The sequence below is a fragment of the Mustela nivalis genome (genome assembly GCF_964662115.1).
Source record: "Mustela nivalis genome assembly, chromosome: 7".
Classification (NCBI taxonomy): Eukaryota; Metazoa; Chordata; class Mammalia; order Carnivora; family Mustelidae; genus Mustela; species Mustela nivalis.
In genome coordinates, this window is record NC_139026.1 from 136,441,039 (window position 1) to 136,513,127 (window position 72,089).

A 72,089-nucleotide genomic window follows, 5' to 3' on the forward strand; every position below is an offset into this window, starting at 1 on the left:
ATTCAAATTTGATTGTGTTGTTTGTAAGAGTTGAGGTCTTGCTTGTCTCTGTGTTCTCTCTATGCACCCTGAAGTACCCAGCACATTTGCTAGAATTTGCATTTAGGTCTTTAATCCACTTGAGTTTATTTTTGTGTGTGGTGTAAGAAAGTGGTCCAGTTTCATTCCATGTAGGTGTCCAGTTTTCCCAAACGCCATTTAAAAAAAAATATTTTATTTATTTATTTGACAGACAGAGAGCACAAGTAGGCAGAGAGGCAGGCAGAGAGAGAGAGAAGGAAACAGGCTCCCTGCTGAGCAGAGAGCCCGATGTGGGGCTCCATCCCAGGACCCTGGGATCATGACCTGAGCCGAAGGCAGAGGCTTTAGCCCACTGAGCCACCCAAGTGCCCCCCAAACACCACTTTTTTGAAGAGACTCTTTTTTCCATTGCATTTTCTTGCCTCCTTCGTTATAGATTAATTTACCATATAAGCGTGTATTTATTTCTGGATTCTGTTCTTTTCCACTGATCCTTGTGTCTCTTTTTGTGCCAGTACCATATTGTTTGGATTACCACAGCTTTGTAGTATCTCTTGAAATCTGGGACTGTGCTACCTCTAGCTTTGTTCTTTTTCTAGATTTCTTTGGCTGTTTGGGGTCGTTTGTGGTTCCACAAAAATTTTAGAAGTATTTGTTCTAGTTCTGTGAAAAATGCTGTTTGATATTTTGACAGGGACTGCATTTAATCTGTAGCTTGCTTTGGGTGGTATGGACATTTCAACAATGTTTGTTCTGCCAATCCATGAACATGAAATATCTTTCCATTTGATTGCGTCATCTTCAATTTTTTCATCAATGTTTTATAAGTTTTCGGAGTACAGGTCTTTCACCTTCTTGGTTGTCTTTCCTAGATATTTTATTCTTTTTGGCGCAATTGTAAATGAAATTGTTTTCTTAATTTCTCTTTCTGCTACTTCATTATTAATGTATAGAAATGCCATAGATTTCTGTTTATTGATTTTGTATATGGTGACTTTACTGAAATCATTTATCAGTTCTGATAGTAATTTTGGTGGAGGTTTTAGGGTATAGTATCACGGCATCTGCAAACAGAGAAAGTTTTGCTGCTTCCTTGTCATTGGATGACTTTAATTTCTTTTTCTTGTCTTATTGCTATGGCTAGCACTATGTTGAAGAAAAAGGTGAGAGTGGACATCCTTGTCTTGTTCCTGATCTTAGGGGGAAAGCCCTCAGTTTTTCACCATTGAGTATGATGGTAGTTGTGAGTTTTTCATGTATGGTCTTCATCATGTTAGTTATGTTCCCTCTCAATGCACTTCTTTGGGGTTTTTATCATGAGTGGATGTTGTACTTTGTCACATGCTTTTTCTACATCTCTTGAAATGATCATGTGGTTTTTATCCTTTCTCTTGTTGATGTGATGTATCACAATGATTGATTTGTGAAGACTGATTGATTGATTGATTTGAGAATATTGAAGCACCCTTGCTTCCCAGGAATAAAACCAACTTGATCATGATAAATGGTTTCTTCATGTGTTGTTGGGTTCAGTTTACTAATGTTTTGTTGAGAATTTTTGCATTTCTGTTCATCAGAGATATGGCCTAGAGTTCTCTTTTTTGGGTAGTGCCTTTATCTGGTTTTGGTATCAGGGTAAAGCTGGTCTTATAGAATGAATTTGGAAGCTTTCCTTCCTCTTCTATTTTTTTTTTTTTTTGAAAGAATAGGTATTAACTCTTTTTTAAATGTTTGGCAGAATTTACCTATGGAGCCATCTGGTCCTGGGTTTCTGTTTGTGGGAGTTTTTTGGTTACTGATTCAATTTCATTGCTGGTAATTGGTCTGTTCAAATTTTCTCTTTTTTCCTGATTCAGTTTTGGGAGGTAATACGTTTCTAGGAATTTATCCATTTCTTCTAAGTTATGCAACTTTTTGGCATATAAGTTTTCATAATATTCTTTTATAATCCTTTGTATTTCTGTGATGTTGGTTGCTATTTCTCCTTCATTTCTGATTTTGTTTGAGTTTTTTTTTTTTTTTTTTTTTATGAGTTTGGCTAAAGGCATATCAATTTTGTTGATCTTTTCAAAGAACCAGCTTCTGGGTTCATTAATCTGTTCTATTCTTTTTTCTTTTAAGTTTCTATATCATGTATTTTTGCTCTAATCTTTATTATTTCCTTCCTTCTACAGATTTTGGGTTTGTTTGTTCTCCTTTTTGTAGCTCCTTTAGGTGAAGGTTAAGTTGTTTATTTGAGATTTTTCTTGCTTCTTGATGTAGCCCTGTATTGCTATAAACTTCTCTCCCAGAGCAGCTTTTGCTGGATCCCAGATTTTGGACCATTATGTTTTCATTTTCATTTGTCTCCATATATTTTTTTTTTCTTTTTGCTGAAAAATCAGCTGATAGTCTTTTCTTTCTTTTTCTTTTCTTTTCTTTTTTTTTTTTTTAGATTTGATTTATTTATTTGAGAGAGAGACAGTGAGAGAGAGCATGAAAGGGGAGAAGGTCAGAGGGAGAAGCAGACTCCCTGTGGAGCAGGGAGCCCGGCATGGGACTTGATCCCAGCCAGGACTTAGTTCCTGAGTTTTCGGTGGGTCAGTCTGGGGTTGCCTTGGTCTTGAGTTGGATCAGACCAGACATTTACCGGAATTGCAGCTGCATCAGACTGTGGTGCACTCTCCCTGTGTTGCCCCCAAGAGGCTTTCATTGGTGAATAGAGCCTGTGATCAGACCAGATGTCTGCCCCCAGCCCAATGCTGGGGCCAGAGTGGAGCTGATGTGTGTGGTTATCTTCTTTTTCCAAGGCAGGAGTCTCTTCCGAATGATGCCAGTTCCTGGCACAGCGGCTTGCACAATACCAGGCTTGTGGTGACCCTTTGAATGGACTCTTGCCAAGGGCAGGTTAAAGGAAATGGATCTGCAGGAGAGTGCAAGGTTGGGAGGCACTGTTAGCGAATGTTTTCCGTGTGCCCTCTTCTTTCCAAGTAGCTGTGGACAGTTTGTTCTGCCAGGCTTAGGTTATTTTCTGGATCATTTACACCAATATGGGTGTAATTAACATGTAGCCATGAGGTGATGCAAGCTTAGGATCCTTCTACTCTGCCATCTTTCCCGGAAGTCCAAACTTAAAGAATTTTGATGATGATCAGGAGGGACCATCAATGCCACAGAGAGGTTTTTCTTACATAACAGAAATTTTTTTAAATTAAATTTTTTATTTTGAGGTAATTTTAGACTCACATGTGGTTATAAGCAATAATACAGAGGGATCCCATAGGCACCTGATACTCACTTTCATCAATGGTAATATCTTATAAAACCATAGTACAATATCATAATCAGGATATTGGTATTGACGTGGTCAAGATACAGAACATTTCCATCACCATAAGGATCTCTAATGTTTCCTTTTAAAGCCACCCCCACTACTTCCTGCCCCATTCCCACCATCATCCCTAGCAACCACTATTTTATCATTTAAAGAATGCTATTTGGAAGGAATCTTTCTGTATTTAACCTTTTAAAATTGATTCTTTTTTACTAAGCATAATCCACCATAATTGTCACATACATTCGACATAATCACAATAGTGAAACACAATTTCACTCACCACAATCCTAGATTTTTCTAGGATTGTGAATCAATAGTTCATTCCTTTTTATTATAAGTAATATTCCACAGTATGGATGTACCATGTTCGTTTAACCATTCACCCATTGAAGATTGCTTGTTTCTTTATAGGTTGGGGCTATCATGAACTAAGCTGCTAAAAACATCTGTGCACAGGTTTTTGTGTGCACAAAAGTCTTCCTTTCTCTGGGATAAACATCTAGGTATACAGTTCCTGGGTTATATGATAATTATAAGTTTAGATTCTTAAGAAACTACCAAGGTATTTTTCAGAGTGGCTGTACCAGTTTATACTCGGACTAGCAAGGTATAAGTGATCCAATCTCCCTGCATTCTTGCCAGCACTGGTTCTTGTCACTATTTTTAATTTTAGCCATTCTGATGGAGGGATAGTGATAGCTCATTGTGGTTTTAATTTGCGTTTCCCTAATGGCTGATGATGTTGAACATCTTTTCTTACACCTACTTGCCTTTCATGTATCTTCTTTAGTGGAATGTCTATTCATGGGTTTTGCCATGTTCTATTTGAATTGTTTGCTTTTTTACTGTCAAGACTTCAGTTCTTTGTATATTCTAGATACTAATTCTTTTTCTGACGTAGTTTGCAATCCCCCCCCCCCCCACTCTGTAGCTTCTCTTTTCATCTTCTGAACATTTTCCCCCCCACAGGGCAAGTTTTTAGTTTTGATGACATGCATTTATCAACTTTTTACATTATGAACAATGCATTTGCTGTCAAGTCCCAGGACTCTGTCTTGTCCTAGACCCTGAAGATCTTTTCCCCCAGTGTTTCATGGTTTTACATTTGAGTCCATGATACATTCTGAATTAGTTTTTATACAAAATGTGAGACCCAGGCTTGAGGTTTGTGGTTTTTTCTTTTCTGTAAATGCCCAATTGCTCCAGCATTATTTCTTGAAACATTGATTCTTCCTCCATTGATTTGCTTTTGCATCTTTGTCAAAAGCAATTCGTTTTTTTTGTGTAGGTCTATTTCTAAATTCTGTATTCTATTTCCTTGATTTATGTGCTATTCCTCTGCCAATACAACACAGGTTTGATTACTGTAGTTATATAGTAAGTCTTGAAATTGGGTAAACTTATCCCTCCACCTTTTTTCTTCTTTTAGAAAACTGTCTTGGCTATTCTAGTTCCTTTGAATTCCCATATAAATTTTAGCAAAATTTTGTCTATATATACAAAAAATCTTGCTGAGATCCTGATAGAAATAATATTAAGTGTCTATATCAATTTGGGGAGAGTTGACACCTTTACTATGTTAAAATTTCTATGCCATGGACCCAGAAGAAGTGTCCATTTATTTAGATCTTGTCTGATTTCTTTCATCAGCATTGTATGGCATTCGGCATACTAAGTTACATACAAATTTTGTTAGATTTACACCAAAGTATTAATTTTTGTGAATTGTAAATGGTATTATATTTTTAAATTTCCATGTCCATGTGTTCCTTGCTAGTGTATATAAATACAATTTTTAAAAAGGTTTATTTATTTTAGAGAGAGAGTGAGCACAGCAGGGAGGGGCAGAGGGAGAGAGAGAGAGAGAGAGAGAGAGTCTGAAGCAGACTCCATGCTGAGCGTGGAGCCTGATGCCAGACTTGATCTCACAACCTTGATACCATCATTCTGAGATCATTACCAGAGTTGAAACCAAGAATTGGACTCTTGACCATCTGCGCCACCCTAGTGCCCCTAGAAATACAATTTTTAAAATGTTTATCTTGTATCCTGTAACAGCTGATCCCATATATTAGTTCTAGGGAGCATTTTGTTTTCTTTTTATTTTTTGTATATTCTTTGGGATTGTCTGAGCAGTTACATCATCTGCAAACAGAGGTAGTTTCATTTTTCCCTTTCCAATCTGTATGCCTTTTATTTCTTTTTCTTGCCTTCTTGCGTGGCCAGAGCCTCTAAGTAAGTACTATGTGGAGGAAGAGGGTGAGAACAGACTTTCTTGCCTTGCTCTGGAGTTCAGAAGGAAGAAGTCAGTGTTTTTGCTGAGTAGAGGAAGTTCTTCTCTAAGATATTTATTTTTATTAACAAGTTTAGCAAGTCAACATTTACAGACACTACAGGAGTTTGTTTCCCCTTTAAAATTGTTTTTCTTTCTTATATGATGGAAATCACATTTTTCAAGGCTTCTTTTTCAAGTTTACCAAAGGACTTTTGTTCTCTTTTCCCATGGAAAGGACGTCGTGTTATTTTATCTCTCCTGGATTTGTTATGGAATGCACTCCTTACATGGAGAAAATGTTTGCTGCCAGTCTGAAGCTGACTTACTAAGAATGAAAATAAGTCCTGGGCCATAATTCGGCTAGTGAAGGAAACACGTGTTTACAGTGTTGGGTATAACACATGGAAACTGTTGGGAAACAGCTGAGAATGGGACTTCGGTTTGGACTGGGCTCTAGCCCTCTGCTGGCTCCATCTTTCCCATCTCATGCCTCCATGACTCACAGCAAGCTGGTGGTGTTCAGGTCAGAGATCTTTCCACTTCTAACTCTAGTTGCCTGGCTCCTCAGCCCTGCAGATCTCAGGAGAAGCCTTGGTTCTCCTCTGATCCTGCCTGATCTATTTGCTTCTAGGTCACGGTTTTTCACCCAGCCTGCTCAGTGGAGACTGCGGGACAAGAAGATAAGCAGTGTTCTTTTCCTTTGTAGATTGTCCAGGCCCTCGGGGTCCTGACACACCTCTACTGTGTACCCAGTCAGCCTTGCCCATTACAGACCTCTCCTGGGGTTACCTATTTGCTCTAAAAAAAAATGAGCCTAAGAATGAACCACAGAATGAAATGAAAATCTGGACAATATATAATTTGGCCCTATAGATGTCAGGTAGGGTGGGCTCTGGCTTCAGTTTGTTTGCTTTGCTTGTACAGGTGACTTATCCATACCGATCAACCCTCTTTGTTAACTTCCGGTCCCTTCTTGTGCTCTGGCCAGCGTTAATGTAACTTACCATATGTCTCCAAGTCTTATTTTGTTCTCCATTTCTGCATTTTCTCTTTGAGAGTTGAAATTTCCAGTAGCATGGCTATCCAGGATCAACGTAGGAGGAGAGTAGTTCATAGCTGCACGGCATTTGGGAAACACCTTTGTGCCCCCTTTAACTGCACAGTACTCCTGGTTGATCTCTGGCGTTTTTAGTGACTTTCATCAAGAGAAGCTCAAAGCACTCAGTCCTGATCCTCGGATTTTGCAAGATGCAACGTGTACTAGCTCTGACAGTCATTCCCATGGATAGTTCTGCATTTGATTCATAAGGGTGTTTTACATAATTTGGAATGAAAACAATTTTATGCGCTTTTAGCCCACAGACCCTTGGAGTATCCCAGGTTCTGGGAGGACCACTCAACATTTGTTGCTTTGGTTACTAACATTTCCCCAATTGCACAAAGTGATTTATGTCTTTAAAGTACAGTAACAAAGACCCTAGCCCTTGGGAACTGAGTAGAACCATAGGGGGAATGGCCAGTCCTTCTCAAGGAACAAGGCTGGAAAAGAGGTGGGTACCCTGTCACTGGGAAACAGCCTAAGTCCAACTGTGCCATCTTTTACCAAATTCGGCTCAATCAAGAGGTATCCATCAGGACGGGTAACTTCAGATATTACTGTGCATAGACTGTCTCCTCTAAGAAGCTCATGGAGACATAGTTTGAGTTTTGGAGGATTCGAGGGAAAACATTTAAATTGCTGTCCTTAGAGGAGAATTGAGATGAAAAGGAGTCCAGCTTTAAAAGAACGGGCATTCTTATGGCTCAAGGCAACGTAATGGCAGCATGGTATTTCCTGGTCACTGCGCCCACGATGACTGTAGGCAGTGACATTAATTGCCAGCCAGATAGGCTGGCCTGGCCTTTGTATGGTCAGCGACTAATGATTTAAGCAATCAATATTAGTTTTTGACTGAATTTGCACTTCTGGGACAGGAAAGGGAGGGGCGAGTCCCCAGAAAATCAACCATCTACGAGGCGTGTCCATTTATCCGTGTTCTTTTTACCAACAGCGAAAAACGTGTATTCATAAGAGGTGCACACAAAAAAGATTTTTTTTTTGTACGGACACCTTTCTGTATTTCTGTCTGATGATTTGTATCTGGAAAAACAGCCACTAATTGGTATTTCTGGTATTGAAAAAGCGCATGTGGAGAAGCCACAGCTCAAGTGGGTCCCCACGTCCAGAGACAGGGCTGAGAAGTTTGTGAAGATAAAATTCAAGAGAGACACTGGGGAAAGGTAGGGGATAGAAGGAAGAGTGAAAAGAAAAGAAAGGGTAGCTCTAGCCATCAACACACAGACCAGAGATGTACATCTGCTTTCTGTGTAGGTTAGAAATGACCACAGCATATCCCATTACCTTTCTTAGAATATACAGGCACCGCTCCATGTCTACCCTCTTCTCAACACAAACGGCCATCACACACTCACCTGATCACTCCAGCCCAGAGGAGGCAGATTCTGGACCAGGAATCTTACTCTAAAATAAACTGCTTTGGGCACATACATGAGATTTATATTTCTGTGTTCACACCTTCTTTATCTATGTTGTATACTTCCTAAGGTCAGGGCCAGTGTCTGCCACTTCTTCCCAGCATGGCACCTTGCATCAGTAAGTGCTACTAAATGTTTCGACTAATGACGATTAGAATAAAAATGAACCGGGGAGAAAGCTGAAGACTTAAGGAAAAAAAAAAAAAAATGCTCAACCCCTTCGTTTATAAAATGTAACAATAAAGAAATGGAACGTGTTGCAGTGAGAGTGGTGCTCGTCCTCTGCCCACATGCACTGTGTTGTATCTAGAATGTCCTGGTAAAGCAGTACAAAAATACCACCACGGCTCTGTTTCATTAGGGTGAACATTTTTGACGTTTGCCAGCTGGTCTATGTGCCAAGTTATAGGATTGATTTAAGTGTAGTGATCGTATCTTGAGTCGTCAAAAGAGTAATTGGGGAAGGCAAGATTGGTTTTATGGCCAACGATTACAGGAAATCTTACCTGAATCTCTTCAGTTTATCATTTTCCTATGCAATGTTTCATTTAGCTAATTGTTATTGAGACAATGAAGGAGTCCTTTCCAAAACAGTCAATTACTTAGTCCAATTTGGGTAATAAAAACAGTCTATGAATTGAAATATAGTTTACTTTGAAAGGAAATCCTGTCTCCCTGGACGCTGTTAAATGGTTTGGGGAAAATGGTTCTACTACTCGCCTCTTTGTTGCAACATTATATGTTGGAAAAATATGCTTAATTACATTTGCTTGGCTCTAAAGACTTTCTGGTGCAAACGGCTCTGATATTAACAAGGAAAGCTTACATGTGAGAGTTTGCAGGGGCACCTGGGGCCCGGGGAGGGGGTGGGACACATTCAGTGTGCACACAGCATGTCGCAGAGTGTGACTCTGAATCCAGGCACCCCCCCATTATTGTTTCAGACATTAAAAACTGCAAACAACCAAACATTTAAAAGCATCCCCCGAGGTGTTTAGGTGATGCTTCTTATGTGAGGGCACCAGAGTACTGAGGCCTTTGGGAATTTCTACATCGTACGCTGTTTTGTTTTGTTTTAATATAAATTTGACTTTTTCATAGTAAAAATGCATACTGTATTCAACATTTGAATGTCAACTACCATAACATTTATGCTTCTCTTTAAAAAGCTCTTTGATTGCTAAGGAAGACTTAGCAAATGAATCATTACCATAAAACAGTGTGTTTGGGAGGCATTCATGTTCTTGAAAGGTTTCTTTGGCCAGTTTTGTCTTTTCTGCCATGTATTTAGGAAAAATCTCTCTCCACACACTGTTGCTCACCACACAGCTTGAAAAGAGGGTTTTCTTGGGCATCAGGATGGCAGATGTGGTGGCCCAATTCCTTTTGCTTTTTAGAATCATTTAAATATTTCTCTCTTTAAAAAAAAAATCGGTGTTTCCTCTAATCTCTAGGGCAGGAGGGTGAATGCATGTTCTCACCAGTACATGGGCACGCAACACGTGCACGTGCGTGCGCACTCACACACACACACACATGGGCTCCTGACCCCCATTTGATGCTACAGTTGAGCTTTCTTTAGGACCTAACTGGTTGCACAGGAAAGATCTGGAGCTTTCCATGCCTTTATCAGCATGCCTCAACGGAAGGGGCCCAGGGCCGTGTTTGCTCACGAGGAGCCATGTCTACAAGTGACCTGTTTGTTTGAGGAGTCAGAGAGCTTGTCTGAGCGTGGAGGACACTATCCAAGCCTTTGCTCTTGCCTCCATCACGGGGCCCAGTAGCAATCCTCCCCATCTGGAATTCTCTGCTCAGTGAGAGCCCCTGAGACACATGTTGTTTTGATACTGTAATCAGTGCCAAACTGTCAAGCCTGCCTTTGTGAGCTGTCATCTCTGTGTCTGACTTTGGAGCCTGTCTCTGAATGAATAGAAACAGTTTCAAATAACCTTTATTTTTGTTACTATGTTGTTACCGTGATGAAGCTGGAAGCAGCACAATATTCTAGGGGCTTAAACTATTATTTCTCTGCATGATACCTTTTCCATCGTACCTATAGTCCCTTTAATACTGTTGAGCACGTAACAGATACTAAAGTTAATGTTGTTGGAACCGAGCTATTTACAAAGTAGAAAGTCATGTTGTGTACGCAGAGGGTATGGCTGCCTGGCACTTTTCAAAATTAACATAACATAAAGTTATAGGTTCCAAAATACTCTCTTCTGTGTTAGATGGATTGAATCAAAGGCCCCAATTGATCCTGAATCCATCAAGCCCTTTGCAGAGCGTTTGCAATTTTTTCCCACCGAGAAGTAGAATATATTTCTAACTTGCTTTGGCTAAAGGGATGCTAGCAGACGTGAAATAAGCTTGTATATTTCAGCATTCCCTCGTAGTACTCTGCCTTCACAATGAGAAGATGCCCAGACGAGTCAACTCACCCCAGCTGTCCCAACTGAGGCCATCCTACATCAGCTGACAGCCAGCTCACCTTCCGACAGATGAGACAGCCCAGTCGAGGTTAGCTGAGCTGACTAGCTTATTTTGGGGGCCTAGTCACTTTGCGTGATTGTCACCGTAAAAGTGAACCTGGCCGAGTCCAGAAAGAGAGCCTGACTTATCATAGAATCATAAGAATCATAAGCCTGACATATCATAGAATCGTAATAAATTCTTATTATTTTATACCATTGAGTCTCAGGGTGTTTGTTATTAGGGCACTAGATGATCAATAAAATACTGAATACAATGTTATCTTTCTTTGATTCTTAAGTCACTGCAGAATTTTACTCAGAGTAATTGTTGTACAAATTAAATATCTTTGTCCAGCTATGGAGAGAAGGACAGGATAGGGGATCAAGGTGAATCTGCACAGACCCATTATAATAGCTTCTGGACAAAGATTTGGGGCACGCGGTATGAGGGGCCTACGGGGCGCTACAACAAATACATTTGAATTGATGTCAGATGCAAACATGCACAATTGTTCTAAAACCCAAGTTATATAAAAATAAATAAACAACAAAAGCCAAACCAAAAACACGCTTTGGTTTCCTGTCCTTTGTCTTTTTCCAATAAAAAGTAGGGGCCTTGCATTATTTAATTTTATACTCAAATGGATTCCAGATAAGTATAACTTAATGGCTCACAGTTACACACTTAGTATATACAGAGGGCCGTCGTTCCTTGTTTGCAGGCAATAGACACTGACTCCGGCTTCATCAGAAAAGGGATTAATTAGAAGCATGTCGGGGAACTCGCAGAATCACAGGGAAAGCTAGAGAACTAGAATGGAAACAGGCAAAAAAACGAAAGTGTCTCTTAGGATCACAGAGGGAAAGGAATGTAAAAGCAAACCGATTTTTAAAAATGAACAGACCGCTCTATATGGCTTCAGTTTTTGTTTTCCGCTACCATCCCTTCGTCAGTCGCCTTATATTGGGGGGAGCAAGGTTGCTTTGAGGGCTCTTTACTGACGGGAAAGTGGACTGGGTGGTTGTCTAAAGATAGCTGGGCCAGCGGCTCCACCCCAGTGATCCCTATGGTTAGAGGTGAAGTGAAGCCCCAGATTGAAATTCCCTGGTCTGTGATGGGAACAGTCACACTGTCCGTGAAGCCCTCACTGTTGTCCCCTGCCAAGCACAAGGGGGCAACCATGGTTTCAGGATGAATGGTTGGGGGCCCACCACTTATGAGCGGTGGGACTCAGGGGAGTTTCTCAACCGATCTGAGCCTCAGTTTCCTTCTCCGTAAAATAAGGATAAAAAAGGCATCTGCCTCATAGGATTGTTGTCAGAAAAACTCGGAAATACAACCGCTCTCTTAAAGTTAGCCTCGCTCTACTCCAAGGGAACTGGGCAGGAGGATGAGTTGTTTACATCCGCAGCGTGAAGACTGAGGCAGGCAGATGATGAATGGGAAGACCGTGGGCTTTAGGCCAGACCAACTTGGCTTCCACCCTTGCTTGATTCCACACCAATGAAATGTATGACCCCGGGCAATGTTCTTACTCTTTCCGCACCTGGGTTTCCCTAGGTAAACTGCCCTTGGAGGCTTGTCAGGAGGACTGACTGTCTATATAAAGAGCTCAGCCATGTCTGAAATTTGGTGGGTGTCCAAGAGTGAGGCTCCCTTCCTTCTTTTGCCTTAAGGTGGCTCTAGGTGTTCTACCCTCACGGAGCCCTGGAAAAGTGGAAAAGTGGGACAGGGTATAGAATTCAAGGTGTTCATCTTACCATGACCTACTTCCAGGAAGGCACATCAGCGGGTAACAAGATCAGTCTAGCATCATTTTTTGGAGAAGCTGATGTGCCCTCAGCAGAGTCCTGCTTCCAAAATCACGTCCTACTCAGTAGCTGTCCATTCAGAGCACTTAAGGAGGGGCATCTGGGTGGCTCAGTCAGTTGAGCATCTGACTCTTTTTTTTTTTTTTTTAAGTTTTTTAAAAAAAATTGACAGAGAGAGCACAAGCAGGCAGAGATGCAGGCAGAGAGAGAGGAGGGAAGCAGGCTCCCTGCTGAGCAGAGAGCCCAATACGGGACTTGATCCCAGGACCCTGGGATCATGACCTGAGCCAAAGGCAGAGGCTTAACCCACGGAGCCACCCAGGCACCCCGAGCGTCTGACTCTGGATCTTGACTCAGGTCTTGATCTCAGGGTGGAGAGTTCAAGAACCACTGGGCGTAGAGCCTACTTAGAAGAAAACAAGACAAAACAAAACTCCCAAAGACACTTGGGGACAGCAAAAGCTATGAAAGGTGAGCTGCTCCCTCCCCGACATCCCAGCAGGCGTCCTCTCTTCTCTTTCTCCTCCTTCGCTTTCTCCTACCACTACCATTGATGTAACGTCAGGTGTCATCCGGAAAAACGCAGTCTCTTATGGGGGCTTCACAGATTCCATTTCAGAGGTCAATTTCTTCATCCAAGAGGTACTTCAGTACAAGCGAGAGAAATGTTCGCATGGGTCCCCGCACCGCGTACACGCACGAGTGAATGCACTCAGGTGAGAATTATTTCTTTTTGCGATAATGCTCTTGGCCAAATCTTTTCTGCTTCTGGCTGTATTCTTAGTCTGTCCTTACAGTTGAGAGGATCTGGGGAGAGTGATTGCTTTTATTAAGAAAGAAGAAAGAAAAAAAGGAAGGAAGGAAGGAAGGAGCATGGCAAGGAAGGAAGAGAGAGAAAGATAAATTAATTCATGGAATGTACTAGGGTTCAAGTTTCCTAAATGAACAATCGTGCTCAGCAGACATGACGTCAGATGATGTCCAGCCGCAGCGACAGTAGGGGTGTCCCTGTACCCACACACACACAGGCTACACTTTGTATGTGATCTGCATCTCCACACCTGCTCGCTCAGTCTCTCCCAGGCAGGGTTTTTCTCTCTGTGGTAGGATGGAGATGCTGTATCATCTCGAATAGCGATTTCTTAGAGACAAGAGGTTAAGCAGTTGGCAAACATTCACGGGAAAGCCGACAGCTCTACTTGGGGCAAAGCTATTGAGTGAAAAGATAACGGGACTTGGGAAATCTGGTTCAGCTTGATATCTGCAACTCATTCTCAGAATGAAGTGAGAGCACAAGGTCTTTCTTGACATAAAAACAGAACAGTAATTTGCTAAATAAAATGATGGTCTTTCTCCTTCAGATGGCAAAACATCTGGTGGGCTCTCCTGGGTCAGGGCTGACATTTCTGTTTCCACCTCCCCTCTGAGGGGTTCACTCATGAGGTGTCACTTGTCCTGCTTTGTAGGGAAGCAGGGAAGTGTCATGGCTAAAAAAGCGATGGTTTGGTTGATTCCCTACATTGGTGACCTGGGTGACAAACTGACAATTCGACTCATTTAGAAAATGTGTTAGGAATGTTCTCCACCATTCAGGCCCCATCTCCTTTTAGTCTTAAGAAGAGCTAAGATTTGTGGAATGTTTTGAGGATTTATTTTGTTTCTGGGAGCTGCTTTCAGTGTTTTTGGTGGGTTACGTCATGCTAATACTTGTGAATGCCACAGGACATTGGTCTGTATTTTGGTAGATATATCCTATGGGTCTAGAACAGTGTGAGGCAGAGAGTTGGTGCTCAGTAAGTATTTGCTAATAATTAGAAATTCCTCATTATTGCCCTGTGAGGAAGATAGTTTGTGGATGAGGAAATTGGGAGCGAGAAAAGCTAAGGGATTCTCTCAGGGTCACGTGACCAGGAAGTGGAGGAGCTGGTGGAGGGCAGAACCTGGCTGTTGGCTACAGACCGGGAGTCTTGGCCACGATGAGGTGCAGTCTTGCTTCCCCTCCACCTGCTCCAGGAACCTCATGATCCAGAAAGTCTGGTCCCAGCATAAGGACATCACAGTGCTGGCATTTTCCTGCTCTGAGTTTCACTTATTCCCCAGTGGATTACTACCATTCCCCCATTGCTGTCTCGATCCTCTCTCCTTCTGGAACCTGCTAAATCTCATTCATCTGTTACGGCCAAGTGAAGGCCTGCTCTTCCCCAAGCCTACGCGGCCTCTGCCCTCAGAAAGCTCTCTCTGTCTCCTGAGCTAAGATCCTGAGCCATGCCTTCAGTGCTGATCAAACTGAGTCTTGGTTACCCTTTACGTTGATGAAGATTTTGTCCCTCCAATTAGGTTGCCAGCTCCTAAGGAAGGGTGACAATCTCAGGCACCAAGAATGGCGCCTCGATCAAGGAATCGTCACCTTCTCCCCCAGTCTCTCACCTCCACTATGTGCCATTTTCTTCCTCATGATGGAGAGATCATATCAAAAGGGCCTGAGAATTAGAAACTAAATAAAATGGAAAGAAAGGTTTAGCATAGGAGAGGTCATGTAGCCCAGCAGCTTTGAACACGAACTCTGCCCTCATTTGGCTCTCTTTTGACTCTCATAGACATTTTATTAATTATCTATTACTGAGTAACCAGTTGCCCCAAAACTAAATGATATAAGGTGCCGTACACATCATTCCTTTCTAAGGTCTATCATGAGGCCATGGTCAAGATGTCAGCTAGAGTTTTAGTCCTGAGAAGGTTTGACTGCTTCCAGAGGACATGCTTCCAAAATGTCTCCCTCCCAGGGCTGGCTGTTGATAAGACACCTCAGTTCCTTGCCATATGGGCCTCTCCACAGCACTTCTGCAATGCTCTATTGGCCACATAAACCAAACCTGATACAGTGTGTTGGGGCTACACAAGCACACAGACAAGGAGGCAAGGACTGTAGGGAACCCTTCGGAGACTCGATACCATCCACCACGCACAGCTGCCAACTTGGACAATGCCCTTAACAGCTTTATTTATTTTTTGAAAGATTTTATTTATTTATTTATTTGAGAGCCAGACTCTGTGTGTGCGTGTGTGTGTGTGTGTGAGAGAGAGAGATATCACGATCAGTGGGGAGAGGTAGAAGGAGAAGCAGGTTCCCCGCTGAACAGGGAGCTCAACATCCTCCCAGGGATCATGACCTGAGCCCAAGGCAGACACTTAACCAACTGAGTCACCCAGGCTCCTCACTTAAAAGCTTTAAGCCTAATTCCCTCATCGGTAAAATGGGGATAATTATTGGTACTGTATCACATTGTAAAGCCATTGTGAGAATTGAATGAGTTAATACAGCTAAGGTGCTTACATCACTATTCAGATGTTAAACTATCCTTACTAATAAGTGCAGACTCATCTCAGAGTAGCAGATGGGCCTGGCCTGAGGAGCCTGGGTCCCCTATGACCTTTCTTCCTACCTCTCCCTCAGCTCGGAGTGTGTGTGGGTAAGGTAGCCGTGGGGTGAACGCTGTGTCAGCATAAAAGTACTTTCTGAAGAGGATCTTTCCATGTGAGAACAGGTCTTTGTAAAGTTCAGGTTCACTTCCCCCCCCCCCTTTTTTTTTCCAGTTTTCTGCTGGTCAGTGTGCTGGTCATAGAAGGTTGGTCACAGAGACGAGGCGTCTTGGACCTATTTAACACCTCAGCAGGATGAAATGGTATAGGACGGACTTCCCAGAAATATGGGTGAACGCCCCTGGCTCTGATTGTGCCACTGACTGAGTATCCATGTTAGAGAGAGAGAGAGAGAGAGAGAGAGAGAGAGAGAAATAGCAAAATGGAAAGATAGCCCCAAGACTCTGTGCAGAGTACAAAGAACATTCATTCATTGATGAGATAATTTTGGATCCTCTGCCGTATCCCAGATACTACGTCAAATGTGGAATTAGGATGGATTTCCCAAAACAAAACAAATAAAAGTATCTGACTTCCTGGAGCTTATAGCTATTCTGGTGGAGAAAGCTTCAACCAGAGAATCACACAAACATACACAATTACAGTCCCTAAAAGGAGGGGTATAGAGCAGTGGGAGTCCTTGGTGGTGGGGGAACCTACGATTTGGTTTGCCAGGAATAGTCTCAATTTATACCCCTATCTCAGCATAATGAATCACAGTATCTAATTTCATTTTTTAAAAGGATCCTTGTTTGGGATAGAAACTATAAACTCACCTAGTAGTGGGAAACTTAACCCAGCCAGGAAGGTGAGGAAGTCTTCCCTGAAGAAGGAATCAACGTGTTGAGATCTGCAGGAACAGGAATTAACCTGTCCAAGCAGGTGGAGAGAGAGGACAGTCCAAGCATAAGGGCATAGCGCTTATACAAAGGCCCTCCTACAAAGGAGAACAGGCATGGAATGTTCCAGAAGCTGGAACTGTAGTGAGGTTGGACAGGGAATGAGGACGTACCATCCTAAAAGGAGGTGGTCTGGGTTGTTGGGCCAGATTGTACAGAGTCTTCAAAGCAGGTGAAAGGTTTGGGGTTTTATTTAAGACCAACAAGAAGTGGAAAAAGAGTTAAATCAAGGCAGTTTCATGAATGATCAGATTGAGTTTCCAAAAAAAGTCATTCTGGTTGCATATGGATAAGAGAATAAAGGGGCCTGTGTGGTAAATGACCAGGGCAGAGAGAGACAGTGGCAAAATTCGAGAGATATTCAGGAGGACAAGTTGACCTGCTAAGAGGTGGTCTGGATTTGGGAGACAGAGAGAGGGGGTTTCAAAATACCACTGAAGTTTCTGACTTACATACTGGGTTCATCTACAGAGGTAGAAATACTGAAAGAGCGCGAGGTTTAGGGAAGAAATGGAAGTCTGATTTTACACACATTGAGTTGAAAGTACTTGCAAGACAGCTCAAGCGAATTTATCAAGCAGGCAGCTAGATATGTGGGTCTGGAGTTCAGAGAAGAGGACAAGGATTCGATGGGTTTGTGAGTCATTTGTGTATTTTCTGTTTGGTAGATGCCTGGGAGAGATTGTCTGGAGGGAGAGGTCCCCGTAACCTAGAACTTTGGCAAAATTCCAACACTAAAAACATGGCAGAGGAGGCTGATACAGCAAAGGGACCACAGCACAGCGGAAGGAAACAACCAGGTAAGTGGGGCACATTTAAGCCATGGGGGGAAAAGCGACACAGGAGGGCTGTCCACAATGCAGAAAGGGATCAGAGGGTATTTTTTTTTTTTTTTTTTTTTTTTTTAAGTATGACATACCTCATACAAAGCCTGGAGAGCAAGAGCTTTTATGAGACCTTCTAGAGAAGGCACTTGGGGTCCCCACAGTAAGCCATGGTACTATGCAAACATGAAAAGGAAAAAGTATTAGGACAACGGGAAAGCGGACGGAAAGTCAACTCTTTAAAGCTTTCTGCATGATCTAGGTTGTTCTTAACCTCGTTGAGTACAAGCAAAAGAAAGCAAAGCCTTGGTTCCCCCTTGTTCTCTTTGGGTTGACCCGCCCACAGAGCAGGGGCGGGGTGCGAGTGGGGTGACCTAGAACTTTCGCTGCTCTGGTCAGGAGAGTTGTGTGAGCCTGACTGGCTCCTGGGGGTCCTTGTACACTGGTTGCTGAGCAGGGATTGATACAGCCCAATGCCCATGTCACCTCTGAGCTTGTCACCATGACCCCTCATACCAGTACAGGCCCCGGAGCTGAATTATGGCCTCTGTGCCACCAAGATGCGTGACAATGATGGCAGCAGTCACTGCAGAGTTCACGTCTCTGGGAGAGCTGTTCAGACCACATAATCATTTGCCGGTCACCCAGGAAACACCTCCAAATCTCTCTGCTCCTCTGTGGAAACCCAAACATAGTGGACGGTCATGCACATCAGCGGATGACTTGCTTTTGCAATAGATGCGTGGCCGAAATGTCGCGTGTTCATCTGGTTTTCGTAAATCAACCAATACATTTTCCTTTGAGTTTACATTCTCGTCTGAGAGATGACTGATGTTCAAATGACAGTGTTTAACATTTTTGGCTGAAAGTTACCTTCTTTGTTCCTTCTTTCTCCTCTAATTCCCCAACCCCAATTTTTTTTTTTTTGTCAAGAATTTAATGATCTAAAAACACTTAAAGCCATTAGGAAGTTACCATAGGGGAAGAATCCTTTTACAATATTATTAATTCATGGCTCTGCTGGGACGCTGAGGTCCAGCACGTGCTTAGAGGACAACGTTCTGGAGACACGTGTCTGAACCAGAGGACCTCTGACTTCAGGCCCAGTGAAGTTGACGATGCAGAGTCGAAATGTGACTTCTCATCGGCTTTCATGTCTTTATCTGAGAATTTTCTTTCTGGGCCTGTACCTACAGTGGAATTTAAAAAAGGAATTTCTCCAAGACATGCATGCAACCCCCTCTCCCATATTCTAGTCACAAACATTGGAAGAATGTCAAAGGGGAAGAGGGGGAGTCAGGAAGTGGTAAAGTTTAGTTGCAACTTGACCCGTAATTCACCATTTTATGCCTTGGCTACCACAACAGTAATATATTGGGGAGCCTTCCAGCCACGGGTGGGAGAGCTACAAATTACGGGTCTGTTCCTTTTCCTTTGTACCCAGAATGGAAAACCGGCCCCAGCTTAGAGGCAACTGGCCCAGAAGGGGAACTAAGACTGTTTCAGCTTGGACAGTGCATATAGAACTTGAATTTTTTTTTTCCAGTGAATTTTCTGGAGCATTTTAAACATAATTAAGAAACAATATTCAAGGAGAAGAGAATGATCTACGCAAGGTCTTTTTATTTTTTCAAATGGAAAAGAATAGGAGAGTATCAGACATGAAGCCCTTAGTCACAGGTTACATTTTGGGGCTCAGTCTCTGGGCCACATCTCTGGACAGATGGAAGAGCTATTATAAGTAATCACGTTGTAAGCAGAGGCAGAATAAAAAAATTATTTATGTGGGGACTTTACTGCTATGAGGCTCTTTGGGTACCATCCATTGCTTACCTGAGGAGATCCTCAAACTCTAATTATGGGTGTTTTCCCTTCAATTCCCTTGAGGAGGCTGAAGATGGCCGAACATTCCTGGACATTTCTAGAAAGCAGTGGAGTCTCAGTGTCCTCTCTGTAAACCCGGGCAGGCTCTGTGACCACATTGATGGACAGAGTACAGTGGAGGTGACACTGTGCCCATTTTCAGGCCCAGATCTTGGAGGCCTGGTGCTTCCACTCTTTCTTAAAGCCCTGAGCTGCCACATCAGTCCAGGTTCTGGAGAAGAGACTGTATAGAGAGGCTTGGATGCCACGTGCAGAAGGAGAGTGGTCTGGCTAAGCCCCGGCTTTCTGGCTCTCCTGCCCAAGGGCCAGGAATCTATGTAAAGTATGGGAAGCCATCTTGGACCCTCCTGCCCAGCCCAGCCCAGCCCCCATGGAGACTCACCTCATGTTCCCTGTCTGTGCCACATAGAACAGAAGAAATGCCCAATTTGAACCCTGCTGAAATTTTGATCCATAGATCATGAGGAAAAATACAATACATTTTGTCAAGAAGCAGGTCTCAGACAAGAACCTGTGAACCATCCAAAAACATAATCTTTTTTCCCTCCTGTTTGGGGAACTTCTTTCCAAGACACATGCCTCATTTATAACCACCTGCAGATTACAATCTACAGCCCAAATTCCAGGCAGCATTGGGGCATCTAAATTTGATTAGGGGGACAAAAAAATTCCTCTATTAAATTCTTATCTGGTTTTGTAAACTTTCTCATAGATGCCTTGGGAACAGATGCCATTCATTCTTATTGACCTTTGCTCTACTGATTATAATCACATTCCTGGCCAGAAAGTGCAGTGGATTAGAACAAGTCATCATTTTTAATAGACTATTTCAGGAGCAATATATTAGATTTGTAGAAACCTCATTCCAGAACATCAAGGGCAATTTTATTGAGGAAATGCAAAAACTAAGCTCCTCTATCTCTCCAAGAACAGAAAGGTAGTGGAAGGCTAAAGTTACAAATTGATTTGCTATACATCATACTTGGAGATATTACTCATCTCCCTAAAACAAGCCAATAGTTGTTAGAACAGAATAGAATAGAACAAAAACCCAGGTTTTTGTTCTGTGCATCGTGTGCTCTCTACAGATGGGTGAATGCCTGCTTCTCCAAAAAGGTCCAGTAATGGAATGTTCTGGTTATTCAAATATTCAAATATTTTATTAATTGAGAATTCCTATCCATACCAGCATTTTCCAATTTCAGAGACTTTCCAGGAAGTGAAATACTTTGTAGCTTGAGCTGAGAACGACCTTTTCCTTAGGTATGATTCAGAAAGCCCTTACCTGCCCACGGTCCTCCAGGACGCCCTTAGGGAACGTGACGATGTGGATAAAGGAAGCACAAGAAACAGGGAGATCAGTTGTTTTCAGAACCCACCCTTCACAGCTATCTGTGAAGGCTTTTCTCTCTTGGTTTTATCCAAGTAGAACTCAGAGGGGGGAAAAAAACCACACCTGTTCATTTGAAATTTCTTGGTATTCTAATTTGGCATAGGGAGGTATACCCTGTACATAAATATGTCTCTATTCGCCAGGAATAATGTTTTCTGTCAAGCTCCTGGAAATGGTGGGAAGTATTCCAGCGGGAGCCAGGCGTGGACAGTCACAAACTCCAGGGCAGGGGCGGATGGGCTCAGGGCAGGAGCAGGGGGAGGGGGGTCAGGGGTAGGGATAGGGGTGGGGGGTGGGGGGCGGGCGGACACCGGTGGGGCGCGGTGCGCAGCGAAGACACGTGCGTGACTGCGCGAGAGGTGGTCCCCGCCGCTTTGCTGCTGTGCCTTGCGGGGTGCAGCCCCTGCTCTGGTCCCTTGCCATCTTTTCATGGACTCCACGCACCGGCTCTCGGGGTCCCCATCCTCAGCGCGCCTATTTGGCTCAAATTGAGGAGCTGCCGTGGGGATTGCGTAATCTTCGCCATGCTCGCCTTGTCACAGATGGAAACGGAGGCAGAGGCCGAGGGGCAGAGCCGGCCGTGCTCCTTCTTCTGCAGAGCGTAGCCTCTCCGGCCAGGTGAGCCCAGAAAGCAAAGCCACAGAAGCCAAGTCTGATTTGAGCATTTGTTGGCATCACCCAGATTATAAACCAGCACGGGCTGCCATGGGTTGGATCGTGGGGTTCAATGCGGGAATGAATCTGGTTCCCTGCAGTCCTGCCCGGCAACGCAGCCCAGCTGTGTTCCCGCATGGCCTGGGGCAGAGCATGAGAGGAATCTCACAGCACCTTAAGGGGCCTGAGCAGGCCATCTCCCCAAATGTGTCCCCGTGTTCACACATGCAAGCATGTCCCAGCCAGCTCCTGGCAGCCGCGATGATCAGCATTTAAGCTTTCTTTACTGAAATTTTGGAGACTTAAACTTCACAGTTGGTAGAGGTAACCCCAAAGTTTTAACCAGCCTGCTTTCCACCTGCAAACTGGCTTTGAAGCACAGGGAATCTTGATATTGGTTCCCTTTCATGGATAGATATTTTATGTAGAAAAAAAAGTAGTTATCAAGCCAAAATGTTCGCATGCCTTTCAAGCACCTGCAGACGTGAAGTTCGGGGCGGGTATGAATGGACGGTGAGTGAATGGATGACTGTTCTCTTTGCTGAATGGTCAGAACCCGGTGGTGTTGTCAGACCCTGTCTGTCAGGAGGGAAATCAGACAATCTGTGGTAGCCTCCTGTTATCCTTTATACCTACCACGTGATTGAGTTAATTAGTTAGTTGAGTGACATTGCATTATCCCAGCCTGAACTTTCTGGAAAGTTTTCTGGGAAGTCACAATCCATAAGAATTAGCTAGGGCAGAGAGAGAGAGAGAGAGAGAGAGAAAAGTGTTCGGGGCAGAAGGAACAGTAGCGGGGAAAGGCCTAGAGTCAGATGAGGCTCGGCACGTGACAGGAGCAGAGAGGAAGCTGGTTAGCAGAGAAAGGAGGCCATGATCACCAAAGACCTTACCCAATATTTTAAAGATTTGGGATTTTATGTTAATGACAATAGGGAACCACTAAGAGTTTTCAGGGGTAATAATACCACTAAAATATGGATTTTTATCAGAGTATTTGGCCACCCAAAGAGAATATACTGGAAGGAACAAGAGGGGCGCACAGAGGGCAGTGAGGGGGCTGTTGCAGAATCCAGGAGGGAGATTCTGATGGTCTTTCCTGAGGGTTAGAGGTTAGGGCTAGGAAAGGAGATACGGTGGCTCCAGCCTCTGCCCCCAGCCTTGCTCACTGTGTAGCTCTTTACTCATTTTTGAAATAGAGATCAGTCACAAGACAATGAGGTGAGGAAGGAAAATAAAGTCGAGAGTCTCATCATTCAGCATATGTTTCGCGTGCACTGTGTTAGGCGCTGCTTATGGTGCTTGAGGGTACAGCAGTGAACAAAATACAAAATTAAACCAACTCTAAGGGCAAGCCCCTTCAAGGCTATATAACTGATTTCCTCTACCTTGATCACCTCTCAGTCCCACGTTATGTACTGTGAGAAAGCGCTAAGGTGATCTTTACAACTTTCCCTACATTTCCTTTATTCGGCTTTTCCTTCTTCCTCTCCTCTTCTAATGATTTATTTATTTTTACTTATTTATTTACTTTAGATGGGGGGAGGGGCAAAGGGAGAGGAGAAAGAGTCTTAAGCAGACTCTGAGCTGAGAACAGAGCCCAACGCAGGGCTCGATTTCACGACCCTGGGATCATGATGTGGGTCGAAACCTAGAGTCGGATGCTTAACCCACTGAGCCACCAAGGTGCCCCCTCTTTAATGATTTGGTATCAATTCTATTCCACTTTTCTGAGAAATACAAAGATTTGAGAAATGACATGCTGAAAAACTGAAAATGTATCCAGACAATTCCCCTCTGCGTAGAGAGCTACCTCTTCCTCTGTAGTCCAAATTTGAGATATTTATTTCCTTAGCATTCATTCTGTGCCAGGCACTGTCTGAAGAGCTTCATATGCATTACCTCTCATAACATCAATCTTTGTAGCATTAGGAAGTTCTCTGGTCAGCCCCAGAGATGAGAAAACTGAGGCATAGGGCAATTAAGTAACTCACACTGGGCTATTGGCAGAGGAGAGATGTATAGGATGCCTTCTTCCCAGTCTAGTCCCTGTAGGCCACTGCCCTCAGATCTAAGCCTTAAACAGGCACCCCCAGAAACCCAGCTCCACAACAGTCAAATCCTCTCGATATTCTGCAAACCCATTCTGCCTCTTTCCCTCAGGGTATTCTCAGATCTTTCCCTATGGCCGCTGGTCTCCCTCTCAAGGGGCTCTAGGAGCCACACTTTCCCATGCTGGACCCTCAGTCTGTCATTGAGAACAAGGACAATGGGATCCAGTGGTACAAAGGCCATGCATAGGGGGGATCATAGACAGAGAAGGCCCCTTGTTTTCATCAGTGCCCTGGATAATCCTTTGGAGGATGAAGTTAATGAGCCACGAGTGAACCAGAAATTCTGGCTGACCAGATTTTGAGCAAATGACCATCTGTTTTGTGTTTAAAATGGGCTTTTCATTTGTGAAGTTTCAAATCAGGGATTATGTTAATACTAGACATGGAAACGTTCTTGGAGGTAAGATCATTCCAGGGGGATTTCTTGGAGGGTGTGCTGAAGTTGGGTACCTAACCTGTAATCTATTTCCCTGGTGAATGGACCCACTCTGGGACCAAGGACTTGCTGACAAAAAAGGAAAAGGTTGGAGTGGGCAGTGGCAGAGCAGGGAAGGTAAGAAGGTGTGGAGGTAAGAAGACGAGAACAGTTAGGGGGGAAAGCATTTCAATAGATCAGGAGGCATGTCCTTGCTTGTGAAGTGTGAAATTATCTACACTGCCTGCTGGCGACATGCTTGAGTGGACCCATCTTTGTAAAATCACCATTGTACCATACAGGGCTCTGCCGTGAAGCAGACCAGCGTGATCACTTACTAAGGGTGGTTGAGGACATCTTGTTTTACTTGCTGTTTTCTTCCAGCCCCTGCAGTCCCCATCCCAGTGCAGATTTTGAGAGAGAGAGAGAGATCGCCACGTCCAAAGTCAGAGGAACAACACGTTCCTAAAATAACGTGGAGAAGCCACATTCATTGCTGTCTTTAGAGTGTGTTTGTAGGCTAGAAATCTCGAAGACGGTCTGTTTATATTCAGAGAAAAGCATCTTTTTAACAGAGAGATCTCTGTGAAGAATGTGGGTCACCAGCTGGGCTCCATCTCCACCAAAGAAGACATGATAAGGAGAAGTGGACCCAGATAGCAACGTGAAAGTTATGGGTTAAGCATAATACAAATAGACAGTAAAAAAAAAAAAGCAAAGCTGTTGTATAGGGGCAAGAATCTGACAGTTTCCCCAGCCACCTAGGCAAGGACCCTAGATATTTCTTTTTTTTTTTTTCTTAAGTTTATCCTGAAAATACTTCTGTATCTCTTGAAATGACAATATTATCATTTTGGTGCACCCAACAGTGGTTGTTTTGCCCACCGGGGACAACATAGACCCCAGGGTCTTTATTCTTTTCAGTCCTTAGAGACCCAGTCACCATGTCTGCCTCTGGTGGCAGGTGCAAGAAGAGACACAAGGGCAGATGCAGGTGGTAAGGGGTGGCGCTGATGGAGATACTGGGGGTAGCGGAGGTAGAGGGGGATGCTGATGGAGGAGAAAGTCCCTGTTCTTAGTGTGGAGATTCCTCAAGAAATTAAAAATAGAACGTCCCTATGACCCTGCAATTGCACTCCTGGGTATTTACCCCAAAGATACAGATGTCGTGAAAAGAAGGGCCATCTGTACCCCAATGTTTCTAGCAGCAATGGCCACGGTCGCCAAACTATGGAAAGAACCAAGATGCCCTTCAACGGACGAATGGATAAGGAAGATGTGGTCCATATACACTATGGAGTATTATGCCTCCATCAGAAAGGATGAATACCCAACTTTTGTAGCAACATGGATGGGACTGGAAGAGATGATGCTGAGTGAAATAAGTCAAGCAGAGAGAGCCAATTATCATATGGTTTCACTTATTTGTGGAGCATAACAAATATCATGGAGGACAAGGGGTGTTAGAGAGGAGAAAGGAGTTGGGGTAAATTGGAAGGGGAGGTGAACCATGAGAGACTATGGACTCTGAAAAACAATCTGAGGGGTTTGAAGTGGCGGGGCGGTGGGAGGTTGGGGTACCAGGTGGTGGGTATTATAGAGGGCACAGATTGCATGGAGCACTGGGTGTGGTGAAAAAATAATGAATACTGTTTTTCTGAAAATAAATAAATTGAAAAAATTAAAAAAAAAAGAAAAAGAAAAGAAAGTCCCTGTTCTTGTGAAGCTTGTTAGAGGAACAGTCACTTATGACATTTGAATACTTTTATCTTCTTTTTTCCCAGTCTTACTTCAAAAGATTGTACTTTGGGGTATGAGAGTGATGAAACCAAAATACATTTCGGTACCCTTCCAACCCTCAGATGCAGAGACTCAATTAAAGGAGGAGCTTCATTCTGACAAAGGACACAAGAAGAACTTCAGGGTTGGCTCAGGTTGACATCACTTCCTGATGTCATGACCTGATATGACTCAGAGGGGGATGTGAGTGTGTATGTTTGTAAAGGGAAAGTATGTGCAAAGCTGGTTTCCCATTTCACAGAAGTCATCTTAGTTAATTTAATGATATAAATAAGAGTTATCTAGCACGTGTCTGGCCATTTAAATCCTCTCCTGTCTTGATGAGGATTAAAGACAGAGGCTGACTGTCAGTTGAGACCTGCCCTAAATTCATTTTCTGAGAAGCTAAGAGATTGGGGATGAAATCTTTGCAGGGTGACACCGCTTCCTCCTCCTTCTGAATTTCTTCCAATGAAGAAATGGAATCTCAGACATTAGAATATTCAGCCTTTTATTTCATTTTCTCACCTCAAAGTGAACTTGGAACACCTTGTTGGACTTAGTTCTTCTTGACTATGACATTAGGGACTGAGAAAATAAAAGGAAGAGTTTGATTTTTTCAGAGGGTAACTGCCATTGCTGACAGAAATCAAATTCATAACACTAGGAAAGTCTGGTTTTAATTCCCTCCATCTTCCTGGGATGGTGGGTGGCTTGGTTAATAAAGCTGATCTCTCACTTCTGGAATTGGATTGCATTCCCAAGCTGAAACATGTCTGCATTTAATTTGTATATGCTCGTGTATTCTGGGTCTGTGCTATTCGCTGAGAAATGGAGCTTAACTCAGGCACTGCAATACTGGCTGAGGAACATTTTAACTTGTTACAGGTCTCCTAAGACACAGGGGTTTTAAGCCATTGCTTTTCAAAAGTTGAGTGCGATTGTGTATGTGCCAAATAGAGGGTGGGGGCAGTGGTGGGGGATATGGTTTTTTATGAGGAGTCATTAAAATAGAGTTACACTTAACCAGGCAATTCTCTTTTTGCTTACATATCTAGGAAATAAGCCAAAAACTTAAGAAAGATTCAACATGATTACTGATACTGAACAGCTAAAAAATTTCTCCTCTCTCTTAGTTTCTCTTTCTGCCAGTTGAAGACAAGATTTATATTCAGAAGTGGCTGTTCCTAGAGGACTCAAATTTCTTGGTGTGAATTAATACAATTTATTACATGAACAGAGCTAAGAATAAAAATCATGTGACCATCTCCCATAATAGTAAAAAAAAACACGACAAATTTTACCAACAATCCATGTTAAAACATGGGAATTGAGAACACTTTCATAAGATGACATGATACACACCACCAACCAAAACCTGCATCTTGATCACTGGGGACACACTAGAGGCTTTACACTAAGTCAGGAACAAGGCAAGAAATGGAAGGGTGTAATTAGCAGCTTGAAAACATATGAAGTGTACAACTCATTCGAGAACGTAACTATATAGTCAAATACAGAATAATCTATTGCTTTCAACTCTGGTATAAAAGCTAAAAGACAAAAGAATTAAAAGTAACTGTAACTAAAATAACTTGTTAATGGATATATAAGATGAAAAGATGTAAAATGGTACATCAACAACATTAAGTATGGAGGGAGTTGAAATGAAAGTGTCATTTTTGTGTGTTAAGTTGTTACCAGCTTAGAATGAAATGTTATAATGATCACATATGTCATGTGAGTTTCATGGCCAACATAAGTTAAAAAAAAAAAACTAAATAAAACCTTAAAATTTTTAAAAGATGATACATAAACTATAAAGAGAAAGGAAGCAAAATGTACCACTCCAAAAAGTCTTCACACCAAGACATCAAGAGAAGAAGAAAGGAATAAAGGGACAATCAAACAGTCAGAAAATAGTTGAAAAAATGGCAATAATAGGTCCTCACGTAACAATAATTGCTTTAAATGTAAGTGGATTAAATTCCCCAAACAAGAAACAGAGAGTAGCTTACTGGATCAAAAAAAAAAAAAATCCAGCTATATACTGTCTACAAAAGACTCACTTTAGTGTTATGGACATAGATAGGTTGAAAACAAAAGCCTGGAAAAATATATCCTGTGTAAATGTAACCAAGAGAGAGCAGAAGTGTCTATCCTTATATCAGACAAGATAGACTCTAAGTCAAAAACTGTAACAAGAGACAAAGAAAGCCATGTATAATAGTAAAGGGGTAAATTCATCAAGAGGATGTAATAATATGAATATATATGCACTCAACATTGGAGCTCTTAAAATATAGATAGATACTGGATACAGATATAAAGCAAACAGATCTGATAGGAGAGTCAGCAATACAGTCACAGTAGGAGACTTCAGTCCCTCTGTAAGGTGATGGATATGTTAACTAACTTGATTGTAGCCATCATTGTGCCTTTTTAACAATGTATATGTCTATCAAAACACATGTTGTACACCTTAAATACATAAAATTTTGTATGTAATTTTTACTTGTCAATTATATCTCAATACATATGGAAAAATAAATATTGTACACCTGAAATTAATATAATATTACATGTTAATTATACTTCAATTAAAAAAGAAAAGGATAAAAGTACCTAGAATCACTTCTGGACTATTCTTGTCTAAAGCACTGACCCCAGTTACAGCCAAGCATTTAAATATAACCCTGAGTTAGCAAAATTATGGGAGGTAGAAGAACATGGTAAACAATACAGTGAGAATGAGGAAACTTCCTTTTGGACAATTTGAATCCAATTTCTTCAACAAATAAATAAGAGGAGGAGGGACTTTTACAGATTTTAAAAAACTTAAGAGACATAACAGTCAAATATAATGCATATTCTTATTTGGATTCTGATTTATACCAACCAATTGAAAAAAGACATTTCTAGGCAACCAGGACATTTGAACATCAATTGATTATGAAGGAATTATTGTCAATTTTGTGGATAATGACAATGGTGTTCTAATTATATTTTTAAGGTCCTTATGTGTTAGAAGTATTTACAGAAATATTTATGGGAATGACGTTGTATTGGGGATTTAATTTAGAATACTCAGACAAAAAGTTGGGGAAGGAATTCAAATGAACCAAGTAGGTACCTGTTGAAACTAGGTGATAGATACACAGGAATTCGTCATACCATTTGCTCTATTTTTCTCTTTTCAGTTTTGTTGTTTTAATATTTCCATATAAAACATGCTTTAAAAAAATCTTGGTATTACAAAGGGCCATTATGGAAATACCATGTAACATTTGAACTGAAACCTACATAGTAAGAATAAAGAGCTCCTATCCTCCAAATTCGAGAAAGGAAAAGACAGTGAGTTCTTCAGTCATAGTACAAAGCTATGAATTAGTGACCTCTGAAATTGATCTTAAACTCTTTCCAGTCAGTCAGTGACAGCTTCATGTCAGTACTCTTACTTTGCAAGTCAGCTAATTAGAACAGCCTTCGTCCATCATCAAAGAATTCATGGCCAAAGATGAACCAATCCTAAGCATTTCAATTTCTGAAAGTCTCCCAAACCCTCCACTCTATGCTGCCCAAAGCTTTAGAGAAGATCACCAATTTGCTTTGTTCAGTGGAACTGTAACTTGTACGTACAGCAATTCTTGCTGCAAGTGATAAATGCAGGTCTTTTTTTCAGAAAAGGAGTAGCTGTTGCTTCTTCTTCTTCTTCTTCTTCTTTTAAGATTTTATTTATTTATCTGACACAGAGAGAGAGATCACAAGTAGGCAGAAAGGCAGGCAGAGAGGGAGGGGGAAGCAGGCTCCCTGACAAGCAGAGACCCTGATGTGGGGCTCGATTCCAGGACCCTGAGACCATGACCTGAGCCGAAGTTAGAGGCTTAACCCTCTGAGCCACCCAGACGCCCCAGGAGTAGCTTCTTTTGATAAAAGAATAAACCAATTCAAAACAATTTCTGGAAGTTGCTAAAATCAGCAAGATTAAGTGTTGAGACCTTGAACCTGTATTTGTAATTAGCTCAAGTTGCACTAACCTTTTGCAGGCAAATTCTAGATGAGGTCCAACCATTAAATATGAACTTCCCTCTCCCTCTTCTCTGAACAGGGAAAATCAACCCGATTAGTAAGACTCGACAATACAAAAGAAAGGCTGGGAAAAGGAGAGATACAGCAAAGTGACGTTTCATAAGATACCCTTCAGTATGATTTATTCACTTTCTGTCCTGAAGCACACTGTTAATCAATAAGTGTTTTCAAAAGGCATTTGCTTCTATGTACTTTTAAGTAGATGTCACTGTGTCTGTCATAAAAAGAGAAAAAGTCTCAGGCCACTTTCTTAAAATGTGCATTCCACCTGTAATATTTATACCAAATGAATAAAAAAAAAAAACATGTTCCAAATGATATTATTTGATGTGTGACTATTTCTGAGTGAGAGCTAAAGTTTATAGAAGAATATGTATAAATGTTGTATAAAGTCTTCTAAAGAAGTTAGTCTCTGATCTATGAGTTCTAATACTTTTCATTCGAGACCTCAAAAGGAAAGGATAATATATATTAAAATACTCGGTGTGTATGATGCTTGGATTCATTTATTCAAGATTTGTTATAAAAGTGTTTTTTTTAAACTTCTTTTATCAAAGTTATCATTAGTATATTTGTTCAGGAGTCAATATCATCTGTATCTTATCAGACTGTGAAGTGTTTCAATATGGTAAATTAGGGAGTTTTCCAGGAATGTCATATGGACTTTGCTGGTATTTTTTATGTACTCAGAAATGACTTCATAGATTTCTCTGGTGACTTCGATTAAGTCTCTGGTGACTGCCAAACTGATATAAAAACTTACCGCCATCTTGAAATGATCAAATGTTAGATACTCAACTGTATGTAATTTGAGTACACCATTGAAAAATCAAACGCTTTGTGAATGAATTCAGTTTAAGAGAAATAATATTTGGGAAGTTGTGCCTGGATATCTTTGAAAATTGAGGCGTCCTTGTGGATAAAGTATTCAATACTTTCTTCCGTGGCCTAATTTTTGGTAAGTTTCCATATGGATAATATTTCATGTACTTCTCTATCTTTACCAATGTGCCCTACTACCATTCCTTTTATTTCTAGATTGTATGTTTCTTGTAATTTGCTGAGTGGTAGGTAGAGAATTGTATCACTCGGAATAAGTAATAAGTATGGGTATAGTACAGTTACTAAGATAACTAAGCCAAGCAAATTGTTCCAAAAGACAATCCTAGTGTCAGTAATAAAGAGCTGCCATTTTAAAAAGGGGTTCTTTCTCTAGCTTTAGGGGTCAGAAATCTCCAGAAATAGGGATATTTTGGGGAAGAGAATCTTTAGCCTAAGATATCTATCTATTTATTTAATATTTTATTTATTTATTTGACAGAAAGAGACAGTAAGACAGGGACAAGCAGAGGCAGGGGGAGAGGGAGAAGCAGGCTTCCCGCTGAGCAGGGAGCCTGATGAGGGGCTCGATCCCAGGTCCCCCGGGATCACAAAACCTGAGCCAAAGGCAGACCCTTAATGACTGAGCCACCCAGGTGCCCTTAGCCTATGAGATTTTTTAAAATGATCCCTGTTTGTACAATTGAATTAAGGCCAAGTATAAAAATATCAACTTTTGGATGGGATCTAAATATTTCAGCCAACTATCTGGATATTTTGTCTTTACAAACCAAACCAACCACTATTTGATAACTGACCAAGTTTTCTCCTTTTATTTGGATATGCCAAACACTTTCACTATTATTTTTTCATTCAGGTATAACTGACATATAATATTATATTAGTTTGGGGTGTACAACATAATGATTTGATATTAGAATACATTGTGAAATCATCATAGGTCTGATTAACATCTGTCACCATACATAATTAAAATTTTTTTTTTCTTGTGATGAGAACTTTTAAGATTTACTCTCTTAGAAACTTTCAAATATCCAATACCATATAATTCGCTATAGAGACAAGGCTGTACATTACATTCCTATGATTTATTTCATAACTGGAAATGTTGACCCTCTTCTCTTATTTTGCTCACCTCCCATGTCTGCCTCTGGCAGTCATCAGTCTTTTCTCTGCCCCTGTAACTTGTTTTGCTGATGTTTATTTGTTTGTTTGTTTTAGATTCCACATGCGAGATCAGTGGTATTTCAAGCACTTTTAGTATTATACTCACTTTCTGGACGAGGAAACTAGGCCATAGAAGTTTAAGTAATTTCTTTTTTAAATTATTTTAGTTTAGGGGCGCCTGGGTGGCTCAGTGGGTTGGGCCTCTGCCTTCAGCTCAGGTCATGATCTCAGGTTCCTGGGATCGAGCCCCGCATCGGGCTCTCTGCTCGGCGGGGAGCCTGCTTCCTCCTCTCTCTCTGCTTACCTCTCTGCCTACTTGTGATCTCTGTCTGTCGAATAAATAAATAAAATCTTTAAAAAAAATTATTTTATTTTACTTTTTGTTAAGTACTTCCTGCAAGATCAAGCTGGGATCTGGGCTCAAGGAGTCCTATCCCAGAGCCCACAGTTTATTTATTTATTTCTCTCCTTCTTTCCTTTTTTCCTTCTTCCTTTCTATTTAAATTCAATTAGCCAACATAGAGTACATCATTAGTTTCAGATGTAGTGTCCAATGAGTTGTGTATGACACTCAGTGCACATCACATCACACGCCCTCCTTAACGTCCATCACCCTGTTATTCCGTCCCTCCATCCACCTCCCTTCCGCAGCCCTTAGCTTGTTTCCTATAGTCAAGAGTCTCTCATGGTTTGTCTCCCTCTCTGATTTCTTCCCATTCAATTTTCACTTCCTTCTTTTATGATTCTCTGTGCTATTTCTTATATTCCACATATGAGTGAATCCATATAATAATTGTCTTTCTCTGATTGACTTATTTCACTTAGCATAATGCCCTCCAGTTCCATCCATGTTGATGTAAATAGTAGTAAAAAAAAAAAAAAAAAAAAAAAAACAGACACATAGATCACTGGAACAGAGTACAGAGCCCAGAAATGGGCCCTCAATCCTATGGTCAACTAATCTTTTATAAAGCACCAACAAATGTCCAGTGGAAAAAAGATAGGCTCCTCAATTAATGGTTCTGGGAAAATTGGACAGCCACATGCATAAGAATGAGACTGGACCACTCTCTTACACTATACACAAAGAAAAACTCAAAATGGATGAAAGACCTAAATGTGGGACAGGAATCCATCAAAACCTAGAGGAGAACACAGGCAGTCACCTCTTCGACCTTGGCTGTAATAACATCTTACAAGACATGTCTCTGAAGGCAAGGGAAACCAAAGCAAGAATGTAACTACTGGGACTTTATCAAGCCCACTTTGTTAACCTCTGAGCAAGTCTGTGTGCCTGGAGAATAGCTCAACTTCATTTTAGTATTTCAAGATTTAACTCATGAAATTTCTTACACTTAGGGAAAACAGGTGATAATTCCAACTGAGGTGAATTTCCTGTTTGATCTATCTCTCCTCCTTGTACATCTTACCATTATATCTATTCATTCAACTTAGTAGTGTGGTTTAGTGGTCTGTTTCCCTTTCTGGACTTTCTGGACTGGTCTGTTCCCTTTTTGTGTCCGTTATCACAGAGGTTGTGTCTTATACTTTACTATACCCCTACCACTTAGCACAAAACTTTGTGCACAGAAAGTTCTAAATCAATATTTGCTGAATAAATGAATGCATTTTATTTCCCTTCTGAGGTGTGTATGAAGGAGAATAATCTTGGAAGCTACCACCTTATCTAGTTTTCAGGTTGGTTTTGGATTGTATTTGAATATCAGCCATTGAGAATCTGTACAGATCAAGTAAAACAGGGTGTTCCAGAAAGTCAGATGCCTACCAATACTACTCCGCATCATTTTCCTATCAGTGTAATCTGAAAATGGAACGCAAGAGATTATGTAGCATGATTCTCAGATTTTTATTTTAATTATGTGGTTAGTCCCTACATGGCTCTAGCCATTGTCTTGCACTGAATTAGGGGGAGGGGAGGAAAACAAAACAAAACAACAGAGAACCCATAGCTTTTGCCTTTTCTAGGTGCTCAGAGCAAGGATTTGTTTGGAACTTGAGGTGCATGAACCCCCTGCAATGGTATGCAAGATCTGGTTGCCTGTACATGTGAGTACATCTTTGAATACTCAGATTAAAAAAAAAAAAAGCCACTGCTTTAAAATAGATCAGTGTAATCTGGTGATAAAAATCACACCTTTCCCTGTGCTGCAGGATCAAAGTATCTGTATCAGAGTCTCAGCCAGCCAGTTCAGTAGTTGTGGGTCTATTTGCCTCCATTGCTGCTCTGCAAGATCCTTGAGAATGAAGAATGTGTTTTCTTCCATATTTGTGCCCCTAGCACCCAGTGTGAAGCTTCATAAATTGAAGGTTTTTAATTAAACAAGGAAAAATGTATGGCTTAGAAAATTGTAGAAGCTACAGTCTTCTGGAATCTTTTAGAATCTTCTGGAAGGGTTTAGTCCTCTATTATCATGTTTCTTAATACATAAAACAGGGCTAATATTACATATTCGGGGGGCAGAATAAAAAGGCAAGTATTTAGTTCCTTCAATGACTAATTGTAGGAATACATTTAAAAAATTTTTTTTTCTTTCTGGAGTCATTAGCTTTACATTTCAGTTATGAAAAATAAAAGACTACGTGTTTTTCTGATCAACTAGTTTAGCCAGTGTTAGGAGAAATGTGTGTTTTTAGAACACAATTTGTAACTCTAGTCCTAAGAGTCCTTTGAGAATGTCTCCTTAATATTCCCCGAACTACCTTTTGCTGGACCTGCTTATTCATGCTTCCAGATGAAATCTATTACTAAAAACCCAGGGGCCAGAAGGCACTTGAGCTGCATGGACAGGGCAACACCGGCGCTGGATAGAGACACAAGAACTTAGGTCTTAGACTCCGTTCAGCTATTGACTCGAAGGTGATCTTAAGCATGTCATTTAATCTCTGAGGAACTCCGTTTCATCAATCTGTAAAGTGAGAGGACTGGTTTAGATAACCCCAAAGCACCTTTTGAGCTCTCATAATCTATAAATCTTTAACCTAGTTCATTTCCTCTCCTGAGCAGGGACGGCACAGTTCTCCCGGCAGTCTAGTGAGAAGCAATCCGTTCAGATTAAGGTACATGTACTGAATTTCTCCGTATGCACTTCGGACCTATTTCCACCTTTTGCAGCCTAATCTCGGTCCCCAGAGGCTGACCTTTGAAGACTGAATCACCAGGCTCCATTGCCCTCTGGCCTTTGGTGAGGTTCAACAGCAGGGGGCCACCAGCAGGAGATTAGAAGGTAAGGAGGAAGGAGAGGTCAGGGTCTCTATTTCTGGCCCTGGAGACTGGGGCAGAGGTTGCACATTTCTGTGCAAGTGGTGAGGGCCACTGGCCTCCTGTGTAGATACAGCATAAAGAATTGCTTCTGCATTTGTCTCTTTTGGTCTAGGGCTGATTAGGCAAACCTAATTGTTTGCCTGATATATCAAGAGCTTTCTGCTCTTGCTACCACTGTGTGCTGCTTAACTTTTTTGTTGTCGATTTCTCTAAGTTCGGCCCTCATCTTTCTAAAGAGGTCACTCATTAAAGTCTCTTTTGCCTTTTCCCATTTTGAGGAGGTCAGCTCTATTTACATACTTACTGAAAGCATGGTTCGGAAAAATTTCCGACTGTAATATTTCGTTAACCTGATTCAGACATTTGACACAAATAGGAACTTATTAAACACTTTGACAGAAATGGGTCTGCACAGGGACCTGACAGAAGTGACCTATACTTTTGAAATCCTGTCAGTTACATCATAGGTTAAACAGACACTTTTGACTAGTGTTTCATCTTTCTTAAATATTGCAACGGATTTAACCAAAGAAGATGAAAATAGTAATTTGAAAAATTATATGCACCCTATGTTTATTGCAATATAACTTAAAATATCTAAGATATGGAATAAGCTGTGTCCATTAATAGATGAGTGGATAAAGAAGATGTGGTATATAAATAAATCAACAAACAAACAAGTGTGTACACTTGCACATGCACACATGTGTACACACACACACACACACACACACACACACACAGTGGAATATTACTCAGTCATCAAAAAGAAGGAAATCATGCCATTTGCAAGAATATAGATGAACCTCGAGGGTATAATACTAAGTGAGGTAAGTCAGTCAGAGAAAGACAAATACAATATGATTTCACTTACATGTGGAATTTAAGAAACAAAACAAGCAAACAAATAAAAGAAAAAAGGGAGACAAACAAAGAAATAGTACAGAGAATAAACTGGTGGTTCCCAGAGAGGAGGTGGGTATAAGAGATAAAGGGGATTAAGAGTACACTTATCATGGTGAACACGAAGTAATATATAGAATTGTTGAATCACAGGGCAACTGGCTCAGTTAGTTAAGTGTCTGACTTCAGCTCAGGTAAGGATTCTGGAGGCCTGGGATTAAGCCCTGCTTTGGGTTCCCTGCTCAGTGGGGAGCCTGCTTCTCCTTCCTCTGCCTGTTGCTCCTGCTGCTTGTGATATTTTGGTCAAATAAATAAATAAAATCTTCAAAAAAAAAAAGAATTGCTGAATCATAGTATATGCCTGAGCTGAATAAAACACTATATATTAATTATGCTTTGATTAAAAAAAAAAAAGAAAAAAAGGCATTCCAATGGAAATGGCTCCGTAATTCATTGACAGATCCTGGGGAGATTAGGGTTGAAGACATCTCTGTTTATAAAAGTGTGCTTTGGTTGATTTACACTGAGTTTAATTTCTTTAGATTACTCTCCTAGAAGGTCAAAAATATATTTTCTAATAAAAAAGTACCCCCTCCCGTATATACTAGAGAACTGAGAACTCTGATTGTCGTTGACCAGCTGACCAAAAGCATTAATCAAAATAGACTCCTTGTGTGTAAGTGGCAAATTTTCTCCAGAACAAATCTGGTGAAACTCACCTTAGTCCGGCTGTATGTCCTGGGGAGAATGCAAGTACATGCAATGAGAGAAGATTCTGAGGACCTTCCAGAACTTCAGCACATTGAGAACTCTTCTAGAATAAGATTAAAAACAGAATTAGGAGCTAATTCTCCAAAAGAATAGGAGAAACCTAAATTGTTTGCCTGATATACCAAAATGTGAATAAGTCTTAAAGGTGGGATAAAAAATTTAGAGGTTGACTGGGGAGGGCAGAAAGAAAAGGTTTTCAAAGCAAAAAACCAGCATGAGGAAAGGCATTGAGGTATAGAATGACTGTCCCTTTGGGGTCAACAAGAATGGTTCTAGTATAGAACTCAACAGGAAAATGTAGCAGGGCACCAGAGGAGAAAATGACTTCAACCTATAAATGAGTTACTTGCTCTTATGAGCTAAATTGTGTCTCCCAAAAGGATCTGTTGAAGTTCTAACCCCTAGGAACTGCAAATAGGACCCTTTTTAGAAACAGAGTCTTTGTAGATGTAATCAAGTCAAGACGAGGTCATTAGGGTGTTCCTTGACTTAATCTGACCAGCGTGCATACCAAAAGAGGAAATGCCATGGAAAGACAGAGGCAAATACTGGGGTGGTGCTGCTCAGCACAAATCCAGAACCAATGTCTCCATTGGTTAGCTTTTTTTTGTTGTTTTTAAGTATTTATTTATTTATTTGAGAGTGAGGTGCATGTACGAGTAGGGGAAGGGCAAAGGAAGAGCATCCTTCAAGCAGACTCTGCTGCTAAGCAGGGAGCTCAACATGGGACTCGATCTCAATGACCCTGAAATCATGACCTGAGCTGAAACCAAGGGTCGGACACTCAACTGACTGAGCCTCCCAAGAGACTCTGGTTAGCTTTTGCTGCAAAAACATCACCCCAAACTCTGTAGCTTACAGGGACAACCATTTATCCCCATAGATAGGAGATCTGGCCAGCATTGGGCTGGTGTGGCTCCACTGGACCACATAATGAGGCCATGGCTAAGATGAGGATATGGAACAGGAAGGACTTGGAATACAGTACCAAGTGTACTGTCTCACCATGGCCTGTCTAGAGGGGGAGACCAGAGTCGGGGGGAGCGGTGAAGAGTATCAATCTCATGGGACGCTCTGGAGAAAAAGACATGGGACTGAAGCCTAGCCGAATCATCTTAGCTAGAGGGAGAGACAAAGCAAGGTACAGGGTCATCAGGTTGTGACTAAGAACATGGGAGCAGATGAATGCCCTAGGTGATCACTGAAAGTGACCAAGGCTCTCTTATGAAACCTTAGGGTGCGCCAACATTTAAGGGGCGTGGAAAAGAGGCCACGCTCACAAGGGAAGCTTTGATGGAGTAGGGATGCAGGAGAGGATAGTGTGGTGGAAGCGGAAGGAGAAGAGTTTCATTATTGTGAGAGTGACTTATGCTGCAAAGAGCAGCAGAGTGGCCAAGTCACAGGAAAACAGAAGTCTTTTGGATTCGGCGATGAGAAGATCATCGATAGAGCAACCAAATAATTTATCTTCAAACTAGGACACACTGGAGAGTGAACAGAGGTGCTGTTAATAATTACAGCAGAACAACACATGTTCTTGGGCAAACACGGGCAGATGGCCGCTCTCATCTCTGGGGATCTCTGCCAGGCTGTTGCTGTTGGCTTAAGTGGAATGTGAGCTTGATTGGCCAAGAGAAGACTGATATGGGAACATGGAAAAGTGGAGGCAGCTGGACTAGATTTCTTTCTAGGAGCTTGGAGAACGAGGTGGAAAGAGAGGACAATGACAAAACTGTGAGCTTTGTCCGGATGTTTGAATATTCTTCTAACAGAGAGCTCCTTAAACCGCTTCTAGGTAGTATATACAAATACACCCGACTGTGAGATTTTCTAAGAGGATTCACAAAGTAGAACCAGCTCATGAGATCAGCCCCACATTTTTTTTTTTTTTTCTTTTAAGCAACACAGGGAAGATCTGTTGCTATCAGAGTAAGTAAGAAGATACTGAACAATGCAAAGGAAGGAGCAATCACCTGGGCTCAGGTTGGGCTATTTTTTGCAGCAAGAACAAAACCATCTTCATATACATGACCTTGAAATATCCTGTTGTCAGGGGCAATATGCCCAGTAAAAACCCAAGATCAGTAAGTATATAAGGATACAAGTAAGTCTCCAATCGTGTAGTGAATATTAAAACAATCCCAAGGATGATATATACTTCAAGTAGCAGAGTACTACTTCATTCTCTGTCCCTGCTAACTTTTCCTCTGAATCACTCCCCCTCCCACTGCCAGTGCGCCCTATCTGCTGTTAAAAATTATTCTAAAACCAGACTGATGGCACAGGTCCCAGTTCAACAAATGCTCTTTGTTACCCACAGCAGTGGGCCCGGACGTCCCATGAGCAGGCATCAAGAACAATTTCATGATAATCTAGGCTGAGTTTTCTCTTTCCCACCAGCGCCAGAGAGGGAGAACGCCAGGTTCATTGACTTTAGGAGCAAGCATGGGGCCCCGAAGTGGGCTTTATCGGGGTAGTCATGTTTCTTTGACCGAGCTCTGTCGGGGGAAAACAAAGTCCTTGCTCTCAGGCAGCGCAGTGAATGATTCTGAGAGCCTTCCTTCATTTCAAACTCTGTCAGCCCATTTACTCACATTTGGGTTCTTTTTTTAGACCCCTTCCAGTTCGCTAGCAACTAACAGGAGAACATTGCATGTTGGCTAAGCAGAATGTGAGAAGCCTGGTTACATGTGAGAAATAACTTTTCTTTTAGGACATAAAAGGCAACTGACTTAACAACCAACTATGTGAAACCATTTTTTCTATAACAGAGTCCCAAAGACAGGGGCCAACTTACTGTAAACATTTTTTGGGGACGCCCGGGTGGCTTAGTCGGTTAAGCGTCTGCCTTCAGCTCAGGTCATGATCCTAGGGTCCTGGGATCGAGTCCTACATCGGGCTCCCGGGTCAGCAGGAAGCCTGCCTCTCCCTCTGCCTGCTGCTCCGTGTGCTTGTGCATGCGTTCTCTCTCTCTCTAACAAATAAATAAATAAAATCTTAAAAAAAAATAAGCATTCCTTAATTTCACTGGCATCTCAGGACCTTTTAAAAAAAATGGAAAGATCATGCTTTGAGGGCAAGTAGGTAAGACTTAGATTGCTTCCTCATATTAAGGCAGGTTGTGGACCATTGGTCCTATTCTTCTTTTTGAACGAGGAGTGGAACGTGATCATCAGCTCTGGGTTTTCTGCATCAGCTTGGGTTCCCCGAAAAACACAAAGGCTAAGTTAGAGCTGCCCTTCAAAGTCCTAGCCCCACCTTTCATTAGCTGTGTTAGTTCTGCGTAAGTTAATTAAGCTGTCTGTGTTTTATTTTTCCTCCTCCATAAATAGGGAGAAGTCATGATGGCCACCTCATAGGACTTTGTTGCAAATATTAAACGAGGCTGTGTTTGTAAAGTTCCTGGTACAGGATCCATTCTATCACAACACAAAAAGCACCATAAATATTAACTATATTATTGTCTTTCTTGTCATGGACCTTCACTGAGAAGCTCCAGAGATAATTTCAAGAACTTCAAGAAATCCCAGTATTCGGGGTGAACTATGGCCACCTCCAAACCTTAGTACGTACCTTTGATGACTCTGCACAAAATGTTCAAGTTCAGGGAGCCCCTTCCCCCCCTGCATTAGGGATATAGGAAGCCTAACTCAGAATAGGACTTTGGCCTTAGCCCAACTCAGGCCTGCCCTTGAGCAGACCTTAGGTTAGAACTCTTCAAAATATTGGCCTGCTTCGCCCTCTGTAGCCCTTGAACCTTTTGCTTTCTTGAGTCTTGTCTCTGCTGGAAATGTGGTCACTGAGTCCTAGGCTTTTGACCTGGTCCCCTAGCTCTGGCCTGCAGGTTGTTTCGTAAGGATATTTATCCTTGACCTGCCACTCATGGCCCAAAGAGATCCCCTCTGCTAGGTGGGGATCTGCCTTAGTTCTGCATAAGAACAGGACACCTTAATGATAAGGGATTAAGTAGCATATTATGTCTAAGTAATAAACAAGTGTTATCCTGTGTAAACCCATCTTGCTAGTGGGGTTTTATTTAGTTTTAGTTTATTTATTTAGTTAGTTAATTTTATTTATTTATTTAGTCCAGTGAATCTGTGTCAAGCTTTCTTAAAACACAGTAGATACAGAATGGTAACAGAAAAGTTAGTCTCAAAATAACTATTAGGATTTAGGATATGTTGTAGAACTACATAACATAACTACAGGAAAATGATAGAGGCTTTCTTCCTTTTTCTTTTTTTAAACAGTCTTAAGTTATTACAGTTGAAGAGGAGACTGTGTAAAGAGAACACTTTCTTTGTATGTTCCACTAGAACAAACACATTATATTATACTGAAACTCGGAAGAGGAGAAGTAATACTGATGACTGCCATTCTACCAACCCTAAGTATGCTCCTCAGTGCTTGAAAAGTCAGTTTTGAAGTGTAGGGGCGCCTGAGTGTTTCAGTCGGTTAACTGTCCGACTCTTGATTTCGGCCCAGGTCATGATCTCAAGGTTGTGAGATCAAGCCCCACACTGGGCTCTGTGAACAGCATGGAGTCTGCTTGAGATTCTCTTCCTCTCTCTCTCTACCCCTCCCCCAACACATGCATGTGTGCGTTCTCTCTCTCTCTATATATATATATATAAATCTTTAAAGCAAAAACAACAAAAAAATAAAGTGAATTACCAGTTTCATGAGATATCCTGAAAGTTTTAAAATGTTTCTTTATCCGGAAATTCCAGTTCTGGGTGGGGGTGGGGTGGTTTCCTGCAAGAAATATTTATTGAGTGTCTATGTGTCAAGAACTTCTCTGGGCATTGGAGCTATCAAAGAGGAATGGTGTTTATCACTGAGTTTATATTCTAGCAGGTAAACAGGGACAATAAGTAATGCCCATAATAAATAAGTAAATTATAGGGTGTGTTTGAGGGATTAGTGCTGTGGGGAAAAAAGAATAGAGCATGTGGAGGGTATCAGGAACTTGGAGGTGGCAAGGGACAATCACAGTATAAGTAGGGATCTAGAATATCCTTTTTAATGGCCATGTAGTACTCCATTATTTGTACCCGCCAGAATTTGTTGACCAATTTAGCTGATTCCCAATTCACTGTTATAAATAAAGCTTCAACAAACATCTTTTTATGTTTGTAGGTATATACGTATGTATCTAAATACTTGCCTGATTGTTTTTTTTAGACTAATTTCTGGAAATGCAATTAAGTCAAATGCTCTCAGCAGATTTCAGGCTTATAGAAAGTCTGAATCAATGTACACTTCTAATGCTTTGTACTCCTGCCCAGTTTCATTCTCAAAAAAGCCGATATCAACTAAATTTTTACTCTACAGTCTCTGATGGCAAATGAGAAACAAAACAGACTGTATTTGACGTAATGCTCATTGGATTCTACACACACTTGACTGGATGTCGGTACATTAGCATTCTGACAGATTACCTTTCCTTCATATGACACTCACTATGGGTGTTTTTTTTGCTTCTTTCTTCGGACTTTCCTGTATTTTCTAGGTTTTCTACACTCAACGTCAATTTCTTTTGCCTAATATCTTTTGTTTTTACTATTAATAAAGAGAAATCGATTTTAAGTAAATAAATAACACGGGGAAGCTTTCTCATGGTTTATTCTAGCTTCCCAGATAGGCAAGTTCTGTTTCTTCATTTCCTGTCAGCCTTCCAAAATGGTGAAGGGATCTTAAGGTGCAAACTAACAACACTTTTTCTGTCCTTCTGGCCGGAGGGCTTCGTTGCTTGTTTAGGAAGACCTCAGAATGCGGCTCATTCCTCTTCTGCTCTGTGACTTGCTCCTTCAGATTTAGAAATCAGTTTTCCTAAAAGACCGGGCTTAATTCAATTTATAATGTGTCGCTTGAGATGGCGGATTTTACAAGGTGGTCCTTCTCCTCGAATCTCCCTAAAGAAGCGTCTCATCCTTTTATGCCAAAACATCCTTTCAGGGGATCAATTCGATTTGAAACAAATGTTTCTTGATAGACTCTTTTAAGGGCTGGGGATACAAAAGTGAATAAAACAGACCAAAAAAAAAAAAAAAAAAACTATGTCCTTATGGAGGTTCTATCCCAGTGGAGGAGACCAAAAAGAAACAAGGTTAATAAGTGTATTGTTGGCTGATTGGACAGCAGTATGTGCTTTGGAGGAAGAATAAAGCCAGTGAGGGCATCTGGGATAGAGGAGGTTGCGGGGAGATGCTGAAATTTGAGATGGGGTGCACCAGAGAGGCAGTTGCCTCATTTTAAGTTTCTGGCTGTGACCTTGAGACACTTTGACATTAGGAGAATGCCCGGGCTACTGGACTCTGGCTACTATAACCAGAGAGGTCCACTTGGGATCTGGCCCTCTTCTGTGAGGACACTTGGGAGCTGAAGTGGTGGGTGGGTGATCAACAAACAGGAAAAGGCAGCTGTGAGTGGGGCTGAGGAGCTGGAGAGGAGAAGTCATGAGAGATAATCAAAGAATTTCCCAGAAGCAGGGAGCAAGGTCAGGGCCATCTCTCCTTTTGAGGTGATTTGCTTCCCCTCCTTTGCCTGTGCTTCATACTTCTTTGGCTTTGCTCCAGCTGCATTCAAGACACCCTCCAAGACAAAGAGCCGAAACTCCTACGTGTTTAGAAATGGTACAAGATAAGAATCTATTGAAAGGCAATTTTTGTCCCCTTGTAGCCACCACTTATTGGCAAGGGCTATGATTTTTTTTTTTTTTTTTTTTTTTGCTAACACTGAAAACAAATAATGCTTTAAAGTGGCAGGGAGTTTTATGTATAGAAAATAAAGGTCAATATAAAAGAACCCTTAGCATGAAGAACACTCCTTTCTTATGGGTAGTTTGCAAATCCTGAGCAAGACACAAGCCCTGGGCTTGGCGAGTGCATTCATTTCTTCAAATTCTCACTTGAATATGTGGTTTCTGTAGTGCTCACAGCTTGTCCTCTGAGTGCCTCTAAAGCAAGTATGTCTGTTCCTCATGAGGGAATTATATCTGTTAGGCCAACAATGAGGATGAATGATGTCATGCAGGGAAAGGAGGAAGATGATTTAATGGTAAATATGAAATCCATGCTTTTTGGCTAATATAAAGGTTGTTTTTTTGTTTTTGTTTTTGTTTTTTTTTTCACCCAGAAGTCCAGAGGCTTTTAAACTTTGAATTATGATCAAGTTTCTGTTTCCTAACGTAATGGCAACAAGGCAGGTGGAGTCCAAGTTGGCAGGTAATCCCCAACTCGTGTTGACTTGATCTTGGATATATTTTGGTATGACCATTTGAATGTCATTATGTTTGATGTTCAACATTAATAAGGCCAATAAAATGGAGCCAAATTATGACTTAGGATGCTGGCAGGGTCTGTAGTCTGTTTCTCCACTTAGAGTCTCTACCTGTGAAGAACGTCCTGTTACCAAGACCCTGTGTTTCCGCAGCTACTTCAGGTAGCTTTCCCTGGGGAGTAACCGTGCCCGAAGTATTAGAAATACCCAACAGATGTTGAATGGCTTGGGTAGATTGAAACCCAAAGAGTTAAATAAATGTGAAGGTTGAATTATAGTCAGTGTGGTACCGAGATAAAGGGAAGAGGAACTAACTAGAAGTAGTACTAACTCTCCTGCACCATTCCTACCCTACTACCAGTTTAACAGAAGCTGGTAAGGAAGTCTTGCTCTCTGAGGAGATAAGGAGAGACTCAGGAAAGAACTCGGAGCTGTCTTTATATACTAAATTTAAATAATTAATTTTACTAAAAGATTTTATATATGTGCGTGTGTGTGTGTGTGTGTATGTATATATCTATATATCTATAGATATATATTTAGAGTGAGCAAGCAAGTGAGTGAGTTGGGGAGGGGGAGGGAGAGGGAGAGAGAGAATCCCAAGCAGACTGTGTGTTGAGCGTGGAACCCATGTGGGGCTCGATCTCCCGACCTTAGGTCATGACCTGAGCTGAAATCAAGAGTCGGATGCTTAACTGACTGAGCCACCCAGGCTCCCCTCTCAACTGAAATATTTAAAGAGAATGTCTATAGTTACTGGAGATTGGGTTGGGAAGCTGGTCATTAGACCGTTGTGATCCTTCCTTTGGTGGCGAGGGTAGGTGGCCTATGTGGAACATTGGGCAGTGCCTTTGTCGGGGTTTGTGGATGGACCCCTGCCCTAGTTTCATGGACAGAACAGAAAGGTAACCTGATTCCGATGGGATGCATAGTGCTGTGGACTCTGCTACCAGCCAGCGGCCAGAATTACTCAAGGTCTGGTACACAAAGTGACCTACTTAAAACTTTCTGAAAAAGTTTTTGCTTTTGGAACTCCTTGCCCTCGCTGATTCCAATGGACACAGAAAACCCCAGGACTTCAGTACCGAGCCCTTCAGAAACTGCCTTTGAAGGACTCTGAGCTCTCTGGAGGTTCCTGTGTCTGTGACAAAGCCCGTCTCTCTCTGCTTTCACCCATGTCTGGGACTGCAGTAGGCACTGAATGTCAGGACATTTCTTGGCTCTCTGAACTTTCTTTTCTTCTAGGGCACCTGTTTAGATCACACCTTCTCTCAAGGGGCACCCGACAAGGCGAATCTTTTGTATTCAGCCAAACCTTGGTAGCTTAAGTGCATACATGGAGCTTTAAATAGATTCTGGTCTTCTGTCCAGAAATCAACAGGAAGAACAGGTCTGTCCGGTGTAGCTTGTAAGCGCCAGGTCACAGCTGACCATTCTGCTGGGGTGATAAGGGTAGAGGGTTGACAACCTAATTGCATTTGAGTTTCCCTGGGAGACGAGGAAGCCAGGCTCAGAAAGTGAAGCTTCCGGTTATCCCAGAGAGACAAGAAAATACTCTTCTCTATAGTCCTCTTCTACATTTTTTTTTAAATTTTTTATTTTTTATAAACATATATTTTTATCCCCAGGGGTACAGGTCTGTGAATCACCAGGTTTACACACTTCACAGCACTCACCAAAGCACATACCCTCCCCAATGTCCATAATCCCACCCCCTTCTCCCAAACCCCCTCCCCCCAGCAACCCTCAGTTTGTTGTGTGAGATTAAGAGTCACTTATGGTTTGTCTCCCTCCCAATCCCATCTTCTTTCATTTATTCTTCTCGTACCCACTTAAGCCCCCATGTTGCATCACCACGTCCTCATATCAGGGAGATCATATGATAGTTGTCTTTCTCTGCTTGACTTATTTTGCTAAGCATGATACGCTCTAGTTCCATCCATGTTGTCACAAATGGCAAGATTTCATTTCTTTTGATGGCTGCATAGTATTCCATTGTGTATATATACCACATCTTCTTGATCCATTTATCTGTTGATGGACATCTAGGTTCTTTCCATAGTTTGGCTATTGTGGACATTGCTGCTATAAACATTCGGGTGCATGTGCCCCTTTGGATCACTACATTTGTATCTTTAGGGTAAATACCCAACAGTGCAATTGCTGGGTCATAGGGCAGTTCTATTTTCAACATTTTGAGGAACCTCCATGCTGTTTTCCAGAGTGGCTGCACCAGCTTGCATTCCCACCAACAGTGTAGGAGGGTTCCCCTTTCTCCGCATCCTCGCCAGCATCTGTCATTTCCTGACTTGTTGATTTTAGCCATTCTGACTGGTGTGAGGTGATATCTCATTGTGGTTTTGATTTGTATTTCCCTGATGCCGAGTGATATGGAGCACTTTTTCATGTGTCTGTTGGCCATCTGGATGTCTTCTTTGCAGAAATGTCTGTTCATGTCCTCTGCCCATTTCTTAATTGGATTATGTGTTCTTTGGGTGTTGAGCCTCTTCTACATTTTAAGCTTCTTTAATATGGGTGTGAATAGGTATATATGTATATATATTTATGTGCATGGGTATATATATAGGTGTTGGTATTTATATATTTATTGATGCCAAAAAAGCCTCACATGGGTTTGAAATTCAAAAATATTTGGCTATTCTTAGCTTATTGTTTTCGTATTTTTTCCCCATCTCCACATGCCCAGATCTTATACATCCTTTAATTTATGAGGACACATGAAATTCTGTTGCACCCTGTAGAAACAAGTATGCGTTTGTGTGTAGATATGTGTGTATGTATGTGTGCAAATTTGAACTTGCACAGAACCCTGTGGGCACTTATTTATCCCCTTCTCTCTGATATACAGTTCTGTGTGCATGGCTACTGCTTGATGAATTCCAAGGTTTGAATGTCATGAACCTGCGTGCCCTCTAATCCCTGTGTCTGTCTGCTACAGGATACATGCGTGACACATAGGAGAGGAGTTCGTTTAGTGTGAAGGTGTAGGTAGGTGCTGGAGTCATGGAGATGTTCAAACTGGTGGACCCCCTGCTGTGTGAACACAGCTGGAGCTCTGGTCTCTCTTACCAGCTTATCCCTAATGAGTGGTTACCCAACCTTGGCAGCACATTAGTGTAACTTAAAAACAACAGCAACAACAAATCTGTGTCCGGTTGCAGCCCCTGGCCTGGGCATTGCATCACAATCAAACCAGCAACCCAACAGCCAGACACACAAGCAAGTGATTCTAACATGCAGCCAGGGGAGTGAACGTCAGCATTGGAGAATTGGTCAACAGTAGCCCTTTCCATACATGTACGCCCACGAGCATCACCTGGGATTTTAGGTGATGGTAGTTTGGTATGGTAGTTCTGAGATGGGACCCAAGAGTAAGAGTTACTAACAAACTCCCAGGCAATGCTGGGCCTGTCCCTTGAAAATGCTGCTAGTAGTAGTAGTAGTTTGAGGGTAAAATATGCGAATTGATGTTTTCAACAAGTACCCTGGGTGATTCCCATTATTAGACATATCAGCAGTGTTGTGACATTAGGTGTTCACTAAAAATCACCCGTTTGCTCTGGTAAGGTAAACCCTCTCCCTTCTGTAGGGCTCCTTCCAGATTTCCGGGATAAGACCAAGAAAACTACATGCAGAGGTCATTTACATGTACAGGTTGAGGATCCCTGAAGGTGACAACAGTGTTTCCTGCATCATGGGGACAGGCATGTCCCGGGATAGCACAAAGGGCTAATGGGCTCTGCAGATACAGAAAAGGTCAACGGCACCTGGGGAATGATCAACCTTGCTATGGTAAGTTGTCACATTCTGTAACATGGAAGGTTTGTTTCAGTATCTGTTCCTCATTAGTATAATTTCACGGGCAACCATTGCACTGGAACTTTAATAGACGAAGTTTACTGTACATTCTTCAGTTCATTTGTCTGTGTATTTTCCAATTCTTTCCCCTCTTGGCTGTATAAATAGAGCCCCACAGTGACTGAACAGTGTTGGCCTGTCTTAATGCCTTCTGCTATGGAAAGCAGGTTTGCAAAAACTTCCCCCCCAATGTGATGGCCAAGTTAGATGACAGTCACCTGCCGGTGCTCAGGGCCTTCCTCCAGGGTGGCTTCAGAAGGTGTGAGAAATGCCCCCAGTTGAGTATTTCTTTCCAATGAAGCCAACAGAGGTTTGGTTCTAGAAACAGTAGTCACTGCATTCCATGAAAACACTGACTTGTCAGAAACCTTGAGTCTTAAGGCAAGAAGGAAAGGAAGAGCAAAATTGAATCTCAAAAACCTTTCCTCCCTTCCCATTTCTAACCATTGTGAGCTTCCCTGAAGGATGCAAAAAATAAAATGAGGAACTCATTGTCCTTCGATCAGGTATGGTATTAAAATTTCCCAAATTGAAAAGAAGACAATTTTTTACCAAGAGACGGATTATTGACATTTGTTGAGATTCTCCAAGGTACCCCCTGAGAGCCCTGGAATGTCCAGTTGTTGAGTCTTATATTTATTTGAATTGTGCTTATAATCCGATAGCCCAACTTCGGTTTTGGTTCAGACACACTTCCCAACAGTGACAGGTACTCAATGACAGAGTGGAGGTGGCCTTTCAAAACAGGATGTTTTCTCAGACAGTTGATGCTTAATTAGAAGCTAGTTAACCATCCTTTCGAGATGAAGATACGGCGCCTCTGTGCTCTCTAAACCTGACAATTCATCAAAACCACATGGAATACTAGGAAAACAGATTCTTATAATGTATAGAGCTCCTGACTCAGGTCTTCTATATGGAAGCAATAAATGGAATTTTTTTCCAAATGATCTCAAACCCACTATTGGTCTTCACTCCAGCCAGCACTAGGGAATAGATCTTAGAGTACCCGTCTGACTCTAGGCTTCTGGGATGTTCTGAATGCTTTTGTATAGATGTGATAAGTGCTTCACTTATCAGTGTAATGTAGAGTATAATGTAATGTAAGAGTGTAATGTAAACATAAGACACTGTTAGTAATCCCCAAACACACCTATATTTTCACCATGTGTCTATGTGGGAATAAACTTACAACCCACCTTACAAGGAGGAGAAATCAAGATGAATTCTGAAGAAAGGCACTCCTATGAGTGATAAAGCTGTGTTCCTCTGGAGTTTGGGTTGCTGTAGATGTAGGGACAGGAAATCCAAAGCAAAGCTTGAAGGGTTCAGTAGGTATGGGGGTGGGAGTCTTAGAGGAAGACACTAAGTCAGAATGTGAAGCAAAGACAAAGGACAGGAATGAGGAAAAGAAGTTAGAAAAGAGCCTGTGGACACATGTCAGACAGTAGAATGAGGTGGGAGACCCAAACCTGATGAAGAGCAATCAGGAGACCCACAGGAGATCCACAGAAGCTTGAGGCACAGGACAAATGAGCAAGAAAACGGCTCAAGGGATGCCTGGACGACTCAGTTGGTTAAGCATTGGCCATCAGTAAAGCATCTCCTTCGGCTTAGGTCATGATCTTGGGGTCCTGGGATCAAGTCCTGAATACAGCTCCCTGCTCAGCGGGGAGTCTGCTTCTCCTGCTCCCTTGGCCCCTCCCCCTGCTCGTGCACTCTCTCTCAAATAAATTAATAGAATTTTTAAAAAGAGAGAGAGAGAGAACTGCTCAAAATATCAGAATGAGGCACTTTGATTATTGAGGCAACACTCTCCCAGTTTGGGTTCTATTCCCTAAAGGCAGTTGACTGAAGCCAAGGGGGAGTCTGCCAGAGAGAGCGCCCCCGGGCAGAAGAGAGTAGCCACAGGCAGGCTGGTTCTGACCCAGGCAGAGCCTGCTCACCAGAACAGGCACCGAGTCCATTGTCTCTTTAGGTATGCAGGGTGTAAAACCCACACCCTGAAAGATCTATCAAGGCCTTGAGTTCCTCAGCAAAACGTGCCGTTGGCTGCAGTTGCTAGCTTTGGGCAAGCAAGTTATGAGACCTTGAGCCTTACCATATGCCCTTGAGCCAACTGCCTCATCCCTTCAGATTCAATTTCCTCCTCCTTAGGGTGACTTCTATTGGCTCTGCTAGTGTTCTCTCCACACTCAGGTTGGGGGTAGTGCAGCTGGCAAGCAGCCAGGCGGAGCCAAGGCAGCGGCGGACACCTCCCTGCAAGTCAAGCAGCCTGTTCAGAGGGGTGTGGACTGTTGACTTCCTGTGACATACAGCTCCCTGGCATAATATGCGACAAAAGGGACACCAAGGAGCAACCATGCCACCATCATAGCAACAACGTTGACTCTCCCTTCTTGATAAACAGGCTATGTGGAAAGAGCCTGTACCCTAATTTCAACTTGGCCAACTTACAACCTTAAACCTTCTGGGCCTCCATTTCTTATGGGTTGACCTGTACCAAATTGCCAACATTTGGCTCTCTAGCTACAGAAACAACCGTTTTCCATGGTTCATGTCAATACGCAGAAGACGAGTAGCCTTGACCAGCAGAGCCATAGAGAAGCTTCATTTCTGGCTTGATTTCTCATAAATAATTCGTGAACAGCTACACTGGGTCAGGCCCCGTATTCCATCCCATGTGCCCAGTGGTGAACAAGAGGGTCTCACTTACTAACGTCACAGGGCTGACATCTACGGTAGAACAGGTCCACATCAAAGTCTGAAGGTTGAAATGACCTTGAAGCTACATAGAACTTGTGTCTTCACCCGTGAGGGAGAAACCAGCCATGTGGAAGAATTAGGATGCTTTGTTCAGTCTCTAATGAAAAGATAACTAAAGCCTTTATCTGAATATTGAGTTCAGAAAAGAATCTGAGAACGAATGAGCAATACCCCCGACGAACTCATGCCAAGGCTGAGATAAAAAAGAGACATCTTTATAATTCAGTTGTTTGAGGGACTGAAGGGTGTGGATGTTGTATTTTACTAATCCTATGACATAGTCAACCAGGCAAATAGGACCCAATTACGATCTTATAAACCATGTGGCATGTGCACCAGGAAGTATTTTGAGGTTTGTCAAAGTCCATATTGCTTTTAAAACAAAAACATAAGCTAAAAATAGTAGATTTTGTATTGACATATCCAATGGAATGTCAGGAAAAAAAAAAAAAAAAACCAGCACAGGAATATTGGCTTGGAAAAACCTTTAATGAAATGAGCTTAACTAGTCACTTGTCGATAGCATCTTTTAAAAACTGTTAATGGCCTCGAAATAATCAGTTTCATCAAGGCATGGTCTTTATATTTCAGAATTTTCAATGTGATTCGTAATGATGTGGACAGTGCATAAGTTTTAGATTTCAGAGGTTGAATCTCACAAAGTTGAAGGTTTTCAATGATTTTTTAACCTATAAAATTGATAATTTCACATGGATCAACCTAATACCTACTACAAAAGTTTACTGGTTGTTCACAGAAAGGAAGAAGTATAGCTTAGGCCGGTTGGGAAATCTCATGGATGTAATGGCTCTTAGATTTATGATGAGTCTATCCGATGTCACTAATGTCTTGCTAACAGTTTTTAATAAGCTGAGTGAGCTCAATTAGCAATGCTAGATCACAATATGCTAACAAGTTTGGAGCTGAACATGAAATTAAAATGTGAATTTTCGACCTGAGATGCAAAAGGAATAAATTTCACTCTTCTGCAACTGAGTGGATGTCCAACAGAAATAGGCACAGAACTCTATTCTATCATTGTTCATTAAATCACTGAGAAATCTCATTGTGTCGTGAGATATATCTGAAGAATTTTTTTCTGCAGCAAATGAACATATAAAATGGATAATGGGTCTATACCCTGACAGGGTCTAAGCTATACACTACCTATAGCCTAAAAACACTTGCTGCTGAAAGTAATAGCCCAATGAAATCATCTTAAATTATAAGAACTGTTTCTCACATAAGCGAAAGTCTGAATGCCATCACACACCAAGGGACCTTGGCCAATTCTGTGTCGTTCATGTGTTGTCCAGGTGTTTGGGCTGGGCAGCCCACCATGGCAGGTGCTTCCCAAGTGCAGGGGTCATGAACACCTCCTACAGCTGGGTCTTGTGGAAGTCTGTCTTCAGATACCCTTCCAGAGACTTCCCCTCAAGACTCACCATTTGGAAGCATTTTCGTGTCACTTGATTTACCGAGACTGGTCCACTTCACCTTTGGGGGTGAGGAAGATTCCAGCCTCTGTTGAAGGACCTGATCACTTTGCAAGTGGGTGAGCAAAACAGGGGTTCTGTTTGCCAGGAAGAATGAAATGAGCATAACTAGTCACTTGTCGATAGCATCTTTTAAAAACTGTTGATTAATGGCCTCGAAACAATCAGTTTTATTGAGGCATGGTCTTTATACTTCAGAATTTTCAAAGTGATTCGTAATCATGTGGACAGTGCATAAATTTTAGATTTCAGAGGTTAAATTTCGCAAAATTGAAGGTTGAATGCATGAAGAGGAAGGAGCCAAAAGTGTGGGTCTCAATGCCACTGTCAGTAATAAATCACAGCGGATCGTTAAAAAAGAGTTGCCAGTGGATTAAAAATCTACCCTGCCTTGGATTTTCCATAACATAGCATCTCTGGATTAAAATCTGATTTCAGATGGAATCCAGGTCACTATATATGCTCTTACTTGATGGACAAATATGTGCCCCCACATTTACTCATAACTGCAAGCTGAATTTTAGCGAAATGAATCTAATTTTCTCATTGATTTATTTTATAAAAAGGCTCCCACCCTTTCCCGTAGTCTTAACTTGAAACAGTCTACGGGCGCATAATTAAGAAACTGATCAGGTCCATAAACTGTTGCACAATATAGCAGTCCATCCTTCTGGAAATGTTTTCTAATTGTGAACACGGTTCCTGACCACCATCTGTCCTCTTAGTTCATCACTTCCATCCAAAAGCCACAGGTAGTTCCTGGGTCTGATTCCACACTTAGCATTTCTGTCCCTAAATTCGCCTCCTCTCCTGGGGCTGAGTCTGGAGAAAATCTGGTAGACCCTGCTACGATGTCACACTGAGCGTCCCCTAACTAATGTAACTAGAAAGTTTGGGCAGCACGGGAAGATCGGATGTTTACTCACGTTCTTTTGTCTGAATGATTTGGGTCTCATAAAAGAATTTTGTGCTCTCATTGATCACTATGACAAGTTAGGAATCTGTAAACCAGGAAGAACAGAGGTAACTATAACATAATGTTGCACAATAGCCACAAAGAAGCAGGGCTTCACTGGTCCACAGTAAAGCCCGGTGAGGGGCAGATTCAAACAGCCTCTTGCTCCCACAACTGGTGAAGCTGGCAAAGTAAGATATAACCAGCTGAACTGTCTGCTGTGTTGGGAAGAGGGTTAGATCAAAGGTGATGTCTTTGCTCCCCAGATCAGGATGATGTCAAGGTTCCTCCCATTATTTAGTACAAAGAGCTGCGTTTCTTAGGAGGAATAACGGAAATCTCCAGAATTTCTGCATTTTTGTAGCAAATAGAGGATTAGCCCAATCAACGGATACTGAGTTTGCTAACAAATGTTTAGATTTTTAGGCTGAATCTTCGTCAAGGGAACAAAGAACTCTCTGCAATGAACATATCACCTGAAATTAAAGGAAGGGACAGTAAGATGGGACTCGTGTCAAGAGAGGAAAGATCCTACTGCGGACAGACACCAAGGCAGACCCGTGGGCGAAGAAACACTGGGGTGTTGACACAGGACAAGACCTCGGTCCTGGTCTAGGCTGGGCCTCTTTCTACTCATTCTGCAGAGTTAATAGTTAATAAGTAGTGTAGAGCTACACCTTGATATTATCTGTGGTTACTTAGTAAGTGGTGCATAGTTCTTTCGGTATATGGGTCAGTTCTGAGCTACTTGGGTGCGTGTGTTTTCCTTGCAAAATCTTAAGTTTAAAAAAAGTAAGAAAATAAAGCCCAAACAACCCCTTTAGGGTTGCTGAAATGGGTTGATCCAAATGATTTTTCTAGTTTTGCACCTGGACCTTGGAGTCAGCAATAAACTTTCCGACATTAAATGGGGCATGTATGGGACCTGCTCTCATTTCCTTCTGCGTGTGTGTAAATTTATAAACCGACCAAGCAACACTGTGGGCGGGGGCCTTAAAAAGAAAGAAAGTATCCTATTAAAGATTCTTTTAAAGAAACTGCTTCTGTCTTGGTCAAGTTAAACAAACAAACAAACAAACAGTTAAGAAAACTATCATGTCAATTTTTTTTTTCCTTTGGGACCCTATAGTTTAAGTCATTGCTTCAAGAAGCTTTTTATAAGGTCTGACATCCTTTTATCTCTCTATTTCCTTCTTTACCCTCAGTTATACATGTTCTGATGTCTTTTCTGCCTTTCCAATAGGTGAACCACTGACCCTTCAATGCCTCTCTCCTCTACCCATATCCCCACTCCGGATTCCAGAAAGCCCATACTGCTCTCTCATTGACAAAACATTTCTTTTCAAGCACAACATTGTTATTTCTATCCAAACCAAATGAGAATAAATTTATCACTTTAAGGACAAGCACCTGGGTGGCTCAGTGGGTTAAGGGTCTGTCTTCAGCTCAGGTGGTGGTCTCAGAGTCCTGGGATCGAGCCCCACCTTGGACTCCCTGCTCAGCCGGAAGTCTGCTTCTCCCTCTGCCTCTGCCCCCTCTGCTCATACTCTCCCCCAACTCAAGTAAATAAGTAAAATCTTAAAATTTGTTTTTTATCACTTTGAGGTAAAAGGATATGTAAAACACAGAAATTCTTAGAGTTAAAAGGGACTTCAGAGATAAGCACCAAACAGGGAAATAACATTTCGTACATATAAGACAGAAAATATTTTCCTAAATGCACACTGTCATGGCTCTCTGCCTGCCTTGGAGATAGAACCTTACTTTATGAGACCAAGAATGGAAGCCTTAACTTTGGTCATTTTTTTCATCTTCTGAATTTTGCCCAAATGGCTACAAGTGTGTAGATAATGTGATCTGTCAACAGAGTTTTCAAACAATGGGACCATTGCGTGACATTTCACAGATACGGTAACCGAGTCCACGTTTGTTCTGCTCTCTCCAATAAGTGGAGAGGCAAGAAGTTGGGGTAGGAAAGGGATTTATTCTGAAAGGCAGCCAATCAAGGAGATGGCAGGCTTGTCTCAAAGGACCATCTCCCCAGGCATGATAGTTGAGCTTGTTTTATGCTAGGAAGAGGGAGAAGCAGGAGGGAGTCAGAGTCAAAAGGTGACTGATGTCTGGAGACATTGAGGAAGGACAAGTAACTTATTTGTTCTTGGTCACTCGATGTTTGTGCACAGGAATCTGGTCACGTCATTCCTGAAAGTCTTAAACATAGCACAGTCATTTCTGAATGTACTTCCTTATCTTCTTGGGAGAGGTAGATTTGGGGTGAAAAGCAGCTTTTGCAGATTCAGCTGTCACCTGCCTACGTGCAGAGCTAAGCAGGAGTTTCCAAACTAAAGTCCTGGCAGTAAGAGAAACAGAAGGAACATGGAGTCAGACACGCTAAGCTTCTCCCAGGTACAATATGACCCCAAGTCCTGAAATGACAATCTTTTTATAGAATGTCTGGTCACAGTTAAAAACAGGGTTTTCACACTACTTTTTTCAAGTGAAAGGACAGTATTCACAGAAAACGTTTATTATGCCGGAGACCCAACGAGCTACCCCCATCCCCCAGTCTTCAGTAGGGAAGAGTTACACTTCCCACATATCAGGAGCCAAACATTTTTCTCTTAAATCTAGATTTCTAAATCTTCAAACCTGTTAAGAAGAAATAGGCCCACAATGGAGTCACTTGTGCTAAGCCCACCACGACTTAATATCTAACCTAATTACAGTTTCAGCCTTCCCCAGGAATATAATCTTAACCAGTCAGTCTGGAATTTTCTGGTCAGCACCAATGACATAATCTGCCAAACAGGCCCTTTCTTTGCCCCATAGGAAGATGAGGTAATCCTCCTTAATTGACCCTTTGTCCCTGAAAGGAAGGTGACCTCACCTGAAACATCTTTTTTTTTTTTCTCCCCTCATTTATGAGTTCCTTGTCCTGTCTCTAAAAATCTCTCTTTTCTGTAGCCCTTTGGAGCTCATTTCTATTACTAGATGCGATGATGCTGGGTTCACGAGTCATCATTCAATAAAGCTGATTGCATGTTTAAAATTTACTTGGTTGAAGTTTTATTTAACAAACCCTACTTCACCTTTCTCAGGTTGTTTAAAGAACTGACCAGAGTGACAGAAGGTCACACCAGCCTTGGTGAGATGCTCCACAGTCTTGACAGCCTACAAAGAGCCAGAGAAGCCACTTGATCCCAACATGACGATGAGGTCTCAAAAGCCTGTGGACTCATTCGCCTAACTGTATACTCAGCGAATACGAAAGACTTAACAAAATCAAGCATGGCGTTGTGTTTTGAATACACTTAAATAATACACACCTGGAGAAGATCCTCTAGAACTGAATCCCAACGTGGGCATTATCTCATTGCAACCTCCTTGAGTTTGGATTAAAGAGATGCAAGTCCGTCACCGTTGTTTTGGCAACTGCATATGGAACCAAAGACAAGTCCCACGTGTGTCTCCCGAACCTTCGCAGTGACAAAGAGCGACACAAATAAGCTCCTTTAGAAGCTTAATTGCTTTTATTTATTCAGACACTCCTTTTCTTTCTTCCTTCCTTCCTTTTTTTTTTTTTTAAGACTTTATTTATTTATTTGGCAGAGAAAGAGAGAGCACAAGCAGGGGGAGTGAGAGAGGGAAAGGGAGTAGCGAGCTCACTGCTGTGCAAGGAGCCGGATGTGGGATTCGATCCCAGGATCCTGGGATCATGACCTGAGCCAAAGGAAGACACTTAACTGACTGACCCACCCAGACACTCATTTTCTATCCTCATCTGAACACACTTAGAAACCTTATCATGAATTCTTCTACCACTTTTATAGAAATGTAGTTAACAGAAGTTAACTGGGTCAGCCTTTTTCTACCTAAGCTAGAACAAGGCCAAAGACTGGTATTTCCTCACCTCTGTGGGAGTTTCAAGGTCTTGAATTTGATGCACAATTAATGCTAAGGTAATGGTTTTCTGAGTGTTCTTTTCAGAGCAGTAGCATCAGCATCCCTGGGAAATGCACATTCCTGATTCCTACTCCAGACCTACTCAGTCTGAGTCTGAGTTTGGGGAGGGGGCAGCAGTCTGTCTGAACTGACGCTTCCAGGGGCTTCTAATGTAGCTGGAGTTGGAAGGCCACTGAAGGTTGGTTTCCGTTGGCTCTTCCAGGAAGAAGCAGACCACTAGAACTTGTGTTTTAAACCATTCCTTCTGAGAGAAGTGTCTGTGGCTGTTCAGGTGAGCTCAGGTAAGTCAGAAGAAGCCCAGCCTCCAGGCGAGTCCTGCGATATTTTTGACTCAGGCAAAAGGTCAGCCTTGTTTCAGATTTCCTGGAATGAACGGGGATGCTGTAGATGATGAGATCTTCCAGAGTTCAAGTGAATAAACCTTCTTCCACAGTGTTCTGGAAAAAAAAAAAAAAAAGAGAAATCCAAAAGTCTATGGCATGATGGTGGCCACAGGGCAGAAATGACCCCTGATACTCAGCAGCACCCGCGAGTGGCGAGCGCTCAGACAGATGACTTGGCCCTGGGCCTCCTGTCCTAGACCAGCACCGTTCCCACAGAGCCCCCTGTAGCTTTGGTGTATCCTATTTTTGTGTCATGGAAGTAAGATGAAGGGAGACATTAGTAAATAGAGTTTTCACTCCTGTTTCTTAAACTGAGAAGCTGGGACAACTGAAATCCAACACCTTTGGGGAGGGGGCTGGGGAAATGGTGTTCGAGAAAAATGCAGATTCCTAGGCCCTGCCTTCCAACTGCTGAGTCAGAAGCTCTGGGGTTGCGTGGGGAGGCTCTTCGTTTTAATAAAGCATTCCATGTTTCTCCTAGATTCGTTGAGATTTGAGAACCACTGATCTGTACTGTCCGCCTTTGCTTCTTTTTTAGATTTTGATTGGAGTAAACCATCTGCCTTTACCTACTCGAATTTGGACCTGTAGAAAGAAGGTAAACTTGGAAATGAGACTAATCTGGCTTCAGGTGGATCCAGCTGGTGATCAGAAGTTAAGACTTCTGGCAAGTTGATGAACTTGTTTGAACCTCAAGTTTTTCATCTGTAAAATGTGGTGATTGTAGTGTCCACACTATGGGAGCACGGGGAAGAGTCAATAAGAAACTGGGAGCAAAGTTATATGTATGTAATATGTAATATACAATATAGATATCTACACATATAAATATATTACATGTAATATATAATAATATATAATACATGATATATACTTATACATACATATGTAATACATATAAATGTCTGTATATATTTAATACCGAAGTATGATTTAATAACACTTTTTTGGGTACCCATCTGTTTTCTAATGCTAGATTTTTCTTTTTTAAATCTCCTTCAAAGGTACCTCCAAATGGAGGAAGGAAGGAAAGAAGGAAAGGAATGGTATTATAATGTCTGATCTAATAATCACAACCTCCCTGTTTGGCAAGAGTTTTATCGTCTAGAATTTACAGAGGAGGCTGCTGAGAACCAGAGAAATGAGAGAGACTGCCAAGGCTCTAAACCTCAGGCTGTCTCAGGCTCCTCAAGGGGGATCCCCGGCTCCGATGAATGCCCTCACGTGACCATGCAAGCCTACAGCAGCCCAGAATCAGTGGAACCGTGAGCTTTACCCACACACCACAGGGAAATTCGCCGGTGAAGTTTAAGCAGTTGTGACCCAGAGTCAAAAGGCCACCAAATGTCAGGTTTCCTGTGCCCAGCCTCCCCAAAACTCAGCGTTTTTATGTTTCAAGGAATGAGTCAATACTGTTCCAGCTCTAGCCAAATAAACCGTGTTCCAATGACCATGTTGGTAGCATGTTGTCCGGAGGGGGGCGAAAGACAACCTAAAAACCATCTGCCCTTTGCGGTGACAGAAGTCCTGGTTCAACTTTTAATGGCCTTAGTCCTTCTCTAGGAATTATGGTAATTTAAACCTTGTTTTGAATATCAAACCTGATCCTCGTCTTAGATATGGCAGCAGAACAAGCCCATTAAAACTTGACTGTGTGTTGCAAGAAGGGGATTTGGTATTTGGGGGCTGGAGAGAACTGAAGATCAAATCAAACGCCCAGATCATTGATGACGTCACATGCACCGATTACTGAAACATCCTGGGAAAGTTCTTGGTCCTCGTTTGGAATGTCCCAAGTCCATTTAGGGTAAAATACAACAACCACTTCCCATGCAAACGTCTGCAAAGACACCAGCCACAGACTATGGACAGCCTAGGAATTGAAAACGGACACACTCGATGCAAACCAGGATTCCAGATCTTTTATGACTTATTGGAGAAGCCATGGAAAATAAACAATCCCCAGATAATCTAATATTGCAATAAAATTAGCTGTATCTTTTCCTTTCACACAACGTCAGAGCACAGAAGGCCAGCTTCTCTTTTCCCTGCGGGAAAGTCAAGTAATTTAAAAATTCCCCAAGACAATAGTTTCTCCGTACACAAGGGCCTTCCACAAATTTGGCTGGTCTTTTCAAAGCACGGATACAAGGCGATAATGTTTCATAGGTAGGTGTGGTCACCATTATGTCAGTGTGTGCGCATAATCACCCTAAAGGTAACAATTTCCATGGAATAAATGGACTAATAGCAAGAAGACAAGAAGACGCCCTAGTAATATAATTTTTATTGGCTCTTTCCTTCACTCACTGACTTGATAGAAAAAAATCTGCCTAATCTCCCAGCACAGCTCCTGATGGAAAGCTCCTCTTCTAGGATTTGGCACTGTGGTCTTATCTGTAATCCTGGGTGGGACACCCTCTTCCCACCATAGCCCTTCTGGTGGGATGGAATCCAACTGCAGACAAAAACCTTCTGGAGGTTTGCTCTCTGGCTCCCTTCTCAGAGCCACACTGAGCTGGGAGGGTCCTGTTCTCCTGGCCCAGCCATTTGGGGGAAATCTTGGACAAATCACTCGCAAGCAGGGAAGGAGCATCTCCATGATTTAGGGAGCTTTCCACAGTCTCGAAAACCTGCCTAGAGTTACAGAAAATGTAAAGGCGGTGGAGACGTTGCTGTAGATTACTGAGCATGAGGTAAAGGAGGAACTCTTGCCATGTTCACATCCATCACCGAAGCAAATGGAGGTGATTTATATTTTCCAGAAATGGGTGTTTGGAAAGATTTGACGTTTAGCAGTCCTGGGCCCTAACTGACATTTATCTTGTGTTATAAAATATCATCTCAGAGATAGACCGACTCAAGGTTTAACAGAAAAACAAAATGTACCCAGGAGTGTGTATTTGTATGTGGGTGTAAAAAATGGAAATAGCAACCAGATCCTTGCTGGGTTAAGGGTACTATGTCAGAAGTCCACTGCTTGGGCTATTAGGCTTAGGCTGGGTTTAAAAGGGAAATTTTGCTGAGTACCCTCTACTGAGTACTCCCCTGAAAGGGGAGTTTGGTTAGGTTTCTGCTTGAATGTCTCCCTCTGAGATGCATTCACTGCTCGTTGCATCTTTTTTTTTTTTTTTTTTTTTTTTTCTCATTGAATCTTAACTCATCCTCTCTCAACCCTGGTGTTTTTCTTCCTAGCAGATCGGAAGCTATTTGTCTTTTTGTTTCTCACTCTAAAATGCAAGCAAGGGGCGCCTGGGTGGCTCAGTGGGTTAAAGCCTCTGCCTTCAGCTCAGGTCATGATCCCAGGGTCCTGGGATCGAGCCCCGCATCAGGCTCTCTGCTCAGCGGGGAGCCTGCTTCCCCCCAACCCCCAACACACACACTCTGCCTGCCTCTCTGCCTACTTGTGATCTCTGTCTGTCAAATGAATAAATAAAATCTTAAAAAAAATAAATAAAATGCAAGCAAGCCCGCAGGAACTTGTCCCCAATACCTAGCAGAATACCTGTAGGCATGTAGCAGATGCTCAATAAATATATGTGGACTTAATGGTCAAAATGGGGCTGACTGGGTTGGGACATAAATAGGGCACTTCCATAACAGCGTGTCATGGAAGAAAAACTGAAAAGAGGAAGACTCCAGGCAAACTCATTTCTAAAGTGAAGATTAGATTAGCTCGCCAATAAGAAGTAAAACTTAAGTATAACACATTCAGTTAAGTCTGATTATTTAGGATATAGGGATACACTTAGGAACGAAATCCTCACACCGTGTTGTTGGGGCGGCCATTACAGTGTTAAGGAAGGATCATGAGAATCTGTTTCCTGCAGCACCCAACCCGCACCCCACAGGGCCTGGCATGGGTGGGGTATCCCGTCAGAATGTAGGCAATGTGGCATGATTACGTGATTGCCCAAGTCCAATAAGAAATGGGGCTCCTCTTCATGATAGCATTTAGACACAAGGAAACCAGGCGTTACCTTTTTAGGATCTGTCTCTCCTGGAATACAGGTGAGCCAAGGACAACCACACACAATGAGCTTCTCCTGAGGCAATTTCCAATATGGCACCGGGGACAAACAATTCTTTATGAAACCCACAGCGTGTACCAAGCACTTTATGGCCTCAGCATAATGTATCTTCCTGATAATGCCTACAGGTCAGTGCTAACCTTCTATCTCAAGGTGGAAACTGAGGGTCAGTGCCATACACCTCTGACATGGAGGGATTAAGCGAAGGTTCTCTGACTCTAGAACTTTGATTTGAGATCGGCATGAAGGTATAAAGAGCGATCTGTATTGTGTGCTAGGCAGAATGAGTGGGGGATCCAACCTATTTGATTACCCAGGAAAAGAGCATCTCCATCAAATGTCTGGGGTGTTTGTCTTGCTCTGGTTTTGAATTCTTGCAGACCTCCTAGTAGTCAGGTGGCTTGCATTTCAATTCTCATTTGTACTCGCAACTACCCCAACCCCAAGAAGCAGGCTTGAAATCACACATTCATAGAGCATGCGGCGCATCAGGGCTCTTGTCCTATGTCCTCTCTATGTCCATCTATAAAATGGACACAGTCGTATCCCGTTCCTGGTGCCCTTAGGAGGACGACTTCAGAGAGTGCTTTGGAAAGCACTGTGTCTTATCCAATGGAAGATTATTTTCTCTCCCATCGAAATAAGCCTCTAAGTTAATTGAAAACAAAAATAATTCAATTTTCACCCATTGTTCTTCCAGGAGATCAAAGATTGGCTTCTGTAGTTTTAAATAGGAAAAAAAGCTACTTTCTCATCTAGTGCCTTTTTAATTGCCCATTCTGTTTGTCTGATGAATACAAGCCAGCAATTTCTTCACATTAGAGCTGTTCTATTTTCCCTTATGGTGGCCTCTTACAGCTAATTGTGTTTAAGGGGAAAATCAGATGTTTGGAAAGCTCATTGGCCCAGGCCCGTTACTAGGCCCTTCTTAATCTATTATATCCAGCAGAAGAATTATAAACATGTCATTCTCTGCCCCCTCCCTTACCCCACCTCGCTTTTAAAACACTTTTGACAAAGACCAAGCCGCAAACACACATTGTAGATCAAAAGCCGGCACCCATGTGACTAATGGTGTGAACTTGGTTTTCAGATTCTCTTAATACTTTAAGCACTTAACTGGAGCCTCCGCTCATCCCGAGCTCTAGCCTGTGGTCTCGAGGCAGAAGCAACCCACCTGACATTTGGTGCCCCTGTCTGTGAGTTGATAAGGCTGTCTGGAGTCTTTAAAGTCCTTTAAGTGCTAAATGTCAAGCTGGGGGGGGGGGGTTCCTGCTTGCTGAACGGTCCGTGTTGTTTTAGAGCGATTACTTAATCCAAAGAGTTTTCCAAGCACACTAATGTGAGGGGTATTTCAACAGGGTAATGGGGTATCTTCAAAATGCCTTTTGAGTTGGCAACTTAGTAATCTCCCTCTTGTTCAAATATTATTTACACCGCAGTACATCTGATACTCTCCGCAAGTTAAACAAGCCATTCAGGAAAATGGGGTTGAATTGTGACAAGCTGAATAGAGGCCCAAAAAGGTCTCGGGCTCATTTCTTCACGTATCGTAAGGGACACCTGTGCACGTCTTTTGTCAGTCCTGCTCAGGAGACAGGGAAGAATTTCAGCTGCAAATAAACAGGAAAATGAGACACATCCAATGGCATGTATTAGGCAAGACTCTGAATATATAAAGAACAATTTCTGCATAAAATTTCTTTTTTCTTTCTCTGCCTAGTGGAAATGAGCCAGAGGAATGATCCCCTATGGGAGAATGGTTCATTTGATGGAAAAAAAAAAAAAAAAGTGGTGCAGAGAGAGGTCCCAGAATGCTTCTTATCCTGAAGTCTGGGGGTGTTAGGGGAAGGCCGCAGTGCTTGGGGCCTGCCCAGCCCAGACCTGGAGCCATCATTCTGTGATGGTGGAGGATGGTCACCATGTCACCACCGTCCTACCGCAGGGGTCACCTCATACAGGTGGTGACAACACCCCCACTCCAACATGTGCTCATGTCACCTTTCCTAGTTCTTTCCCCTGAATTATATTCATTCCTGATCACTGAGTAACTTCCTTTTTTTTTTTTTTTTTTTTTTTTTTTTAACTCCTTGACTTGAGAAAGTCTTTAATTCGGGAAGAAAAAGGTGTGTGACGATCAGACTATCAGAATCTAGGATCTATCATTCATATAGTCCAGAAGATGCTTCAATTCTGAGCTGAAAAACAAAGTTCCCATCACACACAGAAATGGGTACATGTGTATGTGCATGTACACGTGTATATATACATTACATATGAATGCACACGCACACACACACCCCACATCTCAGATTCTGAAGAGCAGCTAAGAGCTTCATGATACTCATTTTCTGGCTGTGGCTTCCCAGCATGTAAAGGCAAGTGAAAAAAACCAAAAAACCAAAAAAACAAAAAACCAAAACCAGATCAAAACAACAACAACAACAACAACAACAACAAAAACCTTTTCCACATCCGGGTATTTTGGAGAGTCTGATTATCTGGTATTCCCTAGGCAGCGCCTCTAGTGATTGATGGGAGCGAGGGAGACAAGGGAGGGAAGGAGAAAGTGCTGTGAACCAGATGACAGGCAGTCAGCCTTGGGCCTGGGGTTCCCACAAGTTTGGTCCATGACCTTGAACAAATCTCAGTGTGTTTGTCTTCTCACCTGTCAAACGAGGATCCCAGGACCATACCAGTGCCTTCCATCCAGATGTGTGGGGTCTTAGAAGAGCAAAGTGGGATAAAGGAGCCTTAAGATGCATTGTTGTGGGGACCTATGGCCATTCTGCTCCAACAGCCAAGGGGACAGACTGGCAGGTCGTGAAGAGGGTGGCCTCTTAGCCCGACTTCCCAGGAGTGCCTGTCTCCCTGGTGAGGGGGGCCACTGTGAATGTCACTATTAGCAATCACAACCATCTAGGGGGAATTTCCCTGCAGGGTGAGAGTCATTTCCCATGTGGATTCTCTCCAGACCCCCAAGTCAAGGCCTCCGGCCAGATTAAGCAAACAACTTCCACTATTCTCACAAGCCAGGGGGACTGAGCATTTCTGGGGGTGAGGAGTGTCCACCCAGATACCTGGAGGGCAATTAGTCCTGTCCCTGCTTGCACACCACAAGTGAGCCAGAACGTGAAGCCCATACCCCCCGGCTCTTCAGATCTGGGCTCAGGTCAGCCTGCAGGCCCAGCTAGGGGAAGGAGGGACATACCCCAAGTTCTGTGGAGTGGGGTGCTGGCTTTGTGGCCAAGATCAGGGCCTGGGTCTCCTGACGTCCAGGCTCCTGTTCCTTCCAGCCAAAGAGCTCGTAGCCCTGGAACCTCTCTGGTGAGGTATGAAGTCCCCTTGGCCTCGGTTTCACCACGAGCCACGATTAACATTACATTGGTAATGGGAGGAAGAGCAATGTTCCACCAGGCAAGAGGGCAATTTTCTACTCCTTGGCATCTAGAAGAGGCCTCCAGTGACGGCTGGCAGCCTTTGAAAATCCTTCCTGGCTGCTGGCACCAGAATTTGCCCAGACTGTGTGGAAGTCATTTGATCCTGGGGGCTGTGGAGCAGTTGTGAGAGCCGTCCCAACGATCCTGAGAGCACCAGATCTGTTTCTAGCTTATAAATCAGGTCACGGCAACCCCTCCGTATGGTCCCGTCATGGTGGGAGTTGCCGCCACCCTCTCAGGGGGCCCCGGGGGCCTGGCCTCAGCCCCAGCCTCCTCCCTTCAGAGATGCAGGACAACCGCTCTTGGTTTCGTGGGGCCCCCTGTCTGAGGCTGTGTCTTTGCCCACCCACAGCTGAGACCAGTGTCAGGAGGCCGCCGCTGACAGGCAGCCCTCCATACTGCCGTCCACAGCTGGGTCCCGCCCCTGGAGGGTCCTCTGCAGTTGCACAGGCAAGATTTCTTTGGTTCACTCTGCCTGGGCCCCCGACTCGTCATCGGGGAGCAGCCACTCCTGTCCCTCTTTGTTCAGTCCCTTTCTGCAGTGGCCTTCGGGCCCAGCCCAGCCCTGTCCAGCTGTGTCCAGGCCGGCCCAAGGTCCTGGGAATGTAGATGGTCTGCATGCCAGGATCGCCCCGGTGGGGTCCCCGTCACCATTCAGGGGCACAGAGATTGCAGAGTGACCCTGCTCAACTGGTTGAGGCACATTGTTACATAAAACAGTGACATAGGGTGATTTTTAGCATGGAGATAAAAGAAAACATTCTACGAGTATGGTTCAAAATCCTGGCACCATTGATTCATTGCCCTGATGAGTCTCCTTGGCCCTGAAAGTTGTTTTGCCCTCATTTGGGCAAACAACTCTAACTCGAAGTAGGATAAACGTCACTTTCCATTCATTCTATCTCCTTGGTGTCAGCTTATGCACCAGCGAGGCACAATGTCTCTTTTATAATTTTCTCCAGTGGCCAGATGCTGCCAGCAGGAAAAATTACAGCCTCCCCCGTCACTAAATCCAAGAGTCTGGTCCAATGACCTTTGCTTGGAGACTACATTTCTCACCACGGCACCAAAAAATCCAGCATAGGGCTTTGATCCTGAAAAGCATTAAAAGAAAACAACACTCAAAACAAACAAACAAGTCAGCCCAGCCCAGCCTGGGCAAAGGGAGTTTCTTTTCATGTGGTTTCCTTTGCGCCTACATGCTGTGACAGGTTCAGGATGTATCTGACTGTAGAACACTGAGATTTGATGTTTGAAGAGAGTTAAAGCCGACTGCCCTGCACAGAGTAGTATTCAGAATCCATTGCCGGGCCCCGGCCCTGACCTGGCAGCCGGCCCCTCCTCGCCAGCCGCTGGGCCAGACCCTCCCATCTCTTGGAGCTCATTGTTGCCCCAAGGTTCCTGCAGCACATTCAAGGGTCCTAGAGCAGAGCACGTGGGTGAGGTGCAAGCCAGTGGGATGGAGCCCCGTGAGGGTCCCCCATGTCTCCTGCTGGTTCCCCAGCCATAGTGGTCTCGTGTGTCCCATCTGATGTTTTTGGCCCAGATCCCTTTTGGCCAGGTCCGCATTCAGGGACCACTCTCTGCTGGGACTGGGGCTGGATTGATCGGGAATGCCAGGGGGAGAAGGGGGGAGAGGAGGCCCTGAGTGATGAGAAGTCACGGTTCTACCAAATTTCACAATCCCTGAGTTGAAGGAACATTTGAACTCATGTCTGAGTTCCATGACAAGCGAGTGTGGTGGGATACAAGGGTAAAAATTTCATGAAAACATGGAATGTAGCGACTCTGCCTAGATTCATGTATTAGGGCATGACGTCTGACTCAAAGGGAAGAGAGGCATTTGTCCTTCCTTGTTAACCTGGAGGCACCTCAGGCCTGGCACGTGCCAGGTGTAAAACATTCCATTGGGTGAATGCCCACCTTGAGACAACAGAGGACCAGGCACGCTTTCATTCACAAACACAAACCTCCTAGAGACTCTCGAATATTTGAGGGGCCTCTTTGGGGGATGAAGGTCTCCTACTTGAGCAGGTGAAGACATTAGTCAATTAGTCAATGAGATGTGGGTCATTACTGTTGGCATTTCTCTCCCTGAATCCATAGACCCTTTGGACCTGAGGAAGTGCCAGTTATAAAAATTATATTCCACACTGATGGGCCTGCCAGTTGTGAGACGCCATAATTCAAATTACACTTAGGCCCACAGTACAGACTTAGTGTAAAGGGACATTAAAATGGGACTCTACTGCAGAGGCCATGAAGCCCTTGACAATGGAATCAATGCCAAGCATCCCTACATCTTACGGGGCCACACAACTGCAAAGGAAAAAAACAAACACCAGCCTATGAATGACAAGGAGCCGAAGAGCTGAGGGAGGAAGCTCTTTGCAGAGAAGAGTGTTGGTGTGCTAGTGCGTATCTTCCAACTGGGGGAAAAGAAGGAGTTCTAGCCTCTCAAATCAAGGCAAGTGATAGAGGGTGTTCAGGAGACTCCTTGACATTGGACTCATGTCCTCTGGAGTTTGATGGACAAACTCTGGAGTTTAAGTCTATCAAATTAAACCAAGAAAAATGTTTCACTGGGATGTAGGGTTTTAACTCCATCAACAATATGACAAAGACACCTGTATTTTTTCCATGAGTCCATTGGATCCATGGGAAGGAGACGGCTTGGAGGCATGGGAAAGGAATCTGCTCTGAGAGAGAGTTCTGTTGGAGGAAAGGAGTTGAAATCCAGGAAGTCCAGCAGTTGGCTGGAATCAATTCTCCCAGCCAGAAAAAGGGGAGACGCCACACATCTCCTCCTCAGGGGCCCCCATGCCAGAGGATGACTGTGTATGAGACTGTCCTAGACCTAATCCTCTTTTGACCGAACCATGGAAATGGTCAGATCCTGGGGCTGAGAGATGAAGAAATGGAAGACCAACAGCAGAGACTAAAAGAAAGCCAACTACTCCCACCTCCTACACTGCAGGCTTTGTAAGGGGAACACTTTAAAATGAAGTTTGGAGCTTTGCTGATTATACAAGTCAGAATATTTTAATTGCTGAAATGAGATTGCTTGTGAGACTAAAAGGGCTTGGGAAAGCTATGAGATCTGTTCAAGGTTTCTTCTAGGACAGTGAAGAACTAGCCCTCAGGATGACGTTGACGGAGAAAGGTGAGAAAGAATGCTTTTTAAAATTTCTTCCTGCACATAGTAAATTCAGCTCATTCAATAAAGCACTTATACCATGGGAAGAAATACCCTTATTAAACCCTCACAGTGATCATCCTGACCAAGGAAGGAAAAGGAGTGGACTGCATTCGTCTGTTAGGATGGCCAAACCCAGGTGCCACAGGCAGGGCAGCTTAACATAAATTTATTTCCTTATGGTTCTGGAGGATGCGAGTCCCAGATGAAGGTTGCATTGATTTCTCCTGAGGCTTCTCTCCTTGGCTAATAGATGGCCATCTTCTCCCAGTGTCTTCGCCTGGTCCTTTGTGTGTTTGTGTGTGTGTATGTGTCTGTGTCTAAATGTCTTTCTCTTCTTGTAAGAACTCCAGTCGAATTAGATTGGGACCCATCCTAATGACCTTACTTAATTAGATTTATCTCTTTAAAGATGCTCTCTCCAAACACAGTTACTATTTTCATCATCAGTCCCATTAAAATTGTGGATGATTTTCATATCCTTCCAATTACAGTTTTTCAAAAAGTCAAGCACACAACTCTCATAAAAATGCAGAATTAACCCATGTTAAAAAATGTTTATTCATTAATGGAATCAATAAGATGAAAAAACTGATTTCAAGAGCACTTTGAGGGACTATCCATTTATATATAGTCTGATAAAACATTGAAGAAGTTAGAATAGGATTGTGAGGTTAGATACAAAACTGGTTAATGTCCTACACGGCCATAAAAACTATGATCTTTGGGGTTATCTCTTTCTTGCACAGAGATCTACAAGTTAACGTGTCACTTTACAGTGTCTGGGTTCTAATCAAATAATAAATAGCAAAGTCAAACACAGAAACATTCTCCTAGATACTGAAATGATTTGAAGATAGGCTAGTAAAACAAGCTCCAGTATGACATTGAAGAGACACGTCACCCTCATTCACCTTATTTCCAAGTTTTTGATAACATGTCCTGCCGTGGGTGGTTTCTTCTAACATTGGGGCCTCTCTGAAGTTCCAGGTCTTCATGTTCTCTAATGACCTTATTCTCCATTTTACCCCTGCTCTACCTCTTCTCCCAACTGTTCTTGTCTTCTGATCATGTCCTACCCATCACTACAAATCCTTCATCATCTCACTAGTGAACAACCCACTCTCCGATTCTTTTCCAGCTCCAATAGGATCTATAATCCATTGATCCCATCACTTTGGCCTGTCTCTTATCATATCATCCTCTTCTCTTCACAGGCTCTTTCACCCAGTTCAAATTCCATCATCAGTCATTTCCTTTGAGAGAACATCAAATTCTTTGCTTGTCTTCCCCACTCCCTTGGCTAAACCACAACTGTAATTAAGTGCAGCTCTTCTCCTGCATTGTGCCTGTCCCTATGCAGCTAAATGGTGAAAAACACCAGCAAATTGGCTTATTTCACTTGAAATCAATGATCACTACACTTCATGATCACCAACTTCCCAGATTTCAGATAGGGAAGTACAAGACTCTTCTATTCAACTGGTTTGGGGAACCAAAGTATGATCCTTGTGGCTCCTTTCTTTTTTTTTTTTTTTCTGAAGCAAGAAATTGGCTTCCAAATTATTCCATGCAATTCTAGAATCATCTTTCTTTCAAAAACTCTAGTCAGTGCTCATAAACTCAGTACATGGATATTTAAATTCCACAAGGAAAATTTGATTCAAATTGGCTATGTCTGTTTATGAAACATGTCCATCTAGGAGTGGGTTTCTCTGCCTTCTGAGTTTGTTTTGGGGTATGGATATGGGATTCTGGCTGGGTCCTCTACAGCAAGCCTATTTTCCAGTGCCATTTTTATTGGCAAAAACTTTATTATGCCAATCTAAATGGACTGATGAAATTATTTTGAAAAGAATATTTAAAAGTAATCAATAATAGAGGTCTGACTTTATGGAGATCAGTTTCTTCACTCCCTATCTAGCAATCCAGACTGTCAATCATGACTTGAAAACAGTCAGTGATTTTTGTACTAGTAAGAAGAGGAGAATGAGTGGCAGAAAAGCAATGAAAAGTTTGACTTCAAGCAGGAGAAGCCAAACATCTTTTCACTCAAATATCAGAATAAGGGGCATGGATCCCATGGAAAACTGAAAGAGTGCCTGTATGAGTGTAATGCCATCCCTAAGGAGACCAGCCACCTGGCATGTCCCAGGTTGAGCTATAAACTACATTTTCCCATTTCGAGGTCTATTTGATGTGCTAGAGGACATCTTCTGGAGCATTTGTAGATGTGGTTGGAGCTGGGTCTCCAACAACTCAAACCACCAATTGGCTCAGGGAAAGGATAACTCAGAGTGGTTGTGTGAGATTTTTTTAGCCCAAAGAAGCTTCTGGTTGACTGCAGTTTTCAATTTTCAGCAGATCATATCACAGCAGTAGTTTCTTGTGAGACATTGCAGCAGTAATTTTCTGATTCAGGAAGACAGTCCTTTGGTTGTGCCCTGTTGAATCCACTGCCAAGCTGTTTGATGAATTATCGAACTTTTCTCTAACTACACAATCTAGCAGGCACTGGGGACCAGGACTGAGAGCATGAAGATACTGAAGCAGCTCCAGAGGGGCAAGAAGTAGGCAATAGAACAATCTCATGACCCAAACAGTCTGATTGGAAGGTCACCACTACCTATGAAAAATGGCCTCCCAGGATTCTTTTTCCCTTCTGTCATTCTCAAAGTGTAAAGTAATGAGGGACTCCATTGTTAGACCCCGAAGCATGCTGGAATGGGAGGAGGGATCCCCAAGAAAATCAGAGTGTTGTTAGGCAAGGAAGCGGATGCTGCCAGCTGGATATAATGTTTTCTGTTACAGCACGCTGTGGGTCCAAAGCCTTGAGGGTGCGAATCATTTATGTTGTTGAGCTAGAACTAGAAGCTTACATATAGCAATTTCCATATAGTACCCTACAGATGAATAATGAATGCACTTTAAATACTTAACTGTATTAGTAGCCTATTGCTGTAGAACAAAAATAACACCAAACCTTAATGGCTAGAAGCAACAGACATTTATGACGTCACAGTTTCTGTGAGTCGGCCATCCAAGCATGGTTTCATGGGGTCTTCTTCTGCCTCTGGGTCTCTCACGTGACTGCAGTCAAGTATCAGTCAGAACCGGGGTCTCCTGTGCAGTCTCAACTAAGAAAGGTTCTGCTTCTAAAATCACTTACCTGGCTGTTGGTAGGGTTTAGTTCCTGGAGGGTTGAAGGAACTGAGACCTTTGGTTCTTGCTGGCTATTGACTGGAGACTCTCTTCAGTACTTCTTACTGTCTTGCCATGTGAGCTCCTCCAACATGTCAACTTGCTTCATCAAAGCCAACAAGAGAGTCTTCTAGGAAAAGGAAAATCAATCTTTTGTAACCTCATCACTAAAGTTCTAGCCTAGCAAAGGTGCTCTATTCAATGGTTAGAAGAAGTTACTCAGGAGATGAGATTATCAAGGGTGTGAATATCAGGAATCACCTGGAGCCATCTTAGAGACCTCCTACCACAGAAACATGATGATTGTTACATTAAGTTTTGCTAAATGGATCAACTTCTCGGGGAGCCTGGGTGGCTCAGTGGGTTAAGCCGCTGCCTTCGGCTCAGGTCATGATCTCAGGGTCCTGGGATCGAGTCCCGCATCAGGCTCTCTGCTTGGCAGGGAGCCTGCTTCCCTCTCTCTCTCTGCCTGCCTCTCCATCTACTTGTGATTTCTCTCTGTCAAATAAATAAATAAAATCTTTAAAAAAAAAAAAACTTCTTTAAATGGATCAACTTCTCTCAGTAATTTGATTAATTCTTCTGCCTTCATGCAGGCAGAGCATAGGTACAAATCCCAACCCAGCAACA

At 42.5% G+C, this 72,089-nt stretch overlaps 2 long non-coding RNA genes across 2 annotated transcripts; both read left to right on the top strand.

Moving 5' to 3' along the window:
- Positions 1-17,445: 17,445 nt before the first annotated feature.
- Positions 17,446-18,384, top strand: LOC309868680. Its single transcript, XR_014313780.1, has 2 exons — positions 17,446-17,552; positions 18,096-18,384. It is a non-coding gene; the product is annotated as an uncharacterized lncRNA (long non-coding RNA).
- Positions 18,385-57,431: 39,047 nt separating this feature from the next.
- LOC309869562 lies at positions 57,432-59,567 on the top strand. The gene is made up of 3 exons (XR_014314266.1): positions 57,432-57,489; positions 58,130-58,222; positions 58,596-59,567. It is a non-coding gene; the product is annotated as an uncharacterized lncRNA (long non-coding RNA).
- Positions 59,568-72,089: the final 12,522 nt, after the last annotated feature.